Source organism: Arachis hypogaea, chromosome 4, assembly GCF_003086295.3.
Source record: "Arachis hypogaea cultivar Tifrunner chromosome 4, arahy.Tifrunner.gnm2.J5K5, whole genome shotgun sequence".
NCBI classification, from domain to species: domain Eukaryota; kingdom Viridiplantae; phylum Streptophyta; class Magnoliopsida; order Fabales; family Fabaceae; genus Arachis; species Arachis hypogaea.
This window is the reverse complement of record NC_092039.1, coordinates 7,125,349-7,197,437: the sequence shown is the minus strand read 5'-3', so window position 1 is coordinate 7,197,437 and position 72,089 is coordinate 7,125,349. Positions and strand designations below refer to the sequence as shown.

The 72,089-nt window shown below is 32.5% G+C and overlaps 4 protein-coding genes across 7 annotated transcripts; 3 read left to right on the top strand and 1 right to left on the bottom strand.

Annotated features, from left to right (window-relative positions):
* Positions 1-32,308: 32,308 nt before the first annotated feature.
* LOC112796080 (tRNA (guanine(9)-N1)-methyltransferase) lies at positions 32,309-35,395 on the bottom strand. The gene is made up of 3 exons (XM_025838355.3): positions 34,738-35,395; positions 33,164-33,523; positions 32,309-32,859 (listed from the first exon to the last, which is right to left on the bottom strand). The coding sequence occupies exons 1-3, from the start codon at positions 35,392-35,394 to the stop codon at positions 32,644-32,646; spliced, it is 1,233 nt and encodes a 410-aa protein (XP_025694140.2). The 5' UTR covers position 35,395; the 3' UTR covers positions 32,309-32,643.
* A 987-nt stretch (positions 35,396-36,382) lies between these two features.
* On the top strand, positions 36,383-51,644 carry LOC112796079 (sister chromatid cohesion protein PDS5 homolog A). Of its 2 annotated transcripts, none has more exons than XM_025838354.3 (33): positions 36,383-36,890; positions 38,638-38,841; positions 39,008-39,189; positions 39,848-39,974; positions 40,105-40,323; positions 40,454-40,670; positions 40,763-40,908; positions 41,010-41,152; positions 42,314-42,463; positions 42,545-42,593; positions 42,683-42,874; positions 43,558-43,740; positions 44,289-44,443; positions 44,519-44,645; positions 44,728-44,877; positions 44,966-45,022; positions 45,190-45,326; positions 45,462-45,579; positions 45,747-45,881; positions 45,977-46,173; positions 46,780-46,936; positions 47,035-47,172; positions 47,824-47,895; positions 47,987-48,577; positions 48,670-48,777; positions 48,960-49,039; positions 49,483-49,534; positions 49,622-49,708; positions 49,787-49,824; positions 50,052-50,111; positions 50,188-50,336; positions 50,480-50,925; positions 51,017-51,644. In XM_025838354.3, the coding sequence occupies exons 1-33, from the start codon at positions 36,798-36,800 to the stop codon at positions 51,080-51,082; spliced, it is 5,025 nt and encodes a 1,674-aa protein (XP_025694139.1). In that variant the 5' UTR covers positions 36,383-36,797; the 3' UTR covers positions 51,083-51,644. The 2 variants fall into 2 exon arrangements, with proteins under 2 accessions (XP_025694139.1, XP_025694138.1); XM_025838353.3 differs by having other exon boundaries at positions 36,430-36,890; positions 45,417-45,579.
* A 4,291-nt stretch (positions 51,645-55,935) lies between these two features.
* LOC112796078 (protein C2-DOMAIN ABA-RELATED 11) lies at positions 55,936-58,449 on the top strand. Of its 3 annotated transcripts, none has more exons than XM_025838349.2 (4): positions 55,936-56,073; positions 56,709-56,831; positions 56,942-57,037; positions 57,948-58,449. In XM_025838349.2, exons 2-4 carry the CDS (start codon positions 56,721-56,723, stop codon positions 58,239-58,241), a joined length of 501 nt encoding a protein of 166 aa, XP_025694134.1. In that variant the 5' UTR covers positions 55,936-56,073; positions 56,709-56,720; the 3' UTR covers positions 58,242-58,449. The 3 variants fall into 3 exon arrangements, with proteins under 3 accessions (XP_025694134.1, XP_072091039.1, XP_025694135.1); XM_072234938.1 differs by having other exon boundaries at positions 56,061-56,254; XM_025838350.3 differs by having other exon boundaries at positions 56,061-56,415.
* Positions 58,450-59,769: 1,320 nt separating this feature from the next.
* LOC112796077 (DNA oxidative demethylase ALKBH2) lies at positions 59,770-62,005 on the top strand. The gene is made up of 4 exons (XM_025838347.3): positions 59,770-60,077; positions 60,658-60,774; positions 60,872-61,061; positions 61,559-62,005. The coding sequence occupies exons 1-4, from the start codon at positions 59,862-59,864 to the stop codon at positions 61,747-61,749; spliced, it is 714 nt and encodes a 237-aa protein (XP_025694132.1). The 5' UTR covers positions 59,770-59,861; the 3' UTR covers positions 61,750-62,005.
* The last annotated feature ends 10,084 nt before the right edge of the window (positions 62,006-72,089 follow it).

Here is a 72,089-nt window from a genome sequence, read left to right as displayed (position 1 = left end):
CCACCACCCCCGAGACGACCCCCACCACCACCACCTATAAGTCGACCACCACCACCACCACCTATAAGTCGACCACCACCCCCACCGCCTCCCCCACCTCCTCCGCCCCACCCCCACCTCCCCCGCCCCCACCCCCGCCCCCGCCACCTCCACCTCCACCTCCCCCGCCCCCGCCCCCGCCACCTCCACCTCCACCTCCCCCACCCCGCCGCCACCGCCCCCTCCACCCCCCCGCCACCGCCCCCTCCACCCCCACCACCACCACCTCCTCCTCCACCGCCGCCACCCCCACCACCACCGCGGTCCCATCCACCACCCCCACCCCCTCCACCTCCCCCACCACCACCGCCACCTCCACCACCGCCGCCACCACCGCCTCCACCTCCACCTCGACCTCCCCCTCCCCCTCCCCCACCGCCGCCACCGCCACCCCCACCTCCCCCGCCACCACCGCCCCCTCCACCTCCCCCGCCCCCTCCTCCTCCACCGCCTCCGCCCCCGCCACCTCCACCTCCACCTCGACCTCCCCCTCCCCCTCCCCCACCGCCGCCACCACCACCCCCGCCGCCACCTCCCCTCCCCACCGCCGCCACCACCACCCCCTCCGCCACCGCCCCACCCCGCCGCCACCGCCCCACCCCCGCTGCCACCGCCCCCTCCCCCACCGCCGCCACCACCACCCCCTCCACCCCCACCACCCCCTCCACCACCACCCCCACCCCCACCACCACCCCTCCACCACCACCCCCACCACCCCCACCCCCTCCACCACCACCCCCACCCCACCACCCCTCCACCACCACCCCCACCACCACCCCCACCCCTCCACCACCACCCCCACCACCCCCACCTCCCCCTCCCCCACCACCACCCCCACCCCCACCCCCTCCACCCCCACCCCCTCCACCACCACCCCCACCCCCACCTCCACCTCCCCCACCACCACCACCCCCACCACCACCGCCCCCTCCTCCCCCACCACCACCACCCCCTCCACCCCCACCCCCACCACCACCGCCCCCTCCTCCCCCACCACCTCCCCCACCACCACCACCCCCTCCACCCCCACCACCACCCCCACCCCCACCTCCACCACCACCATCCCCTTGTCCCATTCCTGACCCAAGGTTAAGAGTTTGCGAGAGTGCAGTGAGGGGTATAAACCGGACTAGTAATACGCGGGAATGCTGCCGCGTCTTGGAAACTGCTCCTTACTCCACAGGCCCTTGCCTTTGCAGGGCAGTACTAAGCGCTAACGTAACTGGAGTCTCCGGAAGGCTTGCTTTTAACACAATTATCCTCGCCTGTAACATAACGAGCACTCCCGCCAACTTCCAGTGCCTAGCAAAGTAATTAGAAATTAAACAAAACCCACACACACGCATATATATATGTTAATTGAAGTGCGTGTATATATGCATGCATATTTAATTTTCTATATATCTATGTGTCTTAGCTTCTCCATGTAATAGAAGCTGCTCAGTCTTTGGACGTAGTAATAATAACCTCCTAAGTCCGATCATCAAAACATCAACATGCATACGTATGTCCATCCAAGGAGACTATATATTACATACAATAATAAACGTTCAAATCACTTTTCTTGTTTCATTTCTGCTACTTTTCTTACCTTCCTCCTATGTCTACTTATTTGTTTTTGTTTTTACAAATTTGAATGAAAAATATAAATTAAGATTAAAATTTATGTAAAATTAATGGTTAAGATTTGTTAGATAATTTAATATATTTAATAAATAATTTTACATATTTAACTAAATTATCATCTAACGATTTTCAAATATTAACTTTATGTAAAAGTAAATTGTATATGACTTTAGGATATATTATTTTTTTACGTAGAAACTGATATATAATTATCTTTATATAAAGTTGATATTTTAAAATTGTTAAATAATTAAATAAATTTGATTAAATTATCATCTAATAATTCTCAATTATCAACTTCTCATAAAATCAGTTCTACGTGAATCTTTATCATATTCAAGATTTTTGAAGATAACAATTAATTTAATCCGATTAAATTTTTAAAATTATAGGAACCAAATAACTGACCCATATATTTTCATAAACAAATTTGATTCTATAAATTGTTTGACCTGTCATTATGTATTAAGTGTTTGATTTTTTGAAAATTAAATTCAGACACATACACTTAATCTTTAATAGCCGTTAATTCAAAAATGCCCGCAAAATATATCAAAAGTTCAAAACAATCTAGGGATTAAGTACTTCCAAAATAAAAGGAAAAGATTTAATAATTTTAATATAGTGATAATATAAAATATTTTATATTTGTTTATTAATTATATCTATTTTTTTAAATAATTATTCATATGTAATGATACTATATAATATTCATATGAATTTAATTTTAATGCATATACAGACAGTGTTACAGCAGTTATTCATAAATAATTTTAACTTTTCTAGTTGATTCGTAAATCAAAATAATCAGGACAGAGGAGTGCTAGGGGCCAGTAACTTTTGTGATTTGTAACCATCAAATAGTTATCAATGATGATTTTAATGGTGTGAGATTGGTATTAGATTTCATCCAATGGCTCATTTTTCTTTGCTGATTACATGTTGGCCAAATTTTAGAAAAATTGCTGGCCCCTAGACTTTTCCAATTTGCTCATTCACAAAAAAAACAAAAACAACAATAGATCATACTGGGGAATTATTTCCAAAATTAAATAAAAAAAAGTCTAATGGTAGTTCGAGGCAGTTACGTTAGTGGCGTTACATGTATACAGTTATTAACACTTGGTGGTATTGACAATAAAAAAGTTGATGGTATCTATAGTTTAATGAGTAGCAACAATATAATTCATGGAAAATTTCCCTGCAAAATTATAATTATTCATATGAAAATATTAATTTATTTTTAAGGAGTATCTTATTCATCCTATAATTATCAAAATCAACCTTCTAATGTGATAAAATTTGTAAAAGTAAAAAGTGAAAAATTAATCGCTTTTAGACTCTTTGTCCGTGAGTAAATAAAAACGAGATATAAAAACAAATTTAATTTGAATTCATGTCACATAGCAAGGAGACAATATCTAAAATTATTTTGTATTCATAATTTTATATATATCTAACATTTGTAAGTATATATTTGTTGTAATAATACAATTATTAAAATAAGATCATACAATTATTTTAATAATAATTAATGAATTTAAATAAGATCATTTTAGACTATTAAAATTTATTTTTTATTATTTCTCAAATAATCTTTCTACCAAATAATTAATGATAATAATAATTATGAAAAAGTTAGTCACAAAGGTTTTTTTCCTTCTTCTGCAGAGGAGTCACTTATTCTATATTTTACATAAAATAGATTTCTCAAAAGGCAATATATATATATATATATATATATATATATATAAGCAGAAAAAATTGCGGCAAATTGAATCACGAAATAATAAATTCATCAGAAGAACGATTTCATTATATTTACACTTAAAAAATAAAATACTGCACAAAGGAATTAATTAATTAAAAATAACAAAATAAAAAAGACAGATGCATGGCCTAATATAAATGACTATACATAATTACAAAAGTTCAATAGAACATTAAACCCAAAAACATAGTTTACACCGTATATATACACAACAAATTAAAATAAAAGCTAGTTTCGGCCATGGATGAATCTATATATAAAGTTGAATTACAAATTGGAAAGGCATTGAATTGAAGTAGTAATAATCAAGTGGAGAATATTATAAGGAATATGAGTATGGCAGCAAGAACAAGAGGGTATAGCGAAAGCAATGGAATTTGCGGCGGAGAAACCGTACCCATAAAGAATGGACCCAACAAAAGTATCCCTGCGATGGTACAAAATATTACAACGGAGGCTTGACCCCATACTTCTGGCTGCCTCATGATTTTGCGGCACTTCAAAATTAATGGATAGATACAATAGAATACAGATATTTAGTTCCAAAAATTGAAGTGAGGAAAGAAATACAGGTAACTATTACTCATGATGCCGTGGCCTTTAAATAGAGTTTGAAAGGTTGCAATTGGTGGTGGTTGGGGATAACCGTCACAACGGTTTATTCCCGTTAACGATTTCTAAAGTGTAGTTTAAAATTTTAAATAGAATAATGCTAGGACTCTATTCGAAGTTATTGTTTTTTAGCTATTAATTAATTATTTATATTTAAAAGTATAAACTAAAATATATTATTAAATTAAAAGAATTAGATTAATAATTAAAAATAATAATAAAAAACAATAAATATTGTTATAATATTTTAGTATTTTTTTAACAAAAATATTATTTATATATTAAAATCGTTTACTAAAATTAGTTATTAATAAATTTATATATAAATATTTATTTAATTTATTTTTAATATATATTTATATTCAATATATATTTTATATTAACAATTAATTTTAATAATTAATTTTTACGTACATATGATCTAATTGCTCTTCTAAATTTAAGTGGTCGTGCTGTGGTTTTTGTTGAGGGAGAGGAGGAAGAATAAGGTTAGCGTAAAATAGGCAAATAAAATAGGTGAATTCTACCCAACTTCCTCTGAAATAACATGTAAGTTACCCTTTCATACTTTAGTTGGGTTATTTTGTAATTTATTATTTTAGATGAGTAATTGTATAATTTTTTAAAATATTAAAATTCTACCCCGTTAATTGAAGCACGTTCTCACGCAATTTCTTTCTACATTACATCATTTCTTAACGGGTCATTGAATTCTCATGGCTCGTAATTTTCCCGTTCTTCTCAGTATAGCCAGTGCCGACTTCATTTTTATCTCTTGTCCTCTCACTCAATTCCCTTTTTTGGCCATGACCCATGAATCACTTCTTACCAACATCATCATTAATGGTTAGTTCAGTTATTAAATTTTTTTCATTAAAAAATATATCTTTATTTAATTACATGATGAAATATATATTCATATGTAAAATATAATATGATAAAATAAATCTATTCAAAATACTTAAAAGTATATTTAAAATTATGAACATATAAATATAATAATAAAATTTAAACTCTAACCAAGTAAACATATTTTTTATCATACATAAATTATTTAAAAATAAATATATTATTAAAATTAATAATACAAATTTAAAATAATAAAATCCAATTTTTTACTGTATTTTTTATAATATTTTTATTTTTTTAATTTACAATTTATTAGTACTTTATTATTTAATTAATGATTAAACAGATTATTTTTATAAAAAATTAATTTTTATATTTTCTTAGAGAAGAGACTAATATAATAGTTTAAAAAATAACGTAAAAATAAAATTTTAAATAAAAATATTTAATATTAAAATTTTTAAATACAAAAATAATTTATATAAATATTTAAAAGATAAATATAAATATATGCATAAAATAAATAAAACAGATAAAATGAGAGTACTCATGAGAAATAAATAATTATTTTTGTCTTCTTTATTTATTTTAAACATATATTTCATATTTATATCTTGAATATCTATACAATTTGTTTTTGTATTTAAAAATTTTAATATTAACTATTTTTTATTTAAAATATCATTTTTACATTAATTTTTAAACTTTTATATTGGTCTCTTCTTTAAAATTATAAAAAAATGATTTCTCATGAAAATAATTTGTTTAATCATTAATTAAATAATAAAATATTAATAAATTAAAAATTAAAAATACTATAAAAAATACTTGCAAGAAAGTTAAATTTTATCATTTTAAATTTGTGTTATTAATTTTAACAATTTATATTTTTTAAAATAATTTATGTATGATAAAAGATATATTTACTTGTTTAGAGTACAAATTTTATTATTATATTTGTATATTCCTGATTTTAATTATACTTTTAATACTCTGAATAGATTTATTTTATTATATTATATTTTACATATGAATATATATTCTATATATTATTTTTAATGAAAAAATTTAATAACCGAACTAACCATTAATTATGTTGGTAAGGAGTGATCCACGGCAAAAAAAAATATTGAGTTAGAGGACAGGAGATAGTAATGAAGTCGGCGCTGGCTATATTAGGAAGAACAGGAAAGTTACAAGCCATGGGAATTCAACGACTCATTCAGGAATGATGCACTGTAGAAAGAGATTGCGTGAGAGATAGTAGATCAACTAATAAATTACAAAATAACCTAACTATAGTTAAGATAATAACCAATTAAAGTATGACACATCCTGAAGGGTAACTTACATGTTATTTTAGAGGGGGTTGGGTAGAATTCACCAATAAAATAATAATTTATTAGATTTTTAAAGATTTAGGAAATAAGGATAGAACTAAAGCCTGAAAAATATTAGGAATAAAATTGATATATGTAAACTAAATTTTAAGGAAAAATTGAATTTTTTACAAATATTAAAAAATATATATTTTTATCATAATTTTCGATTCAAGTAATATTTTAAAAATTTAATTTTAATTTTTAGAACTAATAATAACAATTATCATTATTTCCATCAAATTTTTATTGTATATATTTTAGCCTCCATCTCCATGGCTCATCATCAGAAACTCACTTTCCTCTGTTGACAACCGTCATCACCTTCCATCTTCTGTCTTAGATTTGCATCGTTGTTGTCGTTTCTTCGTTTCTTCACCAAGGTCTTCCAGTCGCGCCATCATTACCGCTCATGCTCTTATCACCAATATTATGTCATAATAAAAAGTGCTATTTTTATATAAAAAATTAGTCAACAAATTATATTAGTTATATGTGTCTTATATGTGTGTTGTTTTATATATTTTAAATATGTATTTTATATTTTAACATATATATATATATATATATATTTTAACATGTATAGCGGTTTTAGATTTTGCAAAATTTTTAATATATTTTTAAACATATTTAGTTACCATTCATTTTAAGTGAATAAGATTTTTTAATCAAGCCTTTTTTTTAAATTTTTTTTTAATTTATTTTTTTCTTCTTTTTTTGTTTTGTCTTTTTTTTATGCATATTTTCTCTTTTTGTTTCCTTTTTCTTCTCCTTTTTATTTCTCCCTTTAACATATATTTTTTTTTTGAGTTTTTCATGTATTATTTATACAAAAATTTGGTACATATATAATTTTTTCATTGTTTTACAAAAATGTTTGCATTGATTTTAAAAAGAAATTAGCATTTGTCAAGAATTATAATTATTTTAAATATGAAAAAATTCTGTAACTAATTAATGTTTTTTAAATGAGTAGTTCATACTGTAAGATTTTTTTTTGTAACAAAAGAGTTTAATACAATAAGATAGAGTACATGAGAAAATAAAAAATATTTTCTCCAATTTGTAAATTATTTTTAACATTGCCATTAATTACTCTAAGAATTAGCACTAGTTCCATCTTTGTAACTTTTATCGATCTCAGAATAGTTTTTTTAACATCTAATGCTTTGTTTTGAAATATCATTTCCTACCAAATACTCCAAATAATGGCAAAGAAATCCATCAACAATTTATTTGAATTCACCTTTCTCATTAATATAGATATCCAACTCTCAAAGTATTATTTTGTAGTATCCAAAAATATTCAAATACCACTGCTAGCATCATAAATCCAAACACATCAAAACCTGCCATGAAAAATCAGAAGTAACAAATAAGTGATGAACATTTTTAACTTCTTTATTACAAACACAAAAACAATATTATTATAATGAAATTGAAAATTTACGTGTAGTTAACTTCATGTGAAATTGATAGTTGAAAATTGTTAAATAATTTGATAAATTTAACTAAATTATCATTTAACAACTCTCAACTATCAACTTCATATAAAATTATCTGCACCTGAGTATTTACATATAATTAATAATATCAAATCTATCTCAGTTTAACTTTAGCTCTACAAACCAAGTAAACAATTCAACTAAAAAAAACCAAACTCCTTCATAAAACTCTAATAAAACTGTAACCTGATATATCTTTAGATACCTTTTTTTTGTTATAAGACTTGCACAAAGAAATTAATAATAAAAATGTCTTTATTATCAAATTACACAATATGACTTTTTTCTTTCTTGTCAAGTTAGACACAAGACATCATCTAAAATTAATTCAACTTCTATTTCACTCACTAACATGTTCAATTCTATATATTACACATACTCATTTAAAAAAAAAGACACATGCATGTTTCTTTTGAGAAGATTGCACTAGTAACTTTCATTCTTTATTTGTTCCTTCCTTGAATTTTCTTTTACTCATGGATGAGACACACATATACATAATACAGTATATAATCTTGCTAGTTTTTGGGTAATACTAAAAGAGTGTAATCCTTAAGAATAGTGCATGACCATACGGTATAAATTTTAGGTTCTTCAATAACTTAAATCATCATCAATTAAAAATTTAAAATCATTAACAATAGCATACGCCGATGTGGAGAGTTTTCGCATTTCAGGTCCGCACACATTTAAGGTAGACGTTCTCCTCCAACGTGGCTTCTCCTCAGGAAGGGTGCATGTGCTCCTCTTGCTTTCGCCGCCAGCTGTCTTTTCTCACGATTTCTTCATGCAAACTCCTTTTTTCACGGATTTAGTTGATCAGGTAATCATCATATCGAACCCTAGTCCCTTTGTCTTCATCTTCTAATTTTCTTTTCTTTGCCCTACCAAACATTGTCTACAGCCTTTGTTTCTCGGGACTTTACTTCCTCGTCGTTCATCGCAGGTTAGAAATTTTTCCATAAAGTCTCAAATTGAAGATCTGCAATCAATCAATCAGGTATACTCTTCTGGTCCCTTTAGTTCCAAACCTGTTTTTCTCTTCATCATTTTTCTTTTCCTTCATTATGTGTATATCCTTGTGATCAAATTTCATATCTCTTACACAGTTAATCCAGATTTTACTGTCTAGGGTTTGTGAATATGCTAATTTGTGAATTGTCTATCTGACTTCGTATGTTTCTGAATTCATGTTCTTTTTTACATTCTTTGGAAGTTGCTGTTAATTTGAATATGGTCTACAAATTAGATTCATCTTCTTCATTTCATTGTTTGCAATTTGGTATTAATTTGATTATCATTTTTCTTTTGCTAGCTGTTGAATTTTTTGTTGCATGTGGTTTGTCTATTTTATCAATTTTTTGGATTTTATAATGATTACAAAGATAAAATTTCTACTTATATTTTCTTATATTTATGGATCATGGATTTGGTTTTGTGAATTATTGTCTAGATATGGGGTTTCTACCTGATCTAATTCCTCAGTGATGATGTGATTCGCAGAGTTTTTCTAGCAAAGTGAGTTTATAGATTCACCCTCTCCTATTCGAGTTTTGCATTTCCATTTCCATTCTTATTCAATAATCTATTTGAATTGTTTGTTATATTGTTTAATTTTATTTTTGTATTTTTTTAATAAAAACTATTTTATATTTCATCTCTTGTATTTTATAGACATAAAGTTGTTTGCGCTGAATTCAATAGCTTCATTGAGAAATAAATGGGTGTTGTGACACAAAGATGGCATCACAGTCCTGTGTTATCTTCCCTTGAAAATGTCTTCTGCACACATAATGATGTTTTGCCATATATTCTTCACTGAAAATGTGAGAATCCTTATCAATGTATAGGGTTTTTATCTAATCTATTTCATGAGTGGTGATGTGATTGAGAGGAATTGATTGATAGTTTTTTGGTCATTTATTTGCATTTTAATGAAACCCTTGGTTAGTCAATTCAATTGCATTTCATTTTTTTTATTGGTTATGAATCCAATTTTTTTGTTCATATTCAAGAAATTCCTTAACTTCACATAAAGTGAATTGCTGGTTGCATGTGGCTTATGTGAATTATTATCAAAGTATAGGGTTTGTACCTAATCTATTGTATGAGTGGTGATGTGATTGAAAGAAATTGATTGATAGTTTCTTGGTCATTTATTTATATTTTTATTTGATGAAATCTTCTGTTGTTCACTAAATTGTATTTCATTTTTTTATTGTTTATGTGAAAATTATTTTATATTTCAGCTGTTGCATAGACATAAAACTGTTTGTCCTGCATTTAATAGTTTAATTGAGAAAAGAATGGGCTTTGTGACACTAAGATGGCATCACAGTACTGTTTGTCTAACTAGCAAATCCCCTCCTTCAAAGAGAAATCCATGAAGCAGGTTATCTTCCCTTGAAAATATCTTCTGCACACCTAATCATGTTCTGCCATATATTCTTCATTGAAAATATGGGAATCCTTATCAAGGTATGAGGTTTCTATCAAATCTATTTCATGAGTGGTGATGTGATTGACAGGAATTGATTGATAGGTTCTTGGTCATTTCTTTGCATTTTGATGAAACCTTTGGTTAGTCAACTCAATTGCATTTCATTTTTTAATTAGTTATGCATAAACTATTGTATATTTCACCTCTTGCATAGAACTACAGCTGCTTGACCTGAATTTAAGAGCTTCATTGAGAAAGGAACATGCTTGTGCCACTAAAATGGCATCACGGTACTGTTTGTCTAGCTAGCAAATTCCTTCTTCCTAAGAGAAATCCATCCAGCAGGTTATCTTCCCTTGAAAATGTCCTCTGGAGACATAATCATGTTATGCCATATATTCTTCATTATAAATGTGGGAATCATTATCAAGGTATGGGGTTTCTATCTAATCTATTTCATGAGTGTTGATGTGATTGACAGGATTTTATTGATGTGTGCCTATAATTTTTTTCACATTCATTTACTGTTTGGAACCTATGTTTACCTAATACATTTACTAACTCTCATTGCCGTGAGTAGAATTAGTATTTGGGGTAGTTGATGACTGTTTTCTCTATGGTCCAATGATATGTAGGTACACTGTATTAGGCATTGTGTGGTATCTTCTTTTTTGGTCCTTATTTCTTGAATTCTTTAAACTTTGACTATTTTTTTTGTTTTTTGTTATCATATTTCCATCGTGTGATTAGTTCTCCCTATGCCATTGAATGGAGATGCATATAGAATGGGGTTTTCTTTTAACCTCTATTTTCATGTTCAATTTGAATTAAAAAATTAAGGTGAGTCTTGTGCCCTAAATTTTTTCTATAAAAGGATGGTTGGTGAACCACATTCAATGCACAAACATTCTGTTGTCTTCTATTTTTTCCTAGGTTATGTTTATTCCACATTTTATGTATTTATATCTTCATCTATTTGATATGATTTCTAAGATACATTCTCCTAGAGAGGTTTGGAGGCTGAAAGTTAGGGTTTTAAGGCTTTGGGTTGTGCCCTCTTTTGGTAACCATGAGGTTCCTAACTCAATGGAGATGATTCTCTTTGATGAGCATGTTAGTCCCTATTAGCTATTGTTTTAAATATGGTGTTAGTTGTTTTTTTTTAAGTTTTCAACTTAAAATTATGTTTTTCACTAATCTGATTTTGTTTTTTTGTTGCATTTATTTCCAGTGTGAAAAACATTCACGCTACAGTTAAGAAACAACTTCTTAATAAGTTTAGGGATCATATAGTTGAAGGTTAAGTTTATAAAATGGCATACTTTACTGTTGTGTCAAATCATGGTAGTTATAGAGTAACTTCTCATGAATTCAAATTGGTTTTCCTTCATCGAACCACTGTTGTAGCTGTTGATGAAGATGTTATCCCAAAGACTTGTTTCAACCTGTTTCTTTTTTCTGACTTGCTGAACATGACCAAAGATTATAATTTTTTGGTTGGTATGTATATTATTGTGCTATTCTTTTATTCAAGTTTTTTTAACGAATTGTTTGAATATTTAATAGGTTGTGTTTATTTAGAACAGATGTTATTGGTCTTTTAACTTCAGTGGGAGAAGAGAAAGAATATGCAAAAGAGGAAAAAATCGTGAAAATGATTGTGCTGGAATTAACTTCAAAAGAGTATGTTGATTCAGTCATTTATGGTGGTTTCTTTTTATCTTTGAATTATCTTTTTTTCTTATTTTCTGTTTCATTCTTTTTCATCTTTTGAGTTTTAGTCTCACAATGCGTTGTGTATTGTTTGGGGACTATATTAATCAAGTAAATCATTTCCTAGCCTCTGGCTATGTGGAGTAGCCTGTTGTTGTCATTCAACTTGCGAAAGTCAAGTTCTTTAGGGGTACATTGTTTAATTTCTATACATTTCCTTATTGCTACTCTAAGTGTTGTCTCCCATGAATTTTGCTAGACTCTTTCAGTATTGCTGTGTAGGACAAGTAAGTCTCCAAAATGTGATGTATGCCAGTCAAATATTATTTAATCCTGATCTTTCTGAAGTTGTTGAATTTAGGCGGAGGATAGCATGGTTTATTTCACTGTTTTTGTTTCTATTATTGAGATACAGCCAATCTAGAGTAATAAGTACATGTATTTGCATCATTTTTTTGTTAGTATGATTGAGCAAGGTGTCAAAGGTACCCAACCACTGTTTATTGCAAATGAGGGTAAAGTTGTTTCCTTGAAAGATGATTTCATGCGCTTAACTAGAGATGTACTATTGAAGAGCTCCAAGATAACAATGAGGTTGTCATTTATTGAGTTAGTTGTGTTTATTTTATACACCAATGAACAGAAAAAAACAAGTTTCATATCTGTTCTTTTATGAATATTGTTAACAAATTTTAAAATGTCCCTTGCCTAGGAGAGTTCTTTTATCATTTTCGGTACAATCAGAGGTATTGTTGAAGATGGAAGTTGGTGGTATTCTGCTTATGTGTGAAAAGGGTATCTATCCTCAAAATGGTGCATACTACTGTGATTTCTGTGTGAAGCATATAACTAATGTCACTCCGAAGTAAAAAATTTTTGTTCAAAATATTTTTTCATTTTGTGTTGTGGATCTTTTATAAGAATAATGTTTCATGTTATTATTTATTTTGAAACATTTTTTTTCGATTATGCAGATTTAAAATTAAAATAATACTTGAAGATTATAGTGGGAAGGGTATTTTTGTTCTCTTTGATCGTGAAGCATCTTATTTATTTAAGAAATCATGTGCTGATCTGTTTACTGAGGTTCAAAAAGATGCAAGTGTATGTTCTTAGTTTTCTTTTGTGTGTTGTTCACTTTATGTGGTTCATTTTTTTTATAACTATATTCTTTATTTTGGTTGTTATGGGTTACTCAATCTATGTATTTCTTATCTATTACGTTGAAAATAGGGGATATTTATCCTCCCATATTCTAAGGGCTCATTAGGAAAAAGTTGCTGCTGAAGGTTGATACCAAAGGTGTCGGATTTGATAAATTTTTTGGCACTTTTCGAGTTAGGAGAGTATGTGATGATTCCACCATTATTGCTATGTTTAAACTTCCTGATTATGATACTGATGATGAGTCTACTCCAAAAAAGGTTACATATACATATAAGTATTTTTAAATTGTGTAAATTCATGTTTTTTTTTGTATTGTGCTGTGGTAAATTTTTCTTATATTCTTTTTTATTTTTTAACTCTTATGCTATATGAATAGGAGCCTGAACTAAAAAAATATGTGCCATGTGAAAAAAGGGGATACTGATATTAAGAAGGAGTCATCAAGCACTTCTATCAAAAGTGACAATGTTGCTGTTGAGTCTTCTGAGATTTTATCTGGCTGAAAAATAGCCTGATGTTTCTGGAGGGATTGAGGTTGCTGCTTTAATTAATGATGAAAATGAAAAAGTTGAGAAAACACCAAAGAATGATATCCTTAGTGATGACTTTTCTTTTGAACTGGATATATTGCTTAGCTCACCAGTGAAAGAAACTCAGGTGCTATTATATAATACTTTTTTTTCTTTCTTATGTGTGCTATTTTTAAATGGATATTCCATTGATTGAGTCATTTTCATACCTTTTGTTAATTTTCATGTCATAGGAGGTGTTCTCCCAAGTTCTAAATGCATGTTCCCACTATGGAGAAAAGGTTATTCATAAAGATCATGTTGTCACTTCCAAAGGTAAAAAGAATTTGAATCCCCAATTTGATGAGGCGGCTAATGATGCAAATGGGCGTGGGTCCAATATTGCCAAGGTTGATGGAGTTTGATTTAAGTTGTGAAGTTGAGCTGCTGTGTCTAAGTGTAGGTATGTTATATAGTATATCTATAAATATTTAGAAAGGCTTATGATTCCAAGTGGATCTAAACTAGCGTGAAGACCCGTGCAAATGCATGTGATTAAAATTTTGTTAACATTTTGAAAAATGAAATTATTCAATATACTCAATATATTTTAGAGAAAACTCTCATATCTAATATTAATATTATAGTTTTAAAAAAAATAATCATACTAATTTAATTGTTAATACAAGAGAAGAAAAAAGATAGTCAAATACTTCATATTCATTTACACCAACTATTCATACCATATAACAAAAGATTACATAGATTAAGGCTTAGTTTGGTAAAGCTTTTACTTTTTAAAAGTAGCTTATAAAAGTTAACTTTTAAAAGATGGCTTTTTAAAAGTTGTAGCATTTATGTTTGGTAAATCAAATCAAAAACAACTTTTAATAAACATAAGTAACATCAATTGTGTTTGGTAAAATAGCTTTTAAAATTTAAAAATACTATAATAGACATAAATGCAAACATTAAATTTGAAAATTAGTTAACATATGAGGTTATATTAGACTTTTAAATTTTGAAAAGCACAAGCCAGCTTTGAAAAGCTCCCTCCTAGGTGCTTTCAAAAGCACCCCTAACTTTTAAAAGCCGCAAACACAAGCACTTGAGCTTTTTAATTTACCAAACGCAAAATGACGTGCTTGTGCTTTTTAAAAGCACAAGCACCTCCTGAAAAAGCTTTACCAAACCCAGCCTAAGTAACAAGTTCACATACTATACATATTTTAAATTTTAGAACATAAAAAATCTAGATTCCAAAATATAATACATATCCAAAAGTAACACCTGAAAGTTTCAAATCACCTAAATAATTACTTTCCCATTAATCAGAAAACAAAAATATGTCCAACACTATTCAACATATAGTTCAAAATATGTGTCACACAGAGTAATACATATGAGGCCTTTTTTATAAGCTCTAAGATCTTTGAATTAACAACTCTATCTGACAGTTAGGTAGGGAGTCCATCTTCAAGGTAATTTTGTCCCCTTCTTTTAAATTGTATATTTTACAATGTTCTTTCCATTCAACCCCAAATTTTCATTCTCCCTCTCTTCCTCCACTTTTCAGTAGGAAAAAAAAGAATATATTCTTGCCTATACTGGAAGGTGGACCAGTGATCTTCTAAACCGAACTATCTTCAGAGAGTTTACGATATGCAGCAAATTTTCAGGACAGATACTGCAGTGAATGATTCATAATTAGAGTAAAGAGAGTATTTTTCTATATAATGAATAACAGATACAGAACCAATATTTAATAAGTTTGGAAGAAAAAAAAATAACTCTTTTAAGATCAACTTGCCAGTCTAAATTGACTCAAATCTGAATTTGTGATGGTCTTCTGATAATAAGCATCTGAAGTGTATCTGATTTAGGATATTTAAACTTGTTAGTCACCACATTAAAAAATATTTATATGTACCACGATATTAAAATGCAAAATATAAGAAAAAAAGTTGTATTTAGCATTAGCCGTTGTCAGACAATTCTGTTGTTTTATTACTTTCTTCGCTGACCTCCGTTGATGAATTCATTGCACGAGACAAATATATGGGATTATGAGGATCATCCCCTTCCAGTGTGTCATCTTCATAATCATTTTCATCACTATCTGATGAGAACTCATCATCAGATAGTTCAGACCCAGACAACACCATCACATCAGGTGATGAAGGCTCATCATTCTTGTTATATTTTATATGAAAAACTCTATATATGTTATTAAGTGTTTCTTGGTCCATACGGTCAGTCACATAAGAGTTACGATCGGGATGAATCTGAATCGGTTGTTTCATGTGATTCTATAGTGAAATAAAAAAGATTCGAAAACTGACATATCTGAATTGCACAGTTGCTCCTTTATTGACAAAATAGAAAACTCTAATTTGTTCAAAGGAGCTGTCAGTTATAAGCAGCTGATCATTGTTTCTTTTCAGCTGTAGCACCAAGTAATTATCGAGCTCATCAATCACATAGAAGGTAGACCCTAATTTTCAGCTGTACCTTCTATGTGATTAATGAGCTCAATAATTGCTTGGTGCTACAGCTGAAAAGAAACAATGATCAGCTGCTTATAATTGACAGCTCTTTTGAACAAATTAAAGTTTTTTATTTTGTCAATAAAGGGACAATTGTGCAATTCAGATATGTCAATTTCGTAATCTTTTTTATTTCACTATGGAATCACATGAATCAACTGATTTAGATTCACCCCGATCATAACTTTTATGTGGCTAACCGTATGAACCAAGAAACACTTAATAACATATATAGAGTGTTCCATATAAAATATACAAAAATGATGAGTCTTCATCACCTGATGTGATGGTGTTGTCTGGGTCTGAACCATCTGATGATTATGAGTTCTCATTAGACGGTGATGGAAATGATGATGAAGATGACACATTGAAAGGGGATGATCCTCATAATCCCATAGATTTATCTCCTGCAACGAATTCATCAACAGAGGTCAGCAAAAAAAGTAATGAAACAACATAATTGTCTGACAACGGGTAATGCTAAATGCAACTTTTTTTTCTTATGTTTTGCATTTTAATATCGTGGTACATATAGATATCTTTCAATGAGGTGACTAACAAGTTTAAATATCCTAAATCAGATACACTCCAGATGCTTATTATCAAAAGACCATCACGAATTTAGATTTGAGTCAATCTAGACTGGCAAGTTAATCTTAAAAGAGTTATTTCTTTTTTTTCAAATTTATTAAATATTGGTTCTGTATCTGTTATTCATTATATAGAAAAGTACTCTCTTTACCTTAACTATGAATCATTCATTGCAGTATCTGCCTTGGAAATTTGCTGCATATCTTAAACTCTCTGGAGATGGTTCGGTTTGGAAGATCACTAGTCCACCTTCAAATGTAGGCAAGAATATATTCTTTTTTCACCTATTGAAAAGTGGAGGAAGAGATGGAGAATGGAAGTTTGGGGTTGAATGGAAAGAATGTTGTAAAGTATACAATTTAAAGGAAGGGAACAAGATTACCTTAAAGCTGGACTTCCTACCTAACCACCAGATAGAGTTGTTGATTCAAAGATCTTAGAGCTTATAAAAAAAGCCTCCTATGTATTACTCTGTGTGACACATATTTTGAACTATATGTTGAATAGTGTTGGACATATTTTGTTTTCTTATTAATGAAAAGTAATTATTTAGGTGGTTTGAAATTTTTTAGTGTTACTTTTGGATATATATTATATTTTGGAACCTAGATTTTTTATGTTCTAAAATTTAAAATATGTATAATATGTGAACTTATTACTTAATTAATGTAATTTTTTACTATATAATATTAATAATTGTTGTATGTAAATGAATATAAAGTATTTGACTATTTTTTTCTCTTGTATTAACAATTAAATTAGTATGATTATTTTTTTTAAATTATAATATTAATATTAGATATGAGAATTTTTTTAAAATATATTAAATATATTGAATAATTTTATTTTTCAAAATGTTAACAAAATTTTATTCCGGAGCATTTTCACGGATCTTCACGGTAATAGTTAAAGAAAACAAGTGCTAACTAATATAAAGAATACCTCATGATACTCACCAGAAGAATTTTCAAGAAAAAAAAAACATAATACTTCTTTTACGTTGTATATTACAATTTACAATATCTAATTCAAACTAAAAAAACATTATTCATTTATATTTTCAATGTAAATAATAAACTAATATATTTTATTTTCACTTCTTATTTTTATTTTTTACAAAATTTCAAACATATAATAAATAAAAACATCTAATAGAATAATACCAAATTACTACCAATCAGGATACAAAAAAATATTTACTTAAAAAAATCATACAAAATAAGAGGTTAATAAAACTAAATAAATTACAAATCAAACAAAACATAATCTAAATGGATACATCAAAACATAATTAAACATAAAAACATAAATCAAATTGATGTTAGTTCTTCAAATACAAAAACATAAAATTATTACCAGGTTTGTTGCAAAAGATGTACCTGAAAATTCTTCATCATCCATTTGAACTTTATTCCAATCCATGATCATGTGATTTCACCAAACGAAAATTGTAAGAAAAAGAGAATAAAAGAGGACAAAAATTGGTATAAAACTCATCAAAACAAGTGAGAAAATTGGAGGCTCTGGACTCATGTAGGAAGGAAACGTTACAATAGAAAATACTGAGAGCAAACACATAAGCACAATCGCCAATCTTTGATTATCATTGAAACAACTACTATTGACCATTTTTCCTTTTTTTTTTTTTTGAATTCTTAGATTGTTCTTGACAAATGTTCAAATTTATAGGGAATTTCAATTGAGAAGATATTTATTACCTATACAATGAAAATTGGAAAGAAAATTTATAAATAATTTATTAAAAATGTTTATACTTTTATTTATAATCTTTTAATTAATTAAATTAGAAGATATTTACTACGTTGATTAACATTATATTTTGCTAGCGTATCAATATGTAATAAAATAATAAAAAGAATTAGTTGAAATAATAAATTATTTATAAATTAATTAAGAAATCATGGAGTCGAGTCATAAAAATAACAAAAAATTTTTTTATGTGAATTATACATAATAAATAATATTTTAAGAATAAAAGTTAGACACGTTTCGTATTTTTATTATATATGGTATAGATTTTATATATATATAGCATACATTTAATAAATATACTAGTGTACATAAAAGTAATTTATGATGAGTCATGTAAGGTGGATAGCTATTGATTTTCTGTTTAGGATAGCAAATTGAAAATACATTAAATGTATTGTTTATTTTGAGTGCATGAATTCACAACAGTTATTTCCTTAATAATGCAAATTATACCATGTAATTAATTAGGAGACAGTTTTGCAAAAATGTATATATATAAAAAAAAACTGCCCTTTTATTATTATTTTCATTTAAACTGGATTAATGGATAGTGAATAACATAAGGAAGTAATAACAAATGGTGCATGCATCTACAAACATAATGAGAATGCTGATTCTTTTTTATTAATTTTCTCTTAATTGTTGTACAAAAACTAATGGACTATTCTTAAAAAAGATCAGTATTTTTTTATTCTTTCCATTTTAAAATAATTGTCATCTTTATTCAATTAGAAATCTAAGAAATTGATATACCTATATTTAAAATTATACTAAATACATTATTTTAAAATATACCAATTTAATAAAAAATTTCTACATATAAAATTCCATCTAAAATAATAAGAATAATAAAACAAAGCATATCCCTAAAAATGAGTTAATACTCAAATTGACTCCTGAAATTTGATCCCTACTCAATTTATTCCTCAAAGTTTCAATTGACTCTAATTGTACCCTAAATTTTGACTCGTGTCTCAATTTAGCCCTTACATCATTTTTCGTCACTGGAAAGCTGACCTGACAATTTTAAATGACACCTGGCACTCTCAAAATGATGTCGTTTTACTCTTGGCGCCGAAAATATTTAGAAACGACGCCGTTTGACATGAGAAAGGGGTTAAATGAAAACCCAAATATTAACCACTTCAAAAGTGAAACTCCAATTGACCCTTTTTCTTTCTCCTCCTCCCCTCGTATACGTTCCGTTAGAGAAGAACTATGGGTATCGCGGTAACGGAGGTTTGAAACTTTCCTTACTTGTTTCGCCCCCGCCCCCATTGTGAAGATTAATTACATGGGAGTTATAATGTCTTCAAAAACAGGTTAGTAACAAAATCGTTGCTCTCAACATACCATGTTCTGTTTTTTTTTTTTTAATGTTGGTTGTGTGTTGTTTTTCATTTTTTCAATCTACTTCATCAGTGAAACTTTGGGAGAATGTGGTTGATTATGGTTGTTGATGATGATAGAGTTCTTGTATGTTAGGGTTTAATTTTTTCGTATGTATGTGGCTGTGATCAATTGAATCTTATTCTTTATCCGTTTGAACAGTCATTGACTCTTCATATTCCATTTTAAAATGATAATTTTACTCCTTCCTATCCTATTTTAATTTAATTGTTGAATGACTAATTTCTTGTAAAAATAAAGTATTTCACAACAATTTTAGTAAAGACTAATAACTAACAAGTGCTAGAACACTCAAGTGTTTCTTACCGTAAGACAGACACAAATTAAATATTGAGCCATTCTAAAGTTTTCATTTAGTGTTTATATTGCATGCATTGATTTAGAGATCGAACATGAATAATTGCCTTGTTTATGTTTTCTTTATTTTTCTTTATTTCTTTCTGTTCTTTTTACTTCAAGTACAAGAATGAAACCTCTGCTTTACTGTGGAATCTGTAGTAAACAGAATAATCGACTCTAAAATTTATGTTTTAACACCTCTTTTTTTTAATGGTTGCAAAAACACTTTTGATTGATTAACTTGTTTAATATATTAGAACTAAGCTCTAACTGATTTGTCTGTATCTGAATTACTATTTTCAATTTATTAAAGTTAGTGTTGTTTTTAACCATTGTGTCTCCTGAATCTTATTTATAGATGGATGAAGGTATAATGATTGTATACCATCATGGAAGTAATTTTGTCACCAAACCAAATGGCAGTCTGGTTTATGACAATGATCACACTGATGAGTTGACTGAGCTGGATGAGGATGTATTAGATGTATTTTCACTGAGAGACTACTACAAGGTCTTAAGTTATGATAACATGGTTCAGTGTTGGTGGCCTGTTCCTGGTAGACCTATGAAGAGTGGACTATGAGCACTAAGTCATGACAAAGAGTTGGTAGAGATGTGCTTCTATGCTAAAAACAACGGGGAAGAATGCACATATACTATGAGCATGGAATTTTTCAATCCATGGTAAAAGAAGAAGCACCTGAATTGATAGTGCTAACACCTAATTCTACGGTTGGCCTACTAACATGGCTGTTGACTTAGGAAAGAGCATCTGCACCTATAGATTTTGGCAAATAACAGGTACTGAAATAGCCAATAATTGCTTATTTCTATTTGTTTATATCATTTGACTGAATATAGTTTAGATTAGATAGTGATTGATTTGTATTCATTTAAGTGTTGTTATTTGTTTAAATATTTATTGGTCTCTGGTGATTGGTCTCTATTTAAATAGAATGTTGGATATTGTTTCATAACATCTGTCTTTGTAGGCATGCCGTGTGTCCATGCATGTGCAGCCATCTCTCGGATAAATCAAAATTCTGAGGATTTTTGTCATCATTGGCTGACCATGGGAGCCTATATATATAGATATCTACAAGCACTCTCTCAATCCAATACCAGGGCAGGATCTTTGGGAGAGAAGTGAATACAATAGGCGCGACCTCATGCACCCAAAATGAAGAGAAAGCCAGGGCCAATAACAAAAAAAAAAAGAAAGATGGAAGGACGTTGATGAAGAGCCATCTGGTGCTAAGAAGTCAAAAACTGAAACCAAGTTGAAGAGAAAATAAAAATAATTCACATGTACTTACTGTGGTACGAGAGGGCATACAAAGAGGAGTTGCGCTCATAGGAAGGATGATGAACTTGTTAGTGCCCTTGCTAATGCATTAGCGGCTGTTGTTGCAAAAGAAAAAGGTTTTAAGGCTGGATAAACTACAGATCCAGCAAATGCTACTACTGCTGACACACAAGCTGATGAGATTAATGAAAATGCTCCATTAGCATCGCTTCAAGCTGTTGATGATGCACAAACTTTAGAGATTGTACTCACCCAACCCACTTACTTACAGTCAGAAAATCAAGAACATGTAGTAATTGGTTTCTAATATTTGATTAACTGTTAACTGGTTTGTATTAATTTATAATACACGAGTAAATGTTGGTTAGATCCAATTGATTGATACTATTTGATTATATATTGATTGGTTTTATTTATTGGGTTGTATTGGTCAGTGATTCTGTTAACAATTTCACTAGGTCCCTCCATCAGACCTACCTCTACCTCCACAACAGGTGACAATGCCTGACAAGCTACAACCTAAGAAAAAAATAACTTCCAAGGTAGACCCAATGCAAGGAGTAAGTTCTGGGACATCTGCACGCTTGGCAAAGTTTATGAAACTCGTCCCCACTCCGGACTTCAAACCACCAATAACAGAATAGAAAAATATTTGCAATGTTGACTGAAAGTTATGTAGAACATATTTTGTAGAGAGCATTTGATCAAACTATACTCTTTTGATATTTTGATACTCTGTTATGTAGAGTAATCTGTTTTGGTTTATGATATTTTAAAACTATGATATCTAGGATATTTAAATTATGATGCAGATACTACTATTGTTAATGCTGTGATATTGACAATGATTAATGACTATGATATTTTGTATTCAATGTTTTCACAAATAAACTATACACTTAAATTTATTCACTAATGGAAGTGCGTACTGCATATATAGTTATTAGAGCCAGATCCTGATCTTGTCTTCATATACAGACTCATAACCGCTTGACCAATTTGTTCAAACTATGCTCTTTTGATACTTATTTAGTCATAAGTTATACCTCCTCTTTCATATAATCTCAGTTTTAAAATTTTTTTACAGGATATATCATTACTAAGAGAACATAAAATTTCATTTCTATTTTGTCATCAAATACATAACAATGCTTCATTCACATAACTGATATCACAGTTACATATATTTCATCCCACCTAATTCATAAGCTACAATCATAAATCCAAAAATAATAACAAATACAGACAACATAATATTCCACATTTTTAATATTCTAATTTCAGCTTCAACTGCATTAATTTTTCATTCCAGAAATATTTTCCAATGGTCTTCACTAACTGAACTTTCATTTCTACTAACTATGGCTTCTTCTTCTTCAACATCTGACCATTTAAAAAAGATGCACCATCTCTTACCGGTAGTCTACAACACCAAAAATTCAAAAAATTTGAGAGAAAGAACAACTACAAAATCAACAGAAATTTGAGAAATAAGATACACAATCAATTTGCAACAATTCAACCAACTCACATTATAGTTAGGGCATCCATAAAATGGTCTTTCTGGATTGGAATCCATCCCAGACCACCGAAGAATAGGACGCAACCCACAATTGCACCAATGCGGAACCTTTCCACCTCTGTCACGGTGTGCGTTCTTCACCCAGCCACCATGCGAACGAGTTCTATTAGAACAACCCGAGCCTTGGCTGCTGCTCCCAAACATTCTTCTCAACTCTTGGAGACACTTGCAATTTGAAAAAATTGGGGCTGCTAGGTTTTATTTAAAAATTTTAGGGGTTAAATTGATGCCTTCAAACATTTCGCTATGTCATCCAACTGCTATGGTGTCAGGTGTCAACTAAAATTGCCAGGTCAACTTTTTGGTGATGAAAAATGATGTAATGGTCAAATTGAGGTACAGGTCAAAATTTTAGGGTACAATTAAAGTCAATTGAAATCTTGAGAGCTAAATTAAATTAGGATCAAAATTTAGGGACCAATTTGAGTATAAACTCTCTTTAAGATATATAACAATCTAATGGTTCATCACATATTGTGCAAATTGTTAACATAATTTAAAGCATATCCCTAAAACCGATGACTTGGACATTATTTTTGTGGGGATGGATGGTTTCAAAGCATGTAAAATTTGCGTTGGATTTCAGTCAAAACTAATAAATGAGTCATTACATATAAACTAAATATCTTGCTTATAATAAATAACTATCACAAATGTATTTTACATAATATTGTATTTTTTTAACTAAATATCTTGTTTATAATAAATAATTAAATATCTTGTTTATAATAAATAATAGAATTTTTAAATAAATAAAATAAATATAAAAATTACTGAAATACGTAATTTCCAGAATTTTTATCATTTTATATTTTTAATCTTATCTCGTTTACACTGTGAACGAAATAAAGTTAAATCGTTGACACAATAAACGAGGTATAATAGGACAAAAATATAAATTCTATAAAAGGACCAGCAAACCGTTGATCCCCTCACAAAATCATCAAATCTTCCTTCTCATCCCTTTTCCTTTTTAAAGTTGGAAAAAAATGTCTAGTAGTGGTATTTTTTTTTGTGATAGCTTATCCCAACTGTCGAATAAAAAACAATGACAGCAGGGTAATATTTGAGTGCAAAAGTCTGGTACTCTTCTGAAGTAGAAGAGCAAATTCGTTGTCGGAGCTAAAGAGTATGATATTGTCTCACATCGGTGGTGCGGAAGCAAAAGAGGTTGGTCAAGTTGGGTATAGGATACTAGCATGGATGGAGAATGGGGTATTTCGATTTCGTCTGTTTTGGATCGATGGCGACGAGCATGTTCGCCTTATGTTTGATGTGCACGAAAGAATTATTGGTTGAACAAGTGATGGAGCTCTCAACGGAGATATGTGACATTGGTAGGGACGGTAGTGGTACCTCGGACTTCGTATCGGATGACCCTCCCTCTCGCACCACGTTTGTTGCACTGTGCGAGTCCAGTGCAGGACATGGAGGTTAACGGTGAGAAATCAGACAATGACTATGTTGCAGATAGTGACAAAAGTGGCTCATTTGAAGGTGATGACGAAGATAAGTTCATGCTAGAGACTCCTGTTGGGGGATCATGTCGATACCTGTTGCCACCTCCAAAACCAATCTCGAAGTTATCATCTTTTTCCAACCACTACCATACATTGGACTTGGATGCGATGCATGAGAAAAGGCCATACTTGAACACAGGGGTCGAAGATTACAACACAAATGGGGTATGGAGTTTAGGATTGGTCACAGATTCAAGAGCAGAGAGGCAGTGCTATAAGGTGTAAAGAACTACAGCATTCGATGGAGCGCAGAGTATCGAGTAGTTGAATCTGACCGGGTGAAGTACCACGTACGATGCAAGAAGTTCACTAACTTCTCTAGCATGTTTAGATCTATTCTAAAAAATATCATATGCAACTCAAATAAACATTAGAATAAATAGCACTTATAATTTCTATTTGCCAACTAACATACCTCTCGAATTTTCACTATGAATAAACTTAACTTCTACCAACTAATTTGTCAACAAGCCATCCCTATTTGTTAAAAAATTACCATACATTAAGTTAACTACTTATAAATGTTTTAATCCATATTTGTCAACTAACATACTCTGTGTTTACCTAAATATAATTCCATTTATCCCGTCTATTCACTAATTAAGATACAATCAAATATTAATTTGAAATACAAAAGATAGCACCAATCTCCAAGTTGATGGCTCCTGCAATGTGCTAGGTCGTGTTCAGCCGATTTATGTCATGGTTGCGTGCCATACCATTCCACGAACTCAGAAATATAAAAAAACGGCCAAAGTTTTGAGAGAAAGAAGAGAAATGTGCGCCATGAGTGGTCCCAACCCATTTATCAACGAGTTATTTTTATAGGCACGGTCTAACCTTATATCGTTTACAGTGTAAACGAGATAAGTATGGCCGTATCTCGTTTACACTGTAAACAAGATAAGACACGTATCATAACGCGTTTATAAACGTGATACGTGGAGACGTGTGCGTGTCTTATCTCGTTTACACTGTAAACGAGATACGATCATACTTATCTGTAAACGAGATAATATTAGAAATGTAAAACAGTAAAAGTTCTGAAAATTGCATATTTCAGTAATTTTAATATTTTTTTTCAAAGTCAGATAATTTCATTCATGAAATGAAAGAACACATATAGGTGTCCATATACGAGACAAATAAAAGAAATAGGGAACTCCCAACGCTTTACAATAGAGGTAACATTATATAATAATCTAATAAGAGAAATAAAAAGTAAAATTCTCATCAATTAGGAAGTGAGAATTTGTTGAAACTCTTTCTGCAGTTTCAAAGTTGACGCTATTATCTCTTCCACACTAGTTGATAAATTATCAAAGATGAACCTATTCCTAGCCTTCCATAAGGACCAGCTCAAAATCACCATCATCATTCTCTGAGAGGAGCTATTGGGTTGGGTACGCAAGACTCCCATTCTCAAGTTCCACTCAATATAGAAATCAGAGTCTTCGGTGTCCCTTCTAGTAGCTGGTAAGCCCATTTTTTACTAAATTTCTTTTGATTTTACACAATGGAAGATGCAATGATTGATTGTTTCTGGAAATTGTAGGCATCTTCGGCAGGGAGGTTGAATCGATGGGATGCGATGATGAAGCTTTTGTAGCATTAGAAGCTTTTCATGGAAGCCCCTCCAGAGAAAAATCTTAATCTTCACTGAGATTTTCAGCTTCCACAGTTCTCACCACAAATTTTGTTGTCTCATAACCTCTGGGCAAATTCAATGGAAGGATGCGAGAACCCATAAGCCACACGGTACCCAGTACTCACTTAATACAAACTACTTTTATTAAGGGCCCAATAAATTTTATTTTCTCCACCCCCAATTGTTGTTGCTAGCACACGCTGACTAGTGCCCTCAGAAAAAATACTTCTAATTAGAGTTTGATTCCACTGACCTTTAGAAAGTATTAAGTCTTTGACAATCAATAGTGGTTGATTTTGTAGATTGGAAGTTTCATATGAAGAACAACATAAGGATGTGGAGGAACAAGCCAAGGATCACTAAAGATTCGGATACTAGACCATCACCAACTCACCAAATCAGCCCTTTTTCAACAACCTTACACCCTTCCAATATGCTACGCCACCCCCACGAAGGTACTGTTCCGATCTCTGCATTAATTATAGAACTGTATCGAAAATATTTACCTTTGAAGAGTCTAGATAGGAGTGATTGTGGTTGAGAGGCAACCTTCCAATATTGTTTTGCAAATAGCGCCAAATTCTGAACCCCTTGGTCCTTAAAACCTACTACACATTCTAGTTTCGATCTTGTCATAGTATCCCAACTAACTCACGCCATTTTTTGCTCTGTACCTTTTTTACCACACCAAAATTAGGAGAGTATGTTGTGAATCTCCCTAATTAAAGTATCAAAAAGACAAAAACATGATAATGGATAAATTGGGATAGCCTCCATAATAGCTTTTATTAGAACATGCCTGTCTGCAGAGGAGATAAGTTTTCTTTTCCACCCATGAACTCGCTTTCTCACCTTGTCTTTGATTTCTCCGAAGGTGGCTTTTTTTTTTGGATTGTAGATGGAAAATCCAAATATTTATCGTGTGCACCAATATGAGCAATTTCCAATTTTTGAGCCAGTGAGCAGCGGGAAGAGTATTATTACTAAAGAATAGAGTTGATTTATGCAAATTAACTTTTTAGCCACTGAACCTCGTATGACTGAAGAAGATTGAGAATATTTTCACAACTATTTTTTGACACTTTGCAAAAGAGGATTGAGTCATCCGCAAACAATAAATGATTAACAGTAGGACATCTTTGGTTGATCTGAATACCTTCAATGAGATCAATGAGATCGTTTTGCTCTGCCTTATTTAGCAAAAAAGAATAATCCTTCTGCACAGAAAAGAAAAAGGTAGGGAGATAGAAGGTTTCCTTGACAGATACCTCTATTTGGTTTAAAAAAATCAAAAGGTTGACCTTCAACAATGACAGAGTAAGAAACTATAGTCACCACCTTCTGTATCCAACCAATTCACCTAGATTCAAATCTCAGCTTCTCCAAAATAAACTAAAGAAAATGCCAACACAATCATAGGCTTTGCTCATATCCAATTCAACAGCCATTTCCCTCGATAGGCCCCTCTTCTTTGTCTTTAGATAGTGCATACATTCATGAGTGACTAGGACATTGTCTGAAATCAATCTACCTTTAATGAAGGCACTTTGATTAGGGCTGATTAGCAAAGTCATAAATTTCTGTAGCCGATGGACTAGTACTTTAGAAATAATCTTATACACAACTGAGGAAAGGCTGATGGGTCTAATCTGTGTCATATCCTTTGCATCAGAAATCTTAGGAATGAGACGGATTTGTGTATGGTTGAAGCTCTTTAGTAGTCTACCACTAACAAAAAAACTGCGGACAGCCTTAAAAACATCCTCCCCTACTAAACTCCAGTAGAACTGAAAGAATTTAGCCGTAAATCCATCATCACTAGGGGCGATCTAGGAGTGAACACTAAAGCCCGCACGTTTTACCTCATCAAAACTAACCGGTCTAGTTAATTTTCTGTTCATGGTTGCTGAAACTTTGGTTTCAAAATCTTCGAATGCATGTGCCGGATTAGCTTGGTTAATCGATGTGAAGATATCCTTGAAGTATGTTTCAGATACTTGTGCAATTTTCTCACGGGTGGTAGCATACGTACCATCATTCTTTTTCAGTTTTCAATTTTTATTTCTCTGAATTTTAGATTGGAATGATTGGTGAAAGAAACTTATATTTCTGTCCCCTTCTTTTAGCCACTTTACACGAGATTTCTCCCTCCAATAGCTTTCCTTTCTAATGCAAGCATCCTCAAGTTTATTTTCCAAGGCTTCAACCTGTTCTCCCCTATAATATCCTCTTCTCTGAGAATTTTAAGCTGAGATGTGAGTTCACTAATGTCCTTCTTCGAATTAGATTTGTTCTGTTACTGCCATCGAACAATACGGTGCATACAATGCTTCAATTTTTGAGCCAAAACAAATATTGCTGAGTCATCCACCCATTCCTTCCAAGCTTCAGTGATAATTACTTGAATTCCTTCTAAATCACACCATCTCTCCTAAAACTTAAACCTCCGATTAGATTTTTTCATGACTGGATTTGTATCAAGAAGGATAGGCGCATGATCTGAACCGTTTTCTAGGAGGCGAGACAGCGAGGCTGATGGAAAATAATCCATCCACTCACCGTTTGTAAATGCACGGTCAAGCCGCTCCCTGATCTGGTCCTGCCCTCGTCGCCTATTAGTCCTGGTGAACCTTCTTCCAATCATACCCAAGTCCTTTAGTCCACCACCATCAACAAAATTCACAAATTCAGAAATAGATGAAGCTGATTTTAACCCCCCTCCTTCATTCTCATCGAGACTCACTATAGCATTAAAATCACCTATAATTACAACTTTTCCAAAGAAACGTTGTACAAAAGAGAAAAGTTATGTATATTGGGTAGACCGAATCCCATTCAAGCTATTTAAATGTACCCTAATAAGCCCCCTAAGAACAGTTCAAAGCATGATCAGTTACCTTGACAGCTATGAAAAACTCTTTTTCAGCAAGAATCTCAACTGTTTGTGCCCTCCTTCCATGCTAAAACCAATCCACCAACTGTACCCGTCAAACTAACAATCTTCCATTCCGTAAAATGACAAGATCTCAATTTATTTTCCACCAGACGAGATTGGTTTTTTGTTTCACATAGAAACACAATCTCGGGCGAGTGGGATTGACACATCCCTTTAAGATAATGAATTGTTCGGAGTCTTCGCAAACCGCGACAATTCTATGAAAGAACTCTCATGGCGAATTAAGAGAAAGGAATAAAAAAGGGCATAAAGAAAGAATTAAAGAAAGAAATTGACAAAAATTAAACATTGACCTAAACAGCACAAGAATTCTGTTTTGGAAAACACTCTAGCAGAGTAAGATGAAAGAGTATTTACTCCTCACGTGAAAAATCCAAAGGCGTTTATTTATTTAATTTTAATATTTATTTTATTTATTTAAAAAAAATCCAATAAATAACAATAACAAATGTATAACTAGTTTATAATATTGCATTTTTTGTGACTTTTTATATATATATATATATTACTATGCACATAAGTAGTAGTGCCTGTCAATTAATTTGCTTTTGTCTCATGATTTATTTGAGTTGGATAAGTCTTTATGACTTCTGATATGATCTGTAAATATATCCTTAAAGTAATTTTGAATTTTAATTTTCAATACTTTTCTAACACAAATTACTAACATAATAATACAAAAACAAATATTTTCCATCAGCGATTTATGATAAAATGCACACACAAAATAGAATTATGCTGACATGATATATGATATTTTTTTCAAACTCTTTACATTTGTTTAAGCGAACGAGGTAGTTGACTACTCAACTAATTCAAATTGCTTAGCAGACATGATATCTAGGCATAGCAATATAACAGTAAGGGAACAAATAAATATATTAAAAAAATTCTGCATCCATATATTTTTTACATAGTTGTTAACCAAGTAATTTCCTCCACATGCGCGTCCCCCACCCCTCACTCGTTTATCATACACGCGCTACATATAACGTGCTGCAACCTAAAACTTTGCTCAACGTAATCCTTCCACTGCAATTGTTTGCGTTCTTTCTTATTAATCTGCATTGCCTTCGTCGTTCTCCTCTGGTCGCGTTCATCTTCTCATTTTCTTATTTCGATCTGGTTGCATTTATCTTCTTCCTATTCTTCTTCGTTTTCTTCTTCGATCTGCACTTCTGAATCGAAACAATAAATGACTCAACTTCAAATCAGGAGAGCGATTTAGATTACTCTTCTGAAACAAATCAAACTGACAAAGTTTGGATTATTCAATTTTGAATCGAATTGAATGGAATACAATTGCTAATTTGAATTGAATTAAATGGACGGAGGTGTACTGAATTGAATTGAATTGAATTGATAATATGTAAATTGTAGGTAGAGTTATTTGAATTTGACTTTATATAATGGATTATGTTTCGTTCACTCAGTACTATACAATTGTTTTACCATGAGTACTGTGTTTGGTTCATTCTGCAGAAAGCTATTTGAATTTGATTTTATATAATAAATTATGTTTCGTTCACTCAATACTATACAATTGTATTGTGTTCGGTTCACCATGAGTACTGTCATTCTGCACTATTCAAAACTCTTCTTTCTCACCTTCTACTGCTTCTTCACCAGAGGGAGAAGGAGAAAAAGACAAAAAAATACAGCAGCAACAACAACAAAAGAATGACAATTGGGTTTCATGGTTTAGGGTTTTAAGGTTTAGGGTCTATAGGTTCAGGGTTCAGTGTACAGGGGTTCAATGTGTTTCAAACTTTTGGTTCGCCTCGTGTATTAATTTCGGTTCACCGTGTTCATGGTTGAGGGTTTAGAGTTTAGGGGTCTAGGGTTTAGGGTTCAGGATTCAGGGTTCAGGGTTTTAGGGGTTTATGGTTTAGCGTTCAGGGTTCAGAGTTCAGAGTTCAGAGTTTAGGGTTCGGGTTTAGGATTTAGGGTTTAGGGTTTAGGTTTTAGGGTTTTAGGGATTTAGAGTTTACGGGTACAGGGTTCAGTGTTCAGGGTTCTGGTTTTAGTGTTCAGGATTTAGGGTTTAGGATTTAGGGTTCAGTGTTTAGGGGTTCATAATTTTTTGGTAAACAGGAGAGCGATTTGGATTACTCTTCTGAAATGAATAAAACTGTCAAAGTTTGGATTATTCAATTTTGAATCGAATTGAATGGAATGCAATTGCTAATTTGAATTGAATTAAATGGACGGTGGAGTACTGAATTGAATTGAATTGATAATATGTAAATTGTAGGCAGAGTTATTTGAATTTGATTTTATATAATGGATTATGTTTCGTTCACTCAATACTATACAATTGTTTCACCATGAGTACTGTGTTCGGTTTATTCTGCAGAAAGTTGTTTGAATTTGATTTTATATAATGAATTATGTTTCGTTCACTCAGTACTATACAATTGTATTGTGTTCGATTCACCATGAGTACTATATTCGGTTCACCATGAGTATTGTGTTCGTTCATTCTGCACTGTTCAAAACTCTTCTTCCTCACTTTCTATTGCTTCTTCACCAGAGAGAGAAGGAGGAAAAAACAAAAAATACAGCAGCAACAACAATAAAAAAATGACGATAAGGAGAAAACACGTAAAGAAGAAGGAACGCGAAAAAGGAGAAGGAGGAACGCAAAGAAGGCGAAGAAGAAGACACGCATGAGAAGAAGAAGCGCATGAGAAGAAGAAGAAGCGTTGGACAAGAGCGATTTCGTGTGTGTTGGGTGCGTGTATTCCACGTTTCATTTAATGATATTGGGTTTTTTTTGGTATTGGGCCAACTTAGTTACATGGTTACATAGATGTGTAGCATCTCCGATAAATATATATTTATTATCACATTTGTAATAATAATATTAAAACATTATTTAGCCGGATACAATAAATTCTTACTTTGAGTTTTCAGTCAACCTTATTTTGTAGAAAAATAAGGTAGATGATAAAAAGGTTCAGTCATAGAAAGAATTGAGTGCTGAATCAAACAATACAGTTCAAAGGTAGATGATCCAGTCACTCATTTCCATCATAATTGACAACTACTGGAAATGAATCCAATTATCCAAAAGCCAAGAACAGTCCTGAGTTCAATAGTCATCAGGGAGGTAGGTTTCTTCAAAGTACATCATGGATATCACTCTTGATGCAGCATCCAGCAACAATTTTGTCAAAAAGAAAATAAAATACAAAAAATTATGCTAATTCATTATGTCAGAATTGAAGGCAGTGAAAAGTGAAAACACTGATATGAATTGTGTATTTATATGTTAGATTCAACTTGCAAGAGGTACCACTCCGTGCAATGACCGGAACAGATATGGTGAGATACTCTAAGCTGGTGATGATTCTAAATTTCTAACAATTACAAGGTTCCTCCTCAACACATTTCTTTTTACTTGCCTTTTCATCATCCTTTTGGTCATCTTCTAATGTATCTTCTGCTTCTGCATTTTCTTCTGCATCACCTTGACATCTTTTCCTTTGAGGGATAACGGCAAAGAAAGATGTTTTCCAATCCCTTGTCTCCAGGAACTTCAGTAGTATTTCCAACACTTGATTCACAGTAAGAACCTGAAAATAAAACAATAAAGTTATACTACATCAGAAACTTACATTACTTTAAGTGGAGGCCAAATGTGAAATCACTTGTCAGATATCAGTTGAACAAGCACTCGAGGATGTAATAACCATAACGTGCAAAGCAAATACACCAAAATCAGAATTGCAGATGGTACAATAACAATAAGACGTGCAAAGATTTCATTATGGAAATTTCATGCTTTATTGCTGGAAGAAGGGTCAAAATCAGAATTTACATAGTACTTGCATTCAATTTCTGACAGAAAAAGCAATGAGTGCTAAAGATGAATAATACCTGAGAACTAGTCATCTTCATGAAATTTCCAATTGGGAGCTTAGCTGTTTGGATTCCTTGTTCTTCTGCTTTCTTCATGGTTATCCCCTTCCACCGATTCCTATCCACTAAACCACCAATAATATATATCTTCTTCAGATCAAGTTCTTCAAGAACATTGTCTGAATCTGCAGTGAGATATACCAAATTTTCCTTACGATCTTGCAAGGCTTCGATGTAGGATTTTGCTTCCTTCTCAATTATCCACTTATCAAATCCAGGGATCCTTTGTAATTGGTCATCCATCTCTCCACTGCACCCAGTCAGCCAAAGATGGGCAGGGGAAGAGCACCTCCCATTCACTGCATAGCAATACATTATCTGTAGGTTCAATGGCAACAAAGGTAATTCTAGTAGTTAGGAAAGATTCTTCTTTTTGGTGACTAGTTAGGAAAGATTAACGTTAGTTGGAGGTGAAAATCCAGAATAAGCTGCAATCAATTTTCTTTTCTTTCCCTTTTTAGTTTGGCAAGGCCTATAATTTTATGAAAAACGAAAGCAAACCAAAATTTCTGCCAACAAATGGGTGCTTATTGATTCACAGATGGTTAAATAGACAGTACTATTTATGCTATCTAATGCTATTGCCACCTATATTTTCTGATGAACTTTCTATGTATGTCCCATGCTCTAATTTTATACATACACACTACACTAGCTACAGAAATACAGCACAAAGTTGAAATACCAAGGGCTTGTTTGGATGAACTTTTACAAAGAAATCTTTTTTCAAGTGATTTTTTTTTGAAAGATCTTTTAGAAAAATAAAAATAATTTCATGTTTAGATATCTATTGTAAAAGTTTCTTTTTACCTAACAAAGTAACAATTATGTTTGGATACAACAATATAAAAGTAATTTTCTTTTGTTAAAAAGCATCTTTTTTTTAAAGTAAAAAAAGATCTTTTAACAAAATGAAAATTATAACTTCTAAAAGAAAATAATTTTTTGTTTTTTCTATTATTTTTACTTTTACCACTAAAATTTTGCCAAACACACTGAAAAAAAAAAAATCTTTTTCTAACAACTTAATGACATTCAAACAAACTCTAATTGGATATAAGATTAAGAAAAAGTAAAGTGCTCCTTCTCATTCTCCTAAACCTTGCACACTACGAAATTCTTTTGTATCCCTCATTTGATCAATTTTCTCAATGGGACTTCAACCTCACTTGATCATTACAAAAAGCTGCAATGATCATTACAAAAAGCTGCAATGATCATTACAAAAAGCTGCAATTTTATCTTCTTTTTTTGGGCTAATGCTTTCAACTTGAAGAATACTGAATACCTACACAATACACATGTTTACAGGGCACTTACTAGCACATTTCACAACATTCAATAGTGTTGAGTGATTGAGTCTACTAATATCCAAACATCAGATTACGTGACTTTAGTATAATATCCTCCAGTATCAGCTTAATTTGAATACAGAAAAGTTCACTCCTTTGTATTAAAAAAAACGAGAATTAACAAAGAAAATTAAACAATGAAAAACAGCAATAGCATTATAGCAATAACAATGAAGGAACCTGTTGAACGAGGCTGTGGATTTCGTTAGGGTTCATGAGGTGAGCGAACTCGAGGTCAACGACGACGTTTTGGCCATTCTCCCTGGCTCCACAAAGTCTCTCTCTCTTCTCATCCTTCTCTCTCGACCTCTGCTCCATCCTCTCCTTGCGGAGGCTCCTCCGCGACTCCAACAGCTTCTCCTTCTCCTCCTCCGTCGCCATCGCCGCCAGCCTCTCCTCCCACTCCCTCCGCTTCCTCTCCACCTCCATCTTCCTCTGCTCCTTCGCCTGCGCCTTCTTCTCCGCCTTCCTCGCCTCCCACCTCTGCATCTTCGCTAACTTCTTCTGCGCATTCTTCGACAGAGGAGGAGCACCTGCCTCAGAAACCAGAGGTTTCTCGGGGGCATTTTCGTCATTCAGGTACGGCTCCTCCGTTTGTACGGTGGCCTCGCCGTCTCCGTCGGCGGCGCGTGGCTCCTCCGACTCCGGCATTGTTATAGTTAGGGATTTGTGGTTTGCGGTGTGGTGTTGGTGTTGGGTTTTGGGAGAGTGTTTAGGGCTGATTCGTAATACTAACTCAGTGCCATGTCTAATTTGGTAAATTCGTATGTGGCGACTTTTATTTTCAAGAGCGCTAAAATGTTTCCATGTTAGCGGCAAATGCAAAAATATTTCCATGTTATAAAGGTTCCCAATACTGTCTTTCCCTTCTATTTATATAATTTTTGTCCCTTTAATAATAATATTAATAAACAATTTTATGAAAAGTTTTTTTTTCTTATTTCGTCATGCCGATATTTACTGGTGAGATGCTGTAAGCATAAGATATAATTTAAATTTTTAATATTTATTTAAGTAAATTAGTGAATTAATTATTAGATTATCTTAAGTTTTTTTTTTCAATAAAAAACTTTTTTCTTATACAAGTTATTATTGAAGCCCAATGTTCTAGACGTCTAGTAATATATTTGGGTAGGGAATAAGCTACTTTATTGCAAATTTGCAATAATTAGGAACAAAACAAGACAACATTTAAATCTCCAAAACCATCAAGCTAAATGACAAATATACATTACAATTAAACTATGTCTCACTTTCAAGACAACTGTAGATATATTTTTTTTCTTTTTTGACATCTCCCTCCAATATTATATTTCGAAGGTCCAAGTATCAGGTAAAATGTAATAATATATAATTCAATGTATTTATAAGTTTTCTTTTCATTTTTTATCAAAATAAATATTCAATAATATAAATAAGAAAATAAGATGATAAGTAAGATTATTTGTGATAATAAAAACTTAACTTAAACCAACTTTTTAATTTTTAATTTTAGAGAAAAAATTAAACAAAATAAAACTAATACTAGAAATAAAAAAATCAATCATACTATGCTAAAAAATAGTCACAAAATAATTATTTGTATATAATATTTTAAATACAAATATACTTAAATGATAATAGTTGATTTTTTAATAATTGATTTTGTGACTAATATATAGTTAATTTTTTATATACAAAAAATATTTTTGTAAAAACTAATAACAAACAATTTGATTTTTTTTGAAATTCTTTATGTTATATATGAAGTTTAATTTTGATATATTAACCGATACAAAGCTAATTAACCGATATTTTCACGTCCAAAAAAAAAACCGATATTTTTGGATCGAGTGAAATTACTAAATTAGAGGAAAAAGGGGGAAAAGGGAAGAAAGAAAATAGAAAGTAAGAGTGTAGTTTGAAAGGGGGGTGAATAAGTTTTGAAAGAAGAGGAAGTGAAAATTGAAAATGAATTGGCATAGATTTGGATTAGGATTCCGAACGCATCTAGCTTCGTGACACAACAAGATAGACGCACACTCACACACTCTCTCGCACACACAAATAATAACAAAGGGAAAAAAAAAAACACAGAAACGAAACGAAACCCTCTTCTGCTATTTTTTTCACTCTCCCTCTCTTCTCCGTTGAAAACCCCTCCACATGAATTGAACTCAACACGCAAACGCTGCGGCACTTCAACACATAAACGACGCCGTTTTGTTGACCGCAGGGAAGAAGAAGAAGAACAACATAGCATGGCTCAGAAGCCTCACCTTCAGCTCAAGGAGCTGGGATCCAAGCTCGAATCTCTTCCTTCCGACGACGACTCTCTCCTCACCCTCCTCGAGGTGCTTCTTCCTTCCCCCAATTCTCATGAAATTTTCAACTCTGTGCTTGTTTGCTTTGGTTTTGGGGGGGTTGGGTTAGTTATTTCCGTTGCTGAGCTATAACGATGGACGATTTTTTTTTGCCTGCATCGAGTTTAGCTGATTTGTGTACTGGGAATTGTTTAATTTAGCTCAAATCCTTAATTTGGGGGCTTCTACCACTATTTTGATGCACCAAAGTTGTATACTTGTTGTGTGTGTGGGGTTTTCTAATTGCGGATTTGAATTGTGTTGGTGAGGATTTGGCAATTCAGGAGTGCAATTAACAGATTTGCTCTTTTGGAGGTGAGGGTTTGGGTTAGGTGAAGCTAGTTTGTGGAGATTCCCTTTGAGTTAGGTTAATATGTGAATGTATGGTCATGTAGTGGTACGTAAGATTTGTACATGCTAGATTATAAAGGTGTCATCTTGTGCTCTAGTTGAGTTCAATAATAGTGTTAACTTGTGCTCTAGCTGAGTTACACTTAATTGTATTAGGTACAGTGTGCATGCCTGGAAGAATTAGGGTTCCCTTTCAATTTTCGAACACATTTGAGGTTGAAAGGTTAGCTTGCTTAAGTTTGGATACTATGAGATTGATTAAGAGAGATAGCTTTTGTTCCAAGGAAAAGACTTGGAAAGATGTGGGATTACACTTGCAGAAGTGTCCTCAAGAGTTGAAATGATTGGTCAGATTATTTGTACCACACTACCACTATTAATGTTAAAGTATACTCTATAGTACCTAGCTTCTTGACCGAATATGATACCTATACACCAGTATGATGCCCAAAACTTAAGTGATAATGAAATTTTCCTTTCTTTTAGGAAGTACTTTAAGCTTTTATGTCTTCAATTTTTTCAGTGCCAAGTATATTCTCCGAAAATTTTGAGGATCTAGCAATCTAGTTGCTGAGTTGGCTCAATACCTCATGCTGTTATTCTGTAACCAAATGGACAGTGACTAATAATGTAGGTGTCCAATCTCAATGGCTAATATTCTTGTTGATTGAATAATCAACAAGATGAAGGGATAAATTTAAGAAAGAAATATTGAATTTTTAATGAGGACTTGGATTAAGCTTAGACAGGTCTGTATAAATTGGTAATGTGGACATACTGAATTAGTCTTTTGGCAGTAGTTTGTTAAATAGATTTTTGGTCTTTTGATTATGGATGAACTTTTTAATCATAAGATGTGCAGTGCTAATAACTGTGTGTGCTTTTGTAGAAAATACTCCTGAATAATTAGTGATAGAGAGAGACCTTGAAAAGTTATAATATGGTTTATCATAAGATTCATTGGCATAGTTTCATCCATTTAGCCAACCCCACTTAGTGTGACAAAGCTTGGTGGTTGTTATTGTATTCATTTTGTGGAAAATTCCTTCTTTCTATGTAAACCTACTATGAACTTCATAGTAGTTGGTAGCACAACTGTTTTGAGTTTGCACTCTTCTACTTCATAGTGATTGTTCTTTGGAAAAAAGAAAAGAAAAACATAGGTTTATGCCTAACAATGAAATCTAGTCTTTAACCCTATAAAGGCTATAATCTTGAGGACGTGTGCACCACAATGTAGTCCAGTATTTAAAAGTAACTTTTTATTTTAATCTTTCTATTCAAGGCATGTGAACATTTTCATTTTAAGTGAAAATCGATTTATTGTGGCACCTGCCAACTTCCCCCGCTCCCTTGTCCACTCAACAAAATGTTTTTCCATCCGCAGCAAGCGGCAGGATGCCTTACAGAGTTAGATCAATCACCATCAGCTTCAAAACTGGAGTCAATGAAGCCCTTTTTTAATGCAATTGTTAAGCCTGAACTACTGAAGCATGAAGATCAGGATGTTAAGCTTCTAGTTGCAACATGTCTCTGTGAGATAACTCGGATCACTGCACCTGAGGCTCCTTACAGTGATGACGTGCTAAAGGTGCCTTTTGTTTACATTAATCTGGTTCTGCAAATTAGATTTCCTTTTTTACATAACATTAAAAGTGTGATTTTTAACCTATTATTTCTGCCAAAAATATAAGAACAGAGATTTTAGCTGGGAACATAATGTCCTTCATTTTAATTTTTGTTAAATTGCTTTGCAGGACATCTTTCAGTTGATCGTGAGCACTTTTAGTGGTCTAAGTGATACTGATGGTCCATCTTTTGGCCGGAGAGTTGCTATGTTGGATACTCTTGCAAAATATAGATCGTGTGTTGTAATGTTGGATCTTGAATGTGATGATCTAGTGAACGAAATGTTCAGAATTTTCTTTGCGGTTGCTAGGTTAGTATGTGAATAAAAATTTTAGCTAGTTAGTGGTTTAAGCCATTTTCTTGTGTTGCAAGTAATATTTCCCCCCAAAAGCTTTTGCTATATGTTTCTGTGATTGCAAACTTGATATTTTGTTGGTTGATATTGGTTTTGGATCCTATGTTCGGTGATAAATTAATTAAAACTATGTGTAAATAATAAAACTATGAACTATACATATTTGTTTGCTTGGAAATGATATTTTTAGAATGGAGTGTCAAACATTTTAATTCTGCATAAACTATGAAACATCTCTCATTTTATTCCTCCCTGCCCATCCTGTCTTGTCCCATGGTTTTATTTTTCTTAAAATTTCATTTTCCATATTGCAGGGTGGTGCTTGACATATTATTATGCACACCAAAATCCTAAGCATAATACGAAATTCGAGTACTTAATTTAATACTGATTGTTTTATTATTTCATCTTTGTTTTGCCAGTTGTTTTTTGTGTCTAATACTTGTATATTTGATTTATCAAATCATATCACTGAGTAAATACTTCTATGTGATATCAATTTTGAATAGTTAATTATAATGTTGGTCACTGAGCTTAGAGTTAAGCCAATTTTAGGTCTTCGACCCTATTTTGGATTAATGAATTGTGCTTGAATGTTTTGTTTTGCACTCAGAGATGATCATCCAGAAAGTGTTCTGTCGTCCATGCAAATGATAATGGTTGTTCTCTTAGAAGAGAGTGAGGACATCCACGAGGATCTTTTATCAATTCTTTTATCTACAATAGGCCGTGAAAAAGGAGTAAGTGCTTTTTTCTTATACACTTTCCCCTTCTTTGAAGAAGATGCTTATGCCCCCAGTGAATGAGTATCATGCTTTTTACATCCAATATGATATGAGAAACATGATTCTCACAGATTTTTATTTCCAGGATGTTACGGATGCTGCAAGGAAGCTTTCTATGGATGTCATTCAGCAATGTGTGGGAAAACTGGAACCTAGCATTAAACAATTTTTCTTATCCCTAATGTCAGGAGATAGCAAGCTGGTGAACAATCAAGTTCAATACCATGCAGTTCTCTATGATCTCTATTGCTGTGCTCCTGAGGTCCTATCTGGAGTTCTTCCATACATAACAGGAGAGCTAATGGTAACTCATGACATAGTGACTTTCCTAATGCTTGATGTTATCACAACATACGAGTTTATCATAATTATTGTCTTAAATATAATTACAAATTCGAGGCCTGGGTCCTTATTTCTAGTGTGGAAATTTGCAGACGGATGAGCTGGAAACTCGTATGAAAGCAGTGAACATGGTTGGCGATATAATTGCTCTTCCTGGATCTTCCATTCCTGAAATATTTCAGCCTGTATTTTCTGAATTTTTGAAAAGGTTGACTGATAGAGATTTTGGGGTTCGCATGTCTATCATTAAGCATGTAAAGAGCTCCTTGCTGTCAAATCCTTTTAGGGCTGAAGCACCTGCAATATTCTGTGAGTGCATTAAACAAATATGAAGATATAAAAGTTCCAGCTTCTTATTCTTTTACTGTATTTCTAATTTGTATGGGTTTTTGAATTCTTAGCTTCCCTTTGTGACCGGATGCTGGATTTGGATGAAAATGTTAGAAAGCAAGTTGTGGCTGTTATCTGCGATGTGGCATGTCATGCACCAAATGCTGTTCCTCTTGAAACATTAAAACTTGTTGCAGAACGGCTTCGTGACAAATCTGTATGGATGCCTCTAAAGCTGCCATTTTCTTGTACCCTCTCTTAACTCTGCTGATTTCAGTTAACTGTGTCTTAAATCTTTGGTTCTCTTTGTATTTCCAGCTACTTGTTAAAAAGTATACCTTGGAAAGATTGGCTGACATATATAAAGTGTGTTGTGAGAAAAGCTCCGACACAGTTAATCTCAATGAATATGATTGGATTCCAGGGAAGATCCTTACATGCTTCTATGACAAAGATTTCAGGTGAAAAGATGTTGAAGCATCCCTAGATTTTTGTTATCTCTTCTTTGCAATTATTTGGGTGGCATTTGAAAAAGTTATCCCTTTTTTTTGTATGATATATGACGACAAAGGATGTGGTAACCTTTTTCGTGACAATAAAGTAAGGACAGACCATTCTTTTTCTTTATTCATATTAAATTGATACATTTGCGTAAATATGAATCACAAACACACATTAGATTAAGTGCTTATAATTTAGCAGATAAAGGAGTTTGGAACTTGGAATGAAACCACTAATTGTGAATCTGGGGGAGCTATGTATATCTTAGATAATGAATATTTGTTTAGTTTTGGTATAGCAATTCTTTTTTCTTTATGAATAAACCTTTTTTAAGAGAATATTGAGATAATAAAATAGTTGAATTTTAAGTGACTATCCAACTAATTACAAATATGTGGTATTTACCAAGAACTTGGAAGGCAGCCATGTTGTAATTGCGAAAGCAACCATTTGTGCTATGACTTTGAGGCTTAAGCATGCCTAACGTTTCTCGAGTTGATTCATGAGTTCAGAAATAGCAGCAGCAAGCAACTAAGCAATTATTGGAAATCCTAGGATCCTAGATTCATTTTTTTTTTTAAGATTGTGGTTAGAAGTTATTTGAATGATACCTACCTCCTCAATGGCATGCATAATTAGTGTTCTTAAGGGCAGATGGAAGAAAACCTGAACGAAAGAAATCTGACCATATTATTTGCTTTGATGGTACACTTATGTCATGGATCTTTTTCTCTTGGTATAATAAAAGGTGGCCAATTCCATGGGCCTTTCTCTTGGTGGGATGAGAATAGATGTCCACAACCAACCTCCTATGTTTCCAATTTTTCTTGGTATACTATCGATTGAAGTTATAAAATTTTATTGAATTCGGTTGTCCCTTCTTTTTGTAAAATTTGTCAGCCTGAAAGGTCCTTGTTGTACTTGGTCAAAACTTGCATGTTGCCATGTCATAATCTGCTGCTTAAACTTGGGTAAAACTTGCTAGTTTCAACAATCTTTACTGATACAAGTTGATTGAATTCAATGCATTAGTGATGTTTATATAGAGATAGCACAATTGTTTCCTACGGATACAGCTATTTTAGTTATTGATTTTTTCTTCTATTCACTTCATTCTGCAGATCAGATGTAATTGAATCTGTTCTAAGTGGGTCTCTGTTTCCATCAGAGTTTTCAACCAATGATGTAGTTAAACGTTGGATTGAGATTTTCTCTAAATTTGATAAGTTAGAGGTCAGGGCTCTTGAAAAGATACTTGAACAAAAACAAAGGTAAGTTTGGTTTATTTCTGTGATGATTTTTATGCTTCTGGTGTCTGTTTTCCAGTCTGCATGATATAACTTTGGTGGCAGGTTGCAGCAAGAGATGCAGAAGTATCTTGCTATGAGGCAGACGAGTCAGGTATGTAGCTTTGGAAATTAGAAAGATGAATTTTCAACAGGAAATTTGATAAAAAATTAATTGATGAAAAAATAATCTTCCTAATGCAGGATAAAGACAATCCTGAAGTCCAAAAAAAGATTGCATTCTGTTTCCGAGTAATGTCCCGTTCTTTTTCTGACTCTGCAAAGGCTGAAGAGAATTTCCAGATTCTTGATCAATTAGAAGATGAGAATGTCTGGAAAATTTTGACGAATCTTGTTGATCCAAATGTTAGCTACCATCAGACCCGTGTATACCAGGTAATATAATCAGAATCTGATAGATGCACTTTGGGATAACTTATTTGGGACATAATGGTTGCAAGCTATATGGAACTGTATTTTTGAAGTGAATATGCAAGATTGATAACTAAATCTTTGAAGCTAATAGCTAACCTAGTGTCAGAGCTTTTTGCTAATACAATATGCGTGAGTGATGTTTCTCTGGATATGCTTTTTGAATGCCACCGTGAACATCTTAAATGCACCCTTAATGAACTACATGGGTTGTAATAATATAGTTCTAGAGAATAATAACCTTTTGGTGCCTTTGAAACTAGTATTTGAACATCCAAATTTTGCAGTCAGTTTATGATTCAGAGTTTTAGAACAAAAGGCTCGTTATAATTTGGATTGCGACACATAAATGGTTATATATATAACATGCGTTCTCATGGAAGAGTCTCTTTTAGACTTGAAGCATGAATTTATACATATTTTTATATATGCTTTATGCTGAAATTTTATCTTTAATTAGAAGAATGTGGGCAACAAGGATCAAACTCTATATCTTTTGGTAATAGAAGATTTAATATCATGTCATGAAACCATCTCTCCTAAAAGCTTAAGCTGTTAGGTAGAGATACATAAATTGTTTATATCTATCAGCTTGTAGCGTGTCCTTTACTAATTTTGGTTATTTATTTATTAACTTTTGTATGCAGGAAGATCTGCTTAAATTACTTGGTGAGAAACATCAGCTCTATGAATTTCTGGATACATTCTACGTGCAATGCTCATATCTGCTTTTCAACAAGGAGCATGTCAAAGCTATTCTTTCAGAAATTGTTAAACATAAAGCTGCAGAGAATGAACAACGGATACAATCCTGCATGAATATGTTGGTGGTAAGTACATGATGTTTTAGGTGCAGTAAATTATTGCATTTGGTTATTGGAAGCACTCGTAACTTCTGTGTGTTGCGAATATTTTTTCCTTTCTTGATTTTTTTTAAAGAATGACTTTGTTTTTAAAAAGGCCCAACCCTTTAGTTTATTTTTCTTTCACTAATTGCAAAGCCATTTCCTGTAATGTACCAAATCATCCCAAAACTTTGGTTTTAGAGGCTCAATGAATAATTTAATCTATCTCTTAACACACTCCTTACCTTCTAAGCCTTTCAAACATATAGCGCAGAGAAACCTTACTCCCATAATACCTTGTGTTAAGATTTGATTTTACGTGGTAATGGGTGTGTGAATAATTATGGAGCCAATACCTCTCTATTTTTAAGTTGTTAGGAAGAGCCCTAGTAAAGTTATCAATGTCTAATCTGTGGGGTTGTATATTTTAAATTAGTTTTTACAGCTCTGTTATGACTGTAATTTTGTCATGAAGTGTGTGTGTTGGAAACACCTTATGTTACTTTCTAATTGAATTTACTTTGTGAATTCAGATAATTGCTCGTTATAGTCCAGTTCTTTTTAGTGGCAGTGAGGAGGAGCTGGTGAATTTACTTAAGGATAATAATGATGTGATCAAAGAGGGGGTGTCAAATGTTTTAGCCAAGGCTGGTGGTACTATTCGTGAACAACTCGCAGTTACATCAAGGTGGCACTGTTAAATTCTTTAAAGTTTTTATATCTGTTTCCTTGAATAATTTTCTTACCTCCCTCTTTGATGCAGCTCTGTCGATCTTATGTTGGAGAGATTATGTTTGGAAGGCAACCGGAGACAGGCCAAGTATGCTGTGCATGCCCTGGCTGCAATAACAAAGGATGATGGCCTAAAATCTCTCTCTGTTCTTTACAAGGTTTTGTGTAGTTACTTCACTTACTGTAATATTTTCAATTTTTTTTCTCTCTGATTGTTCAATTTTCTTGTCTTATATGCAGAGGCTTGTGGATATGCTGGAGGAGAAAACTCATTTACCTTCGGTACTACAGTCTCTGGGGTGCATAGCACAGACTGCAATGCCTGTTTTTGAAACAAGAGAGAGTGAAATTGAAGAGTTTATAATAAACAAGATACTGAAACAGGATAGTGTAAGACTAATGATTTCTATCAATGTTCTCCTTTATGGGATAAGCATGGAAGCAATTAATTCCTATTTTTATGTTTCAAATGTTTCAGAAAGAAGATTACACGAGAGCTTCATGGGATGACACAAGTGATTTATGTATGTTGAAGGTAGGTAGGAAGAACAAATCTATTCTATTTGTTTTGATGCCATGAATAGCATTTGCATACTCAAAATGCCTAAGTTGAAAAATTCCAAGTAGCTGCTTTTTGTTGGCAAATTATTTTATTTTTATGTTTCCTGCCTTATTTATTTATTTTTTTATCTTTTGCTGAAGATATATGGAATTAAAACCATAGTGAAGAGCTACATGCCAGTTAAAGATGCTCATGTTCGTTCTGGTATTGATAGTCTCCTGCATATCCTTAGAAACATGCTTTCCTATGGTGAAATATCAAAGGACTTGCAGTCCAGGTATAACAGTTTTACCAAGCTGTATTTTAAGTTAATTTATATGAAGTTTGGCTTCTTTTATTTCCTTTTCCAGTTCAACTGTACTTGTAGGGTTCAGATGCTACATAGTATGCCTTCATATATGTCCTCTTGCAGTTCAGTTGATAAAGCCCATTTGAAGCTTGCTGCTGCCAAGGCAGTTCTTCGTTTGTCAAGGCTCTGGGATCATAAGATGCCTGTTGATATTTTCCACTTAACTTTGAGGGTGTCAGAGGTGACTTCTTCCGTCTTGTGCATAATGGCTTCATAAGTATTACTAATTTATTCACCACATTTAATAGCAAAATAAGATAATGCTTTCATATGTATAGGCAGACATTATGTTGTCAAAGTTTCTTTTCAACCTAGTAACTGCTCTTTGTCAAATTTTGGATCTTGTAGATTGGCTTCCCTCAAGCTAGGAGCATTTTCTTAAGCAAAGTTCATCAATATATAAAAGACAACCTTTTGGATGCCAAATATGCTTGTGCCTTTGTATTCAACATATTTGAGTCCAAGCCAGAGGAGTTTTCAGAGGTAAGTTTCTTATTTCTTCAATCATTGTTGTGTTTGCAGTTCCTAGCTTTGTGATCAATTGGTGTCCTTATGGTGGCTTCTGCTCATAAATGTAGGATAAGCTGAACCTGGCTGACATTATTCAAATGCTTCAACAAGCAAAGGCACGACAGCTTTCTGTTCAATCAGATGCAAATCCCTTGACCACATACCCTGAATACATCCTTCCATTCCTAGTTCATGCACTTGCTAGCATATCATGTCCCAATGTTGATGAGTGCAAGGATGTTGAAGCCTATGATAACATATACAGGTACTGTGTTGCCCATGTAGGACATCTCTGTTGAATGCATATTTGGATAATTTTCTATGAAACTGGTTGAAACTAGAGGCCTCAAGGAGTCTCTCTCTCTCTCTCTCTCTCTCTCTCTCTCTCTCTCTCTCTCTCTCTCACACACACACACACACACACACACACACACATAGCTGTATAGGGCCTGCAGATTGAATGTCCTGTATACTTTGGTACATTTTGAATGTTGGTGTCATGTATACTGCTTTTGTGAATTCATATTTTTTTAATAGTTCTTATCAGCAGCTTTCTGCAGAATAAGTGGTATTATGCATGCCATCTGCCATTTTTAGAAGCTTTCCTTTATGCATGTCAGACATCTACCCTGTCCAAACCAAATTAGTGTCCTTGTGCTATCGTGCATTTTTATTGTTTGTTTGTAACTTAGATATATCTGTTTTACTTGTTTGTTCTCCACAAGTATAGATGGTGTGATGTTTTGAACATTATGGTGGAATGCATGTTGAGTTGATACCTATAGATTTCTAGCTGCTGCTAGGGTTCAAAGTATTTAATATGTTGAAAATGCTGAATCTTATGGAATTTGTATTCTGCCATGAATTTCAGGCAGTTGCATTTGGTGCTATCAATGCTAGTCCAAATAGATGAAGATGTCAAATCAGAATTAACTACTAACCGGGAGAAGGAAATCATATCTACCATCACATCTATTTTTCAGAATATCAAGCACTCTGAAGATGTAGTTGATGCATCAAAGTCAAAGGTGGGTTTTTTTTTTGTGTGTATTAAATTAGTGACATAGGAAAAATTTTGTACAACATATTGGAGAGAATCTCATGTGTATGATCCATGAATAACCAGAATTCTCATGGCATATGTGACCTTGGGTTAGCAATCACTAAGCGACTGGTACAGAAGGATGTTGATTTACAAGGGTCTTCTCCTTCAATTTCTCTTCCTCCAATACTATACAAAATGCGTGAGAAGGAAGATGACACGGTATTCTCTTCTGCTAACAGCTAAGTTATATAGACAATTGTATAATTTATTTATAAGAAGCCATTTTGCTCTGATTAAATGGTGATAGCATCTTCTTAGGCTGTGTTTGGTTTTGAGAATAGGACAAGACAAGACAAGACATTGAGAACAAGACACAAAAGACAGAGACAAAAATTAGTGTTTTTTGTATTTTGTTTGGTGATAAACTAGAACAAATTATGAAAGTTTAATTTATTCTCATTTTTCTTTCATTCAAAAAATTTGGGGAAAAATTATGATAATAAAAAATATAATTATGAAAAATTAACAAGAATAATGAAAAAAAATGAAAAATAAGTTGTGTCTCTTGTTAGTGTCTCTGTGTCCTTTTGGATGGACACAAAATACACTAATTCAGTGTTTTTGGACACAATATTTCTGTCCGTCTCATTTGCCAAACACGATTGTGTCCCTGTCTCAATGTCTCGTGCTTGTAAACAAATGCAGCCTTATTGTTTGGTGGGGGTGTGAATGTGTTAGTTATGTATAAGCTTCATTCTAAGCATGGAATTTAGATGGATTTGCCTTCAACTTAACATATGCAGATTTTACAAATTTAGGATCTTGATCGCTTCTAATTAAGATGTTAAAGCTGTTTGTTTCATCTGGCAGGTAAGTGAAGTGAGAACCTGGTTGGCTGATGAAAGTGCCATGACTCACTTTGAATCACTTGAATTAGAAATGGTAGGTTTCCTGCAAAGGGTAAAATCAAATATCAGCTTTGGGTTGCCTTTATATCTTCAGCAGTGTGATAATATTCTTTTTGGTGTATCAGGTTCCATCTCAGTCAGTTGAGGGCAATGCTTTAAAGGACAGTGAAAAAGATGGAAATGAAATGCCTCTGGGGAAAATAATGAAGAACATAAAATCAAAGGGAACCAAGGTCAAAAAAGTTAACAAGAAGAAGTCTGTGCCGGCTGAAACAAAGAAGGCTGAAAATGATATTGATATCTTAAATATGGTCAGAGAAATTAACTTAGATAACTTGGGGATATCTACTAACTTTGAGTCAAGTAATGGTCATGAACATTCTTTGAGCAAGAAGGAGCAAAATGATCCAGAGTTTATAGCTAGAAAGAGAAAAGTTGAAGAAGCATCATCTGTTCCAGTGCCTAAACGTAGGCGAACTTCTTTGACTCATGGTAAATTGAGACCAAGTAGTACATCAAAGGCTTCTCAAATAGTTTCAGGGGAAGAGTCCTCTAGAGTGAAACCACACTTGGAAGCAAAACTCAGCCTTGATACAGATAGCAAAGCTCTGCCAAAAAAAATGGTCAAAAGCAGTGAGCGCTCGATAAAACCTAAAGCTAAGGCCTCTAAGAGCTATCACAATGACAAGGCCATCAAATTTGATGAGCACGACAAGGTGAAATCTTACTGTCAAGTGATATGTATTATTGTATGAGGTAGAATTTATCAGTTTTGTAGACTTTGATTATTTTTCTCTCTTTATTGCAGAGTCTTGATGATTTAAAAAGAACTGACAAGGTTGAAAATGAAAATCTCAAATCATCAATTGGGTCTCCCAAAAAGCTTAAAAGAAAAAGTATTGGAGGATTGACCAAGGTAAATCTTTCTGCAGCTATGTAATCAATGTTGTGGTGGTTTTGACTTTTGATGTCAATAACATCTCTATGCCATGTGCAGATCTTATATCTACATTCTACACGCCCATTATATATGCTATAATGTTTGTTTTTTGTCTTTTTCCTTCGATAATAGTTTGATTTTGCTTCTTTTGTTGGTAGTGCACAATGAAGGAAGATGATAGTGAGGCTGAAAATCTAATTGGCTGCAGGATTAAAGTTTGGTGGCCAATAGATAAGGAGTAAGTCTTTTGTTTTTAGTGTTCTTTTTTCCCCTTTTTAAATCAAGAGATTAGCTGTAGAAGTAGGAAAAATGAATTTATGCTATTTGGTTTGTATGAAGGACAAACAAGACAAAGAACAACTATTTATTTTTCCAAAGTATGTTGAACATTTTGACCATATTTTCTAATGATAACTGAAGGGTAAAGATGTTTCTATTGACTATACCTTTCTTAGTTTGCATATTTTTGAAGTTTTTAATACTGCGTTTGTTTTGCATCAACTGATGCTAGTTTCTGTTTGGTACTGGGGGGTGGTTGTCATGAAGTTCCCTTTATACTTAAAATGCACTTTCTATGTTATATGAACCCTAGGAACAAATTTCTAAAATCCCTAATGCCTTCTCTTGTTTTGATAATATTTTTAATTGAGGTTCTGGTTTTGTTTTATTATTGTTCCACAGATTTTACGAGGGAACTATTAAGTCATATGATCCTTCAAAGAAGAAGCACGTGGTAAGCTCATGCTCTGATTATTATGAAAGGTATTTTGCTGCCTAATTGTAACATTTCTGACACGTGTACTGTGGCATGTCGTGTAAGATATTATATGAAGATGGAGATGTAGAAGTGCTACGCTTAGAAAAGGAGCGCTGGGAGCTCATTGACAAGGATCGCAAATCTACTAAGGTTCTTTCTCTCTCTCAAGTATATTTTTTTTGAACTATTGTTTTAGTCTGATTTGTTTTATATTTATATTCTTTCCAGAAGATGAAGCCTTCGAAAACTCTCTCTACTCCTGAAGCGTAAGTATTCCCTCTACAAATTAGTTTTTACTTCTAGTAATTTGAATGAATAAATATCACTTTAGAAAAAATATGAAATTTCCTCAATACTCTCTGGAAAATTTCAATAAATGTTAACCTGCTTAAAGTGTGATGCGAGTTATAGGACTATTAGCTTTATTGACATGATTTTGTACCCCATTATGAGCATTTTCCTTCTGTGGGCTGATTCCTTGAATTTTTTGTAGGTCTATGGGGAAGAAACAGAGAAGTTCAAGTGTTTCAGCCAGTAAAACGACCAAAACAATGTTAGTGGAAGAGCACGAGATCCTTCTTACATTTGCTAATTTGTTCTATGCTAACTAGTATCATTGTATTTTGTAGAGCTAATGGCAAACAATCTCCTGCCAAACATGTAAAACGTGGACAAAAAGGCGCATCACAGGGCCATCTCCGTCAAGAGGATGCCAAAGAGAGTTCTGAGATATCAAATCCTGAAGAGACCATGGTATCCAAAGCTGAGGCAAACTCCGGTAATATGTCTTAAAATATATGTGTGCTCCCACGTGTGTCTCTCTTAAAAGACTTGTGCCATGCTGGATGTCGCACAACTATGCTTTATATTTTTCTTCTACTTATTATTTTGGTGAGGTTTTTAAATAGTTTTCCACTACAGATGGTTCTGAAGGGGAACAGGCTGAAGGGTCTGACTCTGATCAAATAAAAAAGAATAAGTCTACCAAGAAAGTAAAATCGACTTCGCATGGAAAGAGGCCTAAGAAAGGGAAGAGCTCAAGTAAAAGGGACAAATTAGAAGAAGAAAAGGAGGAGTCAGATGAAGAGATGCATGATCATAGTGAGAGGCATTCTGAAGATGCTGAAGAAACTGCCCCTCTCGGAGCTCGAAATGATGCCGAAGAAAACAGTTCGAAAGAACAAGATGTAGGCAAATCAAGTGGAGATACAAGAGAGAAGGATAATGGAGAAGCGGAATCAGGTTCTGAAGGGAATCAAAATGACAACAATGAGGAAAGTAGTCCCAAAGGCGTTGAAAAATCACACGTGGAGTCGACAACTCCTCATAGCCCCAAAATTGCTGAGGTTGCTGATGATGAGCCACTGGTAATTTATACCCTTTTTTTTTTCGGTTTTTAATTATTGTTTTAAAAAATAGTACATTGTCAAAGCTGATAGCTGAGAATGGTTGATGCAGAGCAAATGGAAACAATGCTCAGGTAAGAAAAGCTCAAGTAAGAAAAGCTCGGTGAAGAAGCGATGACCAGTTTGGCTGCTGAAGCACAAACATCTGTAGATTGCGGCAATATTAGTTGTGGACAGCATGTCATCTGTTCAAAGTGAAGTACATGTCTATGTTGTGAATGATGACTTCCATATGTGTTCACTCACAAATAGATGTGCTTATCAATCATGTCTTGTAGCATCTTTTGTAGAATGTACAATAATAGGTGTCATTCCCACGTTTCGGCGAAGTTAAAAAGATGTAAAAGAAAACGTTGACGACGGCACTTAGGGATTTTTAGGATTGTGTTCTACGAAATGACCTTGTGTTGATTTAGGTGATAGGTTTAGCATATGATTCATGAGGGTGTTGTTCATCCTTCCATCATAATTAATTTAGTGGGGAAAAACATGTACAGCTATACGTGGGGATATAAATTGTACTCCTTGTATCATTTGCTTATTCATACTTCTCTAGTCCTAGCATCCATGGAAAAATATGACCTTACCATTAACTTGAAGGTGTTGTGTTACACATGGTTATGGTTTGTGAACATCCTCTCTGAATTCTTAAATGTGGACTGAAATGAGTTTCATTATCATGATTATGACTTTGAATTTTCATGTTAATGTATTCTATGAATCTTTGGAACTATTAGAGGCTTCTTTGGTTGTAACATTGTGTTCGTGTTTAAGATATTTTTGGAAATTAGGATCTTATAAAGAAAAATGAAAAAAAAAAAGTAAACAATGAAGTTTTTATATCCATTTTCCATCTTGAGTTTTTTTTATCTTCACAATTTTGAAAATGAAAAAGATACTCAAAATGAATAATGAGAAATTAAAAACAAGAACCAAATATTTATAGTTTATGAAAGCCTATAAATTCACCCATCTTTTGCATAAAGTTAAGTGCATATGAATTTAAACTGATTTTTTTTTAAACTGATTTTTTTTCCTTTAACTAATGAACTGTAACTCAAATGACATTTGATCTGTTTCATTTCCATATATAAGTTTGAGGTTTTTCACTTGATGTAACTTGGAAAAAAAGAAAGAGACTGGTTTTTTTGTGCAGACATGATTAGCTACTTTTTAACCACATGATCAAGTTTCATCACATGACCACTAACCTACCATCCCCAGTGTTTTACAAGTTATTAAAACATGTTACAAATAGTCAAATTCAATGTTCCCCCTATTCCACTTTTTCTTTCCTTTGTCGGTTTTTTCAGAGATCTTGTGAATTGTAAGATTTTTTTTTTCTTGTCAGGCAATTGTAACTTAACATAATAATTGGTTGCTCGGGCTTTATGTTCAGAGTCCATGTGCTTGTAATATTATTGGATGTTTATAAGATTGGTTGGTTTCTTACCAGAAAAAAAATTGGTTGGTTGGGTAGCAAGATAGCATATTTGTACTGATTCAACTTCATATGCGGAATATATAAATCAAGATCGTTGAAATAAAAGCAGTTTTACACGTGTTTAGATTAAGGCATTCATGTTTAAGATAATTGATTGATAATTAATATTTTAGCGAAGACCCTTGAAAAATTATGAAACCTTAAAAGCAAATCCAGCATGCAGTTAAGTTATTATAAAGTCCAAGAACATATAAGAGCGTGTGAGGCCAAGTCAAAAGAGAGAACAAATATTTGTTGTGAACGCGGCTGAATCTTAATATACGTAGAACAAATTAAATAAGGAGAATGTTTCTTAAACATCTACATCATGCTATATTTGTCTTTTGTTAGAGCATTATTATAATTATTAGGGTAAAATATATTTTTTTCTCTTAAAGTTTGATAAAAATTTTAAAATTATCTCTAAATTTTATTTTATTTCAGTTTTATCTCAAATATTTTTTATTTGCATCAAATATATTTCTAACGACTAATTTTTCAAAAAACTTAAGATCAATTTAACAATAATTTCATAAAAACAACCCTCAATACAAACAAATCAAGTATAATTTTCATATATTATTATTAGATTGGTCTTAAATATTTTGAAAATTGAGTTGTTGATGGTATATTTGATGCAAATCAAAAATTTTTGAAATAGAATTGAAACAAAATAAAATTTAGAGATATTTTTAAATTTTTTTTCAAATTTCAAGGACAAAAACTACTGCTGCTGCTGCTGCTGCTGCTGCTGCTGACGACGACGACGACGTGAGTTAGAGTGGTTTGAAAAACTTTAAAAATAATTTTTTTGAGTTTTTGCATTATGAAAAATAGTAGTATTAATGTCTTGTACAATTTTTAAAACCAAATTGCAATTTTTTAAGAGGCTATTTAGGAGTTTATAGAGAAGTTAAAAAAATGACTTCTCTCATAATGTTACTATTTTTTATCATATTTTTATAAAATAAGTATTTTTAGAACTAAAAATCCAACCATAAAATAACTTATTTATAAACTATTTTTAATATAGTCATTTATTATTTAAACTATTTTTTTAAAAAATAGCTTAATTAAGTTGTTTATCCAAACTGAACCTTAGTGTTGTATCCGTTATTAAATTTTCATTTTCATATGAAGGCAATTCTAAATTTTTAATTATCTACGAATTTCTCCCTATTAATAATAGAGGCTTCCTACACATACAAGTCTTTTTGGTTTACAAGTCTTACAAGTTGGTACAAGCCCAACAAAAAAATACGCATTACACTCCCATATTCAAGAGTAAATAAACGCACGTTATTCAATCACTTCATGTTTCCAAAGCGTGCTACTCACCATGCATTATAAATGACTCTTCTTCTTCTTCCTCCATGAAAACGAGTTTCTTTGCCAAATTTGAAGATAATAGAACTTCAGAAATACACCTAAACGATTACAGAAATACATTCAAATGATTACAGAAATACACCTAAATGATTACAGAAATACACCCAAACGGTTACAGGAATTCACCCAAAGGATTACAGAAATACACTCAAAGGATTACAAAAACTACACCCAAAAGATTTAAGAAATACACCCAAAATTCATTGAAATACACCTTATGCATAATTCAAAACTCTTTCTCTTTCTCCTCCTCATCTTCTGCTGCTTATTCTTCTTCACAAACGATTTCAGAACTTGATGTCAAAAAACAATGAAAATCGAGAATAACGAAGAAATAAAATAGAGAGAAAAGCACGTAAATGAAGAAGGAGAAAGAGAAGGCAAGAAACGAAAGAAGAAGAGGAAGAAGAACGTGCAGCAAGAAGAAGAAGAAGGTGCAGCAACGGTTGAAGAAGGAGAAAGAGAATGCAAGAAACGAAAGAAAAGAAGAAGAAGAAGAGGAAGAGGAAGAAGAATGTGCAGTAAAAACGTGCAGTAATGGTTGGAGAAGGAGAAAGAGAAGGCAAGAAAGAGAAGGCAAAAAACGAAAGAAAAGAAGAAGAAGAAGAGAGAGAGGAAGAAGAACGTGCGTAAGAAGAAGAAGATGCACTTGTAAAGACTTATATAAAAAAATGCTTGTATGTGGAGAATTTCTCTTAATAATAAGGGAAATTATGATGAGTCAATAGAATATTTGTACAATATATACAATAGATTATTAGAGATATAATCATTAGTATTATCTTTTCCTATCAACTGAAACTTTTGAAATTAGTAATATCATGACATAGTATTAAAATGTTAAATCCAAAAGGTTAATAGTGCAGTCTCCCTAGCGGGGCTCTAATAATAATTAATAAGACATTAATAGTGTTGGTGTGAACAGTAAAAAATGAAGAATAAAAAAATAAAAAGAAAAAAGAGGCAGTGATTGAGGGTCAGAGTCGGAAAAGAAGGCGCACGCATGCATTTGATTTGAGTGAGTATTGTTAATTTGTTATTGTTTCACTTTGAAAGAAGTAACTATAAAAAAGGACCAAGTCTGGTCAATCCTACGGCCCAACACAGTCCATCAAACCTCATCATATCCTTTGACCTTTGACCAACATTTTTCTCATCTACCTTTCTTTTTTTACTAATCTCTTCATTACTTGATTTTCTTATCTTTCTTAAATTAACTATATATTACTCATATAATGCCCGGCTATGTAACATAAGTTTTTTACATAATTTCTTTTCATGTATTCGGACAAAGGGCAGGATCATCACAATTTATAAATTTTAGTTAGTAATTAGCTAATAATATTTAAAAATATTAATTAAAAATATAATATTAGATAATTAAATTAAAAATATTGATTTATTAGTTAAAAATATTAATCAATATAAATAAAAAATTCTAATCCTCAAGTTTTTCTCTTAGGTAAACTTTTAAATAATAATTAGTTATAATTTTAAAGAGAATTTCTGCCAATTCTTTATAAATTGAAAAAAATTCAAATTTTATAATATATTTTAAAAGATAATTTATAATTTTTACCAATAATTAACTAATAATATTTAAAATATTAATTAAAAATATAATACTAGACAACAAAATTAAAAATATTGGGTTATTAGTTAAAAATGTTGACCAATATAAATTAAAAGTGCTGATTCTCAAATTTTTTTTTAGACAAAATTTTAAATAATAATTAATTATAACTTCAAAGAGAATTTCTGTCAATTCTCTATAAATTAAAAGAATTCTAATTTTATAATAAAATTTAAAAGACAATCACTAAATTATTTTTATGTTTATACAATCAAAGTTTAATACCCAAAATAATATATATATAAAATAATGAATATAACAACATTTCAGTTTTACCGATTAAAAATACTTGGCAAATTCTTTGATGTCTATAAGTTTGGTGCCAAATTTGCCGAAATTACTTTTTATGGTAAATTTTAAATATTTAAAAATAATTTATTTTTATATTTATTAAATTAAATATTAATATTTATTTTTTTTAGTAAATTAGACAATTTTCTATAGGCACCCTAACAAACACCTAAATACTTTTGAAGATATCTTATGCATGTGCCTATAAAAATGTGGCAGTGAGATCCCTGTGCTTTGCAACTTTATTGCTTTGCTGTTCCACTGTCTTTAAAATCAGTGCTTTGCTGAGTGCTTCGCTTTGCACATCCCATTGGTGAGTTCTTCTCTCTTTTTCATGGCTTCTACCTTCCACAAAAGGCATATCCAATCCATTCTTTAATAATCAATCAAATGTTGTTTAACAAAAAAAGAACCATGAACATTGGGGTCCTAGTCCTACTTTATAAATATTCATTTAGTTTGTTTATTTGATTTGGATTCACTGAGAAATACATGTATACTCTCCATTCTCCACCTGCTTCTTTCTTTTCTGCTTGAATGATCCATGTCTTTCTTTCTTGGTTCCATGATGATGTTGTTTCTCTAGCTGATTTTCAATTATTTTTAAGTTAATTGAAGGGGGCAAAAAAAAAAAAAAAGCTTACTTTTGTTTTGGGTAAGTGAAATTTCTAATTTTGACTCAGTTCTTTTGAGTATTTCTCCACCAGAATATGCATGGTTTATTCTTGTATTGTCTTGTTTACTTTCTTGGTTATTCTTTTGGGCGAAAATTTTTTCTTTTGTTAAAAAAATTGAAAAACATCATTTGGTTCAAAAGAAAAATCAGATTTTTTTTGGTGGGGGAGGTTATGTTTCTTCTCTGTTATGTATCTGCATATTTTGTGTTTGAATTCTGATCTCTAGTCTTTACCTACCTTTGGCTGATTAGTGAATTAAACTTGTTAACAGGAAGTAACATTAATGGGTGAACAATTGGGGCAACTCAAAATCATAGTGGTGCAAGGGAAGAGGTTGGTGATCCGGGATTTCAAGAGCAGTGATCCTTATGTTGTCCTCAAACTAGGCAATCAGGTAAATAGGATTTTGTATTTCGATTTCGATTTCGGCTTGTTTCAACATTGTGCAGCATTTTGTAACCTCTAAAGGTGTTTGAAACAATGTTCAATTAAACTTTGTTCCAGACAGCAAAGACCAAAGTCATTAACAGCTGCTTGAATCCTGTTTGGAATGAAGAGCTGAATTTCACCCTCACTGAACCTTTGGGAGTTCTGAATTTGGTGAGTTTTTCTGATGCAGGAATTTGGAGATTTAAGACATTGTAAACAGTTCAAACCATGAAGGTTTATATTCATGCCGATTTTTAAAATATATAAGTAGGTGAATCCAAGATATCAAATTTCCAATATTTTCTTCCAAATTCTTAATTTTGAATAGAAAAACTAAATAATAATCCATAAGGGTAACCAGCACCAGGTTGGTTAAGTAGTTGGCAAGCTTGCTGGTTACCCAATGTGATAGGCAGCCACATCTCCTCTAGCTAGATTAGTCAGATTCTTGGTAATAGGGTCTACATAGGTCGCAAAGACGAAAATGTTCCATAATGGTAATAGTATACCTAAAAAATGTTGTATCTTTAACAACCTTGTGATTCAGGTCCATTCATTTAGTGTCACAAAAGTGAAGAATTGCTAAAGCAAGCATTCTGTTGTTGCAGCATCAGCAGATTCCATTGATAGATTTTCGCCTCATCTGGTGCATCGATATTCATTTTTACAAACACTGTTGTAAGGTCTATTTAAATGAAGCTCCCCTAGTATGTTGTGTGTTCCTGTATTTGAATCCGAACACCAGTGTTGGCATAATGGTACACTAAGGTCCCTAGGAAAACCCAGGTTCAAAAAGAACACCAGTTGAAAGAGCAAGTCTGATTATACTCGAAACTAGATTAGTCTTCTTCTGACCTTTGCCAATGTTAAAAATCACTTGCCAATGACCACCAGATCCTATGTTAGACTTGCTTTCTATTCCTCCTTGAACGTTTAAACATCAGTTCCTCATGTTGATGCATATATTCTGCTGAAATTTCTGCCATATATTGCTAATTTTTCTTGTGGAAAATTTTCAGATTCTAAGTTGAAGGCATTATTTATTATGTCATTTATGTGTTGTTTTCTTTTGATTATATAGGAAGTGTTTGATAAAGATCTTTTGAAATCTGATGACAAGATGGGAAATGCATTCCTCAACCTTCAACCATTGGTCTCTGCAGCTAGACTAAGAGATATCTTAGGAGTCTCATCAGGTGAAACAACATTAAGGAAGGTCATACCTGACAACGAAAACTGCCTCGTCCGCGAAAGCAGTATCAATTGCGTAAATGGCGAGGTTGCGCAGAATGTTTGGTTAAGGCTGCGCGGGGTGGAGTCCGGCGAGGTAGAATTGACCATCAAGTTGGTCAAAAATGTTACCACCAAAACATAGCTAGTGCAGAATTTGCAAGTGGGCATATCAAGAGTACCAACTCTTCTAACAAGATCATAATTTGTAAAAAGATTTATATGTTTGTTTAGTTAAATAATGGTTTTGATTAATTCCTTTTGATTTATAGATGCAGATTCAATTGTAAGTTAGCAGCTAGTGTGATAGATATGAACCAGTTGTGATATATGTATGGCTTATTTAGTCTTTATTATGGTGTGCTTTCTTTTTCTTTTGTTGTAATGTGGTCCTTACTTTAGTATCTAAACTTTTTTTGAGTTGGATTTGTTGTTCATAGTCACCTCAATCACCAGGCTAGTTAGAAGGTTCATAGTTTTTTTTTTTTCAAACATGTGGAATATCTACTGTATCTAAAGAATATAATATATAAGAGACATTTGGTGCATAATTTTTTTTAAAAAATATATATTTTGTAATGTTTAAAAAAACATACTTTCCATTATCTAATATTACATTATTTTTAGTGTATATAGTATTTCTGAATTTTAGTCTTTTGGAATTTGCATAAGAATATTTGTACATCAATTTTTTATTAATAAAATATGTGATAAATTTATAATAATATACTATATTTAAAGTTTTATATTTATATCTAGTTATGTAAAAATATTATTTGCATACCAAAATCAACTATTAAAATTAATTATTATGTATTTGTGTATAAATATACGTATAATTTAATTTATTTTAATATATATTTTGTATTTTTATGTGTACTGTATAATAATGATTGATTTTAATGTATGTCTAATATAACTGTTAATTATATATAGTTAATAAAAGTAACTAAATTTTAATTTATTACTAAAAAACATCTAAATTCATGAATATAAATTGGATACGCTAATAGTGTACACTTATTTTAAAAAATATTATTTATATACCAAATATTTTTTACACTTGTATAAAAATATAATTATTATTAATTAATTATATATTTACATTAATTTTTAATTAATAAAACAAAAAACATGTATTTAAAAATTACTAATATCAAAATAATATCTATTATAAAAGAGATAGACGTAATAGAATTGTTATTTAACTTTTTAGAATAAATTATTATTTGCATCTATAAAAACTACAAACATTAACAAATGTATTTATAAAATAAAAAAATTAACATTATACTCATAAAATATAAATTATATATAATAAATATATCCAAATTTTTTTTTTGTTAATTTTTTAATAAAATTTCTAAATTACTCTCCCTTTTATCTTCAACGCTCCCGTTTTCTCTCCTTGCACAGCGTAAAAATACAAGTCTTATTTAATTTGAGATACACATTTTTTTTCTCCATTTTTAAATTAATTTCTGTTAATTTTTGCATTAAAAAAATTAAAATTGATTATACATTTAGGAATTAAAATTGTTATTTATTTTTTTAAAATAAATTACTATTTATATCTATAAAAAATACAAACACTAAAAAATATATTTATTAAAATAAAATTAAAATTATACTCATAAAATATACACTCTGTATAACAAATATATAAGCCCTAATTTTTTTTTGTTAAATTTTTAATGAAATTTCCAGTTACGTTGTTGATACTTGATAGGAAAAAGAAGAGCACCGTTGAGAAGAGTTACGATCAATGAATGTGTTGAAGCTGAAGGCGGTGTCTGAAGCAGCGAACCCTAATGACACCGCGAAGAAGACGGAGACTGTGGACCTGGGTAACGGAAGCGACGTCGTTTATATTCAGCGCTTAATTCCCTACGAAGACTCATGGCAATGGTTCCATTACCTCGATAACCATATCTCATGGACCAGACCCACCGTTCGCGTCTTCGGAAAATCCTTCCTTCAGGTTATTCACAAATTCAACTCATATCAAATCCTCTGATTCCTTCAAAATCTCATCTTTCGTTTCTTTTGTCGCATGCCTCATTGTTTCTTTTGTTAACCCCTCTTTAATTGTAAAATACTAATGTTTATTTTTATGCAATGTGAAACCAATCATGCATGTTATGTAGGACTTCTATTGTTACAACAATGCATAATGGAAGTTTGGTAAAGGAAAATTTACACTCAAGAGTGTCTCAATCCTAAGAACATGTGTTAGTTTTATTTTCAATTTCTCTATTTTGATTGAGTTTATTTTGTTGTGGAAACTATCTTTACGTGAAACTGATAGTTGAGAACCTTAGATAATTTGACAATTAAATTAGCATTTAACATTTTCAACTATGAATTCACACGAAAACAACTGAATGTGAGTTACATGGACTAAACTAATTAACTTCTGCCTGAATTTTCCCAAATGAAACCACTTTTATCCAGGTGATTAACCTCCTCTATCTAAAAAATTAACCACTTTCATAAATGTATATAGAAATAAACTTAATCTTTCATAAATGTGGTTAACCTTGTGATGTGATTCTGTGCAGCCTCGAGATACATGTTATGTTGCAAGTCCTGGGTTGACTGAGTTGACTTACAGTGGCTATCAACCGCATGCATATACTTGGGATGATTTTCCACTGCTTAAAGACATCTTGGATGTTGTAAGAATGACTTTCTGATCAATTGTGACTATGATAATGTACTTGAATGATGTTATTTGTTGGTGTTACTGAATATTTTCTATTTAATTTCTTGAAGGTCCTTAAAGCTCTTCCTGGGAGTAGTTTTAATAGCGTACTCTTAAATAGGTATAAAGGTGGTGATGACTATGTTGGTTGGCATGCTGATGATGAGAAGCTTTATGGATCAACACCTGAAATTGCTTCGATATCTCTTGGATGCGAACGTGATTTCTTCCTGAAGAAGAAGCAATGTAAAAAATCTTGTGGTATGACTTCTTCTGTCACTGCATTATGCATCTGTTTCACATGGGTTCTTTTTTTTTTTTTTTTTTTTAGTATGGGAACTTGTAGTGTGCATTTCTAGAAGCATTTGGGGATTTTGTTCCTTGATTTTAATGTCTGTTTGTCTAAAGTCATCCAATTTTATGCTTCTGTTTACAATACTTTTAAATTAGTAGGTGGTTGAGTCTAGTTTTCTTTTTTTTTTTCCAGTTGATTTAACAATTCATGACTAGATGTCTGTGTAAAAATTTAACTTTGGTATTTTAAGTCAAATGAAATAAAATTCGTATATAAAACTCTTAATCTCTCTTACCTCGATGGCATTGAGGGTTTCTAAGTTTTTCCAGTTCTGAATTCTACAATTAGCTCCGGAGAGTCTATGTTTGTGAGTTTTTCTCTCCCTGAAATTTAATGCAATAACAGTTGAATTTTTTTAGTTGGTTATTCATGAATACATTATCCTTTTGGTGTGGAACTTCAGATGGAAGTGATGAGCCTGCAAGAAAGCGATTAAAGAAGAGTAGCCATGCTGATCAGCACACCTTTAGACTAAAGCATGGATCCCTTTTGGTGATGAGAGGCTATACCCAAAGGGATTGGATTCACTCTGTCCCTAAGCGTGCAAAAGTGAACGGTACACGCATTAATCTTACCTTTCGACGTGTTTTTTGAAAGATTTTTGGACATGGTCCAGCTTTTGGAATATGATCATGCATTGTTGTAAATCTGCTTCTGGCATTATTATAGGATTACTGACTAGTTTCTTTGACAAGTTGATACGAAAATGTAAAACTTTGTAGGATATTTTCTCCTAACTTGAGTACAAAAATGGTAGACTTGGATTTTATATGTAAAGCTCTATGGTTACTACTGCTTCTGCATGGAGTTATGAAGCCTTTCATGTAATACAAAATTTAATTGTCATCCATTGATTAAAGGCTATACTGTGAATTGAAAGATTTAGCATTCTTCTACGTCAGTTATCTTAAAAGAAAACACCAGTTCAATGTTCATAATCGCATTGTTTTTTCTGCTGAGATGGAACTTGAATTCCAAATTAGAAAGTGGCTTTGATAGAGCAGGGAACAGATAACCTTATTATAATGTTACTTTGCTGGAAGAGGGTGACCTATGAGCCAGCTACTACTTGCAGAAGTGAAGTATAAGCACAAAGTTTAGAAGTGAATTGTATTTTTTTTTTAACGTGACAGTTACTTAAGTAGATGATTGAATTAATTATTTGACCAACTTAAAGATGGTGGTTGTATTGGTCTTTGGTGGTGTGCATATATGGTGTATATTAATATTAATTAATGTGCTGTATGAAAAAAATTAATTCGAAAATTTAAATAATAAACTTCAGTTATTTATTTTGTGTGCATTTTTATTTTTTCACTTCATTTCTTCATCATCTTAAACTTGAAGCCTCTTTCTCTCTTCTCTTCTGTATGTTTTCAGTTTTCCCGTCCCGCTTTTCTTTTATTTTATTTGTGGTTTTAGCTCTTGAGCACCAAAAGAAATTTCTTGACAAAAAAAAAAAAAAAAACTGAAAAAATGGATTATACAAGTATTGCTATGTTAATATACTTTAATGGATCTATTATAAGTTGTGATTATGGGAATATAATTTAGATGTAAAAATCTAGTTTTCTCAAGTATTTTTGAAACCATCCCATTTGAAGTATTGAAAATGTTAATTATCAGTACTTAAATGTGGTCAATGTAAGGTTTAGACTTCCATTCTGTTTTAACAATGGAAATACTAGTTTTTGAGAACTTATAATAAATAACAACGGCGATGTGCGAACAATGTTCCATAATTATAGTCGTTTTCAAACAAATTTGGTCACCTGCTAGAAAATCCTCTTCCAAAGTGGAAACAAAAGTTAGAGTGACTCGAAGATGATGTGCTTACGTTAACAGATTGCCACGAAATATCAGCGTATTGTTTGACCAATCGCTCGCAACCCGTCTTTGAAGTTGGCCACCATCTACAATAGCTCTTGAAGCTTACGGTTGAGGATACTATTGAGTCCCTTGATGATAGTGATGGTAGTCAGATGCCATGAACTCCTACATCGATTGCATGGGTGGAACAACAGCAAAACGTTGCCATTGCTCAGAAACTTGATCAAGTCTTGGGTCGTGCAAGCGAACCTATGTGGCCAAAAATGCATTCGGTTTGTGCGACGATACCAATTCATATAAATGTTAGATGGTCTATAGTCAGTAGTAGGGTCTCCATTCATCAATGATTGTCGTCGTTGGACTCAAGCCGCAATCCAGATAGAATGAATGTCATCCCAATTCTCATAGTTACGACCCCTTAAAGCAATTCCAATGATAGAAGAATTTAAGAATTTAGAGCCCTATTCACTGTGTGTCAGTAAAAAAAATGAGGACCTACCATTGAAGTAAACAAAAAGTGAGTTTCTTCACGAATTTCAAAGCAATAGAAGTCCTGCTCACAGGGACTCTCTTCCTTTCAAAGAAATGATATTTTATTAATAAAATTAATATTTTATATACATAATACATATGTGAGCTGACCGTTAGATATATTATACTTTACATATATAATTAATTATTATAATTATTAATAAATTAAATATGATTTAATTATATTTAATTTATTAATAATTATAATAATTAATTAATTAAATGATTAAATTTTTATTTAATTAATGATTTACATTTTACATTATTATATTTAGTTAGCCGTTATAAAATTAGCCGTTAGAAACTAGCCGTTACTGTTATTATTAATAAATTAATATTCTGTTACTCTATATACACCACTTAGATACACTTCTATTCTCACACTTTTTCGATGAACTAGTGTATAATGCTGACATTTTCCGACGGAGATTTCGAATGAGAAGACATGTGTTCCTTCGGATAGTAGACGCTCTCTCAAACGTCTATTCGTATTTCCAACAGAGGGTCGATGCAATTGGAAGAAAAGGCTTGTCGCCACTCCAAAAATGTACCGCTGCGATACGGATGTTAGCATATGGCATAGCAGCTGATGCTGTTGATGATTATGTGCGCATAAACGAGAGCACTACAATTGAATGCTTGGAAAAATTTGTTGAATGTATCATTTTGATGTTCGAGGATGAATATTTGCGAAAACCCAATCCAAATGACATACGATGCCTGCTACAAATGGCGGAGGGTCGTGGCTTCCCTAGCATATTGGGTAGCATTGACTGCATGTATTGGCAATGAAAAAATTGTCCAAATGCGTGAAAAGGTATGTACATGAGTGGTTATCGTGGGGTTGCAACCATAGTACTTGAGAGGTTGTAGCATCTTCAGACCTTTGGATATGGCATGCGTTTTTTGGAGTTTCTGGTTCAAATAACGATATCAACGTGTTAGATCGTTCTCCAGTGCTCGATGATATTCTAAATGATCGTGCTCCGGAGGTAAATTATACTATTAATGGTAATAATTATACTATGGGATACTATTTAGCAGACGGTATTTATCCTGAATGAGCCATATTTGTCAAATCAATCTCAAAGCCACAAGGAGAGAAACGCAAGTTATTTTCACAATACCAAGAATGACAAAGAAAAGATGTAGAGCGAGCATTTGTGTTGCAAGCACGCTTTACAATTATACGTGGTCCAGCTTGCTTTTGAAAAAAGAAGAAGCTTGCCAACATAATGAGAGCTTGTATTATATTGCATAATATGATTGTTGAGGATGAAAGAGACACTTATGCAGGAAATTTTGCTCAGGATTAGAGTATGATGATGTCGAAAATGGCTTATCACAACCTTAGCTGGGAGAAGAAGATTTTGTACTATACTATCAATTTCTCCAAAGAAATGCCCAACTTCAAAATAGGCAGCAGCATAGACAATTGAAAGAGGACTTGATTGAACACATATGACAATTTCACAATGCTTGTCGTCAACTATAGAGGTTAATTATGTTTTTCTTTGTATTAAGTAATTTTGCAAGGAAAAACTACCATTTGTACCCATGAACTTTGCGAACGCTGACAAAAGTACCCATGGAAGAAGAAAAGTGACTTTGTACCCATGAAAGGTTGGATCCGTCTGTCGATAGTACCCGAACATCATTAAAACGTTAGCTCCGTTAACTTAAAAGTCAACATGGCACGTTAAGTGCTTACTTGGCTTTTGAATCAACAGTCTAACGTGTCCAAGTATAAATATACCGTTATAACATCACTTATTTCCCTAATTTATCCTCAACTATTTCCCCAATTTCAATTTGAAAACCCTAATGTCTAGGAGAAGCAGAGGTAACCAATGTTTTTCGAATGGAAGCATCAGCGAAGAAGGGACTTCGTCTTCCAAGAGGGATGAAGAGAAGACTTTGCCTGGAAAATACTTTTGTGGACAGGATGTGGTGTTGCTACAATCTAGAACCTTAACAAATCCAGGGAGATGGTTCGTAAGGTGTCCTCTATGGAAGGTAAGTCCTTTTGCTTTTGTGCTTCTGATCAGATTAACTTATTGTGAATGATTCCTTATTCCTCCCTTTACTACAAACGATGGATTCCAATTATTTTGTATGGGTGGATGAGATTGACGGAGGATGGGAGGGATTGGCAAGAGCCCTTGTTAGAAAAAATCAAGATAGCTCATGTGGTAACCATTAGGTCAATGTCACTGGGAAAAGAAAAGAGATTCAAGAGAATAGTGTGAAGATCTTGTTAAAGATAGGGAAGCTCCAGGGTGAAATTAGAACTATTAGGTCATGGATTATAACTATTTTTTTGAGTTTACTGATTTGTGTAGGGCTGAATCTACTTCAATTAATCAATATGTAACTGTGGTTATGGTGTATGTTGTCCTGGGGTCTTTTTGTGCAACTTTTTGGTTTCAATGATGATGAACTTCGAAGCTGTTTGGTTTTGATGATGATGAACTTCGAAACTCTGTTACTATTTTTACTTATTGTGGAAAAAGTCAAGTTGTATTATGACATTAATGTCCATGATTGTTAATGTATTTGATATTTGTTAGATTGAAGTTAACTCAATTTTGACAAAAAAAAGAAATATAAATGTCGTGATTTGTCTTAATCTAGCCAGAAACATGGTATTGTAAATATATAGCTAAGTTGTAACCTGGAAATGGAACTAAATATTCATTCCATAAACTATAATAAACCTTGAAGTAATTTACTCATATGCAGTTATCAACAAAAGCTTCAAAACGAGGATATGAGTTTGATGTAGCAGTAACAAATCAAATGTACCTAATAGAACCAATACAAACCATGAACATGAAAACATCAAGTTGTGCTGTTTAAGTACTAGGCATAAGTCACAAAAAGACCATAGTATCAGAGTTCATAGAACTCTCACTATAGTAAGTACTTCATCAAAAAACAAATTCACACTGGAAAATCATATTTGTTGGGTGTGAAGTTGCTGCTGCCACTAGAAACTCCGTTGTTGTTGCCACTTGAAGATGCTCTTGTTGGTGGACGGAACCCAGGTACTGGCCATCTGCCTGGTGTTTGAATTGTGGATGGTGGAGTTGGCATGAATCGCATAAATCGTGTAGTGGTCCCTCGACTTGCACCATGCATTGTTTGTCCGGTAACTCTTGGAGGCAGTTGGTTAGTTGGTGATGTAGGCCTAACAACAGAAAGTTGTGGTGTGGTAGGCGTTATGGGAGTAGGTTGTGGTGGGACAGGTCTGAGGGAAGAAGGTTGTGACGGTGGTGGCCTCTTAACGTTTCTCCTTCTAATTGGTCTCTTGGACATGGTTGGATTTATGATAGGCCTAGGTGGCACATATGCAGTAGACGAGTTAGAAGGTGGAGGTTTTACTGCCATAGGTTCTTCAGAAGGATTCACACAATTCAGATCATCAACATTCACCTATAAATGGATAATTGCATTAACTTAAATTTTTAATGCAAGATAAATTTATCTTCATGCCAATAAGTAGAAAAAGAGAGTGGATATAAATGACTTACACTGGGTGAATCTGAACCTGATGCTTCAGCATCTGCTGCCTCCAAAGTCTCTTCCCAATACATCTTTTGCTCTCTGGCAGCATCCTCATCAAGATCATCAACACCCATACCTTCAGTTGTTGTTGTTGCACCCTGATGCTGACTACCACTACCTGCTGCAGCTCCTCCACTAGCCATAGCTTCTTTCTTCTTGTCACATCCTCTGCTGTTATCCACCTGGAAGGTTCTTAAAAAAATTCAAATTAAAAATCAAAAGCCAGGTAAGCACTTAACGTGCCATGTTGGCTTTTAAGTTAACAGAGCTAACGTTTTAATGACGTTCGGGTACTATCGACAGACGGATCCAGCCTTTCATGGGTACAAAGTCACTTCTCTTCTTCCATGGGTACTTTTGTCAGCGTTTGCAAAGTTCATGGGTACAAATGGTAGTTTTTCCATTTTACAAATTAGTGTAATCTCGAATTATATATTGTGTATTATTGTTATATATGAATTTATTTAATATTAATATCTTTTAATAATAAATTATTTTTAAATTTATAAATTTTAAATATATTATTGAAAAAAATTAATTACATTAATTTTAAGTATTTTAATTAATTAATTAAGTGGGACCACAATAGGGACTAAAGTTAGTTCTTCCTAATGGAGAAGAGAGATATGCTTTGAGTTTCTATTTACAACAATGCTAGGGAACCAACTCTATATAAGCCAAGAATCAGCCAACTGATAAACCAGAGGCACTGGTGACTTTAACCGGATGTTGCTACTGATAGGCACACGGATGTTTCTTTTTCTTGTAAATTGGATGGTTTTGGATATAATTTCTATGTTTCATGTGTTACGCATTAATAAAACATAATTAATTATATGGAACCAACTAATGAATGATCAAAACATTTGTTCCGTGATTCTCTCCTAACACTAGCGTATCTTCCCTCATGTTTTGAACGTGGTCAACAATAATTTAACAAACAAATTAAATTATAAATTAATAAAACTAATTATAATTAATTATGTTATTCCATTCTTGGCTGATTATTAGTTGGTTCCATATACTTTTCCTTCTATTTACTGTTTATGACGTAAAAGTTGAGGTGAAATTACTTTTTATGACAGGTGGGCCATAAATAAGAATTGTGGCTATCTTTAAGATCCACAAGATCTTTAGGCTTACTTACCAACCAAATTGACGCATAACTCAGTCAGCTGGATGTCACTTGACAATGATAGGCACATCGTTGCCGAATGTCATGCATAATATCAGGTGGAACTATCATTGCCACACGCACATCTTGATATGGCCGCCATTGAAACTGTGTTAACCCAAAGCAACTCATGGTCAAATAACACTAGATAACCGAAAATATATTAATGTAAATTTTTTTAAAACCTCACCTCATTAATGGATATGTGGTCTATGCGATTCTATTTTGCGACTACACAATGAAATTTTCAATGTTGAGGATTCTCCCATCCCTCCCAACTGCGTTAAATATGTCAAGTTCAGTATTTTAATATGGAAATGTAATTTAGCAGATAAATTTTATATTATGATACAAACATCCGTACTAATGGAAATGAGTAAGACAAATATGGCACGGACATAACAACGAAAGCCTAAGCCATGCCCACGATTGTAGTAAAATGGTACAACCACTTATTTGATCTACTCCGTCACGTGAAGCTTGACATAATCTTCGGTATAAATCGGCGAGGCATGCAGATTCCCAACTTAAATTTTGTTAGTAGTCCAAATTTATTATCAGTGGAAGATATTTTTCGTGGACTAAATTTCGCTGACTTGTATAAACTTAGGCCTTTTTGCTCTAGAGTAGTATATTGCCTATAAATACGCCGGAGGAATGTGAATTTTATTTTGTGTCTAGAAAAATCCGAATCTTCAATTTTAACTCCAAAATTATCCAAGCACAATTGTTTAAGGTTATCAACATCTAAACCATTAACTCCATAGACAAATTCACCATTAATCCGCAAACCTAGATGTACTGCAATATTTCTAACGTCACAGTACATTCTTCATAAGAAAAATGGAAGGTGTGACATTGGTCTCCATCTTTCGACTAATGCAGCAATGAGAGTATGATCTATATTATATTCTGAAATGTTGGCGGCGTATAATATTCTTGCTCTAATCAATTGCAGATGCACCTCTCAATCTAAATCTAATCTCACATGGTTAATGCGCTTCCTAAAATCTCTTAACTCCTGTATTATTTAAATAAACACAAGATCAATACAATTTATTTTATTTTAAAAGCGAAATATTTTACTAATTTATAATTATTTTTATTTAATTTATAAATAATTGTCTACTAAATAACGTATTATTTTTTAAAACAAATATAATCAAGCTAGGAGCTCGTCCACTGCATCATCAAACTTAGCTCCGTCTTTACTTTCCTTTTCATCTTTAGTTTATTCAATGACCTTACCTCACCGGTGTTATACAAGTATAAGGGTGTTTAGTGTATAAACAGATTTATAAACAATAATACTAATAACATTAGAAAATATAAAAAATAAATATTATTACTTAATCAGTCTATTGCAAAGTCGATGAGACATTATTTAAAATTATTTATAACACTAATATACTTAATCTAAAATTAAAATTTCTTTTACAAAAAAAATAAAAATAAAAATAAAAATAATTTCATAATACAACAAAATTAAAATCACCCTCTTTTAAAACGAACTCCTCTACTCATATTTTCAAACCCAACTCCCACGAAGAAATCAAGCAATGCTCTCTCAGTCCCTCTTTTTATATCATTTTCGCACTTCTAAAATATTTCAAAATTTTCAATGTCATAATAATTTAATAAAATAATTTGGTTATGAGTTTAAATTTAGTGTTTTTAGTTCAAAATTGATGCAATATATGTATTTGCAGATTGGTAGGTGACAAAAACACTTTCAACAGTGAAATTATACAAAATACTCATAAAAGAATGAGGTTTGTGTGTCAGAATCTATTTTTGTTTGTGATTTCATGCACCATGACGTTCATCAAGCTTCAAAAGTCAAAGCACGGAGAAACAGTATATTGAAGAGAGTGAGCAATATATTGTACCAGAATCTAGTTATAATTTTTGGTGATTTAATACAATTTGATATCATGCTAATGATTGACTAAAAGAGTATGCAAAATATATTCCAAATTCATCGACAGACTTAAATGCGACCGCCACAGATTGAGCTGTATGTTGAATTTGAAAATGTAGAGGCAGATGATATTCAAAATGATTTAGATATAGAAGATGATATGACTGCAGTGTACGAAGGAATGAACAGTGACAACAAAAAGGACTTCAAAACCACTTATGAAGCTGACGATGAAGACGAAGATGATAATGTGAGAGTCGAGGCAACAACAAAAAATATAGTAGTTCACTAAATATTAGTTTAAATAAATAAAATTATTAGAAATAAATATTTATAATTATAATTTACATCAATATAAAATAATATTATTTCTATTCATCTATAAAAAACATTTACTTATTTAAATACTATACATGAATATAATTAGTATTTATTTTCGAAAATAAATAAACACAAATAATATTTATTTTCGAAAATACATAAATATCAATAATAATATTTATATTTGAAAATAAATAAATATAAATAACATTTATATTCAAAAAAAATTGTAAATAATATTTACATTTATATAAAACAAAATATATAATTATATTAGACAACTAAAAATATTATTCAAAAATATTATTAAAAAAATAATACTAAAATAATAATATTATATTTTCATATAATACTAGCAACAACAAAAATTAAAAAAAAAATAATTCAAATACATAAAAAAAATAAAATTTATCATAAATTGAATGATCCAAATAATTAATGATATGTTTTTCGAATACTATATAATTAGGTATATTTTTAATCACTATAAATTAATAAAAAAAAATTATATAATTCTTTTTTTTTCAAACAACCCTAACTCTAACACTCTTCTTCAGCCTCTTAACTTCTCCTCTTACAATAAAATTATGAAGCATTTAACAACAATACTTATGCATGAAAATGGTCTCGAAAACTCAATTTATAAAGCTTCTTTGAGTGGGAGATTGTCCCCTGCATACAGACCACCTTCAGGCTGCTCGGAAGCTGCTAGGATTCAGAGGCAATATGCCCCCTGCGTATTGTCAGGGCTGTGCCAGCCGTCACCGCAAGCCAACTCACCACATCCCATGCGTGTTTTCGATGCCTGCCACGCCTTTCACGTCCTGGCGTGTTGAAACTGACACCCATAACACGATAAAATACATCTTTTCTCAATATTAAACCAATACACCAATGTAATTTTCATAAAAAAAATATAATTTCTGTAATAATTTTGTTTTTGGAATTTTTTTTAACTTTGCAGCAGGCACGTTACATGAAAAAGCAGCATGGTGTGTGTTTGGATTACAGTTTGCAAACTGAGGTTTGTATAAAATTGATTTTGTAAAATTGATTTTGTAAAATTGATTTTGATTAAAAGTGAGTTAGTATTAACGTGATTTATGTTTGGCAATTTTTATTCAAAATGGATTATAGTAAACTAAATATTGTTTGGATTACATTATTCAAAATTACTTTTAGGTGAAAAATTACAGAAAAGGACATGGATTTAAATAATTATTTTATATTATCTTATAATTTTATTTTAAATATTTAAATAAATTTTAATATTTTTTTAGTACTCTCAATATTCTTTAGTACTCTAATAGGATTAATAGAATATAATACAAAGTAAAAAAAATATTCCATGTATAAAAGAAATAATAATAACAGTAAAAAAATTCATATAAACAAAAAAACAGAAGTTTTATAAAAAACAATAATATGCATAAGAGAGTATTAGAAAAAATATTATAAAAAAAACAAACATATAAATAATGAAGGACATAATTGGTACATAGAACATATTTTTTAAGAGAAAAGCTTAGTATACAAGCGATTAGGGCTTGTAACTATTACAAGTTCATTAACGCCTAATCCACTAAAACG

What these genes read in the sequence shown, in the direction of transcription:
- LOC112796080 (XM_025838355.3), bottom strand. Translation starts at nt 35,394, where the DNA reads ATGGAAATATTTTTGCATTTGCCGCTAACATGGAAACATTTTAGCGCT. An exon ending in TCCACAGCCTCGTTCAACAG is followed by an intron (nt 33,524 to 34,737) that starts GTTCCTTCATTG and finishes TTGAACCTACAG; the next exon opens with ATAATGTATTGCTATGCAGT. An exon ending in TGAAGATGACTAGTTCTCAG is followed by an intron (nt 32,860 to 33,163) that starts GTATTATTCATC and finishes TTTTATTTTCAG; the next exon opens with GTTCTTACTGTGAATCAAGT.
- LOC112796079 (XM_025838353.3), top strand. Translation starts at nt 36,798, where the DNA reads ATGGCTCAGAAGCCTCACCTTCAGCTCAAGGAGCTGGGATCCAAGCTC. An exon ending in AGATACTGAAACAGGATAGT is followed by an intron (nt 44,878 to 44,965) that starts GTAAGACTAATG and finishes CAAATGTTTCAG; the next exon opens with AAAGAAGATTACACGAGAGC. An exon ending in GTGAGAAGGAAGATGACACG is followed by an intron (nt 47,173 to 47,823) that starts GTATTCTCTTCT and finishes TTCATCTGGCAG; the next exon opens with GTAAGTGAAGTGAGAACCTG.
- LOC112796078 (XM_025838349.2), top strand. Translation starts at nt 56,721, where the DNA reads ATGGGTGAACAATTGGGGCAACTCAAAATCATAGTGGTGCAAGGGAAG. An exon ending in TCCTCAAACTAGGCAATCAG is followed by an intron (nt 56,832 to 56,941) that starts GTAAATAGGATT and finishes ACTTTGTTCCAG; the next exon opens with ACAGCAAAGACCAAAGTCAT. An exon ending in CTTTGGGAGTTCTGAATTTG is followed by an intron (nt 57,038 to 57,947) that starts GTGAGTTTTTCT and finishes TTGATTATATAG; the next exon opens with GAAGTGTTTGATAAAGATCT.
- LOC112796077 (XM_025838347.3), top strand. Translation starts at nt 59,862, where the DNA reads ATGAATGTGTTGAAGCTGAAGGCGGTGTCTGAAGCAGCGAACCCTAAT. An exon ending in TCGGAAAATCCTTCCTTCAG is followed by an intron (nt 60,078 to 60,657) that starts GTTATTCACAAA and finishes GATTCTGTGCAG; the next exon opens with CCTCGAGATACATGTTATGT. An exon ending in GCAATGTAAAAAATCTTGTG is followed by an intron (nt 61,062 to 61,558) that starts GTATGACTTCTT and finishes GTGGAACTTCAG; the next exon opens with ATGGAAGTGATGAGCCTGCA.